At 48.8% G+C, this 71,921-nt stretch overlaps 1 protein-coding gene and 2 pseudogenes across 1 annotated transcript; 1 reads left to right on the forward strand and 2 right to left on the reverse strand.

The window, feature by feature from the left end:
* Positions 1–10,989: 10,989 nt before the first annotated feature.
* Positions 10,990–24,418, forward strand: LOC133281908 (cadherin-15-like; annotated as a pseudogene).
* Positions 24,419–24,768: 350 nt separating this feature from the next.
* Positions 24,769–26,416, reverse strand: LOC133281905 (putative solute carrier family 22 member 31; annotated as a pseudogene).
* A 3,008-nt stretch (positions 26,417–29,424) lies between these two features.
* On the reverse strand, positions 29,425–54,566 carry LOC133281909 (ankyrin repeat domain-containing protein 11-like). The gene is given in 8 exon segments (XM_061477795.1): positions 29,425–29,752; positions 30,579–30,671; positions 31,841–31,984; positions 32,091–32,189; positions 33,462–39,233; positions 39,235–40,169; positions 50,424–50,600; positions 54,545–54,566. Coding segments are annotated over 8 exon segments (7,428 nt in total). The 3' UTR covers positions 29,425–29,566.
* Positions 54,567–71,921: the final 17,355 nt, after the last annotated feature.

Below are 71,921 nucleotides of genomic sequence, written 5' to 3' on the forward strand. Positions count from 1 at the left end.
AGCATCCAGCAGCTCAGCCTCCCTGACCTGGAGAAAGCATGGGAGCTTCAGGCTTTGCCCAGACCTCATAATGCATCCAAGACCGGTGTGGTGGGTTGATGAGGGAGGTGAGGACATGCTCACCTGCCTCCTAAGAGGAAGCGGGTGATTCGGAGAAAACTTGTAACAATTCTGCACGAAAGTGCGAGCTTCAGTCGGAAGAAATAGCCTCTGGTACTACAAAAAGAGGTATTATCTCGTTAAATAATGGTTTAGTCACTTGTTTTGCATTATTTATCCTGCAAGGGAATGCTTCTGGCTAGCCTGAAAAAGTATCTGTTAACACCAACAAATATCAATAACCTCCTTTTCTCGGTAGTTCAGAAAAATCTATTTGCCACTGCTGTCCCAGATAACTTCCTCTCCCAATTGTCCCAATTTGATTTCTATGTTCAGTTTTAGGATTATTCTTGAGACAGAGCTGACATTGTCACTAATTGAACTATGGCATATAGATTCGTTCCTACAATTTGCTTGTCTAAGTATTTATACAAGGAGTTACTACCCCAATGAGTTTTATTATGTTCCTCCTGAACTAACTTCCAGAGTTGGTTATAGGGAGTTAGTATTTGCCCATCAGGTATCTGAACCCAACCCTTTGTTTTCCTGTCCTTTCAGATCTTCAATCAACTTTTTATCCTCTTTTGAATATCTAGGTTTAGATTTCCCAATTGTTATTTTGCCATCAGGGATTAAGGACATGATTTTAGATTGTTCAGCTGCTCGTTTGGCTTCAAAATTGGCCAAATTATTTCCAATTTCCTGATCAGAGTCACCATGTTGATGCCCTCGACAATACATAATAGCTACTTTCTCAGGTAGTGTCCTGGGTTCAGCAGTAGCTGTCATTTTTCTCCTTCTTGGTAGCTGGTGCAGAGCTGTGTTTTGACTTTTGGCCTGGGAACAGAGCTGATAACACTGATGTTTTGGTCTGGCCAAGGACTTTGTGAGCCTCATGCTCTGCCAGGGAGGAGGGGTAAGCCGGGAGGAAGCAGAGACAGGACACCTGACCTAAACTGAACAAAGAAGTATTCCATACCACAGCATGTCATGCCCAGGATGCAACTGAGAGTTACCCGGAAGGGCTGGTAGACTGCGGGGTTGGAGGAGGTATCGGTCGGTGCTTGGTCGGGCTGGGGGGGGGGGGCAAGTTATTGGTCGGCTGGTGGTGAGGTGTTGTATTCTCTTCCCTTGCTATTTCCTTTATCATTATTATTATTGGTGGCAGCAGTAGTGATTTGTGTTATACCTTAGTTACTAAACTGTTCTTATCTCAACCCGTGGGAGTTGCATTCTTTTGATTCTCCTCTCTGTCCCTCCGGGAGTAGGGGGAGGGAAAGAAGGGGAGGAGTGAGTGAACGAGCTGTCTGGCTGGGTTTAAACCTCGACAGGTAGCTGAACAGCTTCCAGTAGTCGCACAATTTCTGTGGCATGTTTAGTCTGTTTCCCTTGTGTGTTCAAAAGTGTGTTCTTTCCAGATGGCACCATGTGCATGGACCACACCAAATGCGTATTTAGAATCAGTCCAAATATTTATCCTTTTGTCTTTAGCCAATTACAGGGCTCTCGCTCAGCATCTTCCAGAGGTTTTTCTTTCAAGTCTGGTCGGCTCAAATATACAGTCTCTACAGTGGCCAAGCAGTCGTGTGTTAGTAGTTCTGTTGGTTGTTCCTGCAAAAAGGATGCTGGATTCACAACATTAGTGACTACAATTTCCATATCACCGTGTTCCACAAGGGTGGCCTGGTATTTTAAAAAACGTGAAGGAGATAACCAGTGGGCTCCTTTCTGCTCCAGTACTGCTGATACAACATGGGACACCAGCACAGTAATCTTTTGTCCCAAGGTGAATTTGCGAGCCTCTTCAGTATTCATGACAACTACCACCACAGCTCTTAGGCATCTTGGCCATCCTTTGCTCGCTTCATGCAGCTGTTTTGGAAAATATGCCACTACCCTTTTATGGGGTTCTAGTTTCTGAGCGAGGCCCCCCCAAAGCTATTCCCTGTTCTTGATAGGAATATAGCCAAAAGGATTTAGTCACATCCGGAAGTCACAGAGCTGCAGCTCTCATTAGCTCTGTTTTTAAATTTCTAAAAGCCCCCCTCTGCTGAATCAGTCCATTCTAAAGAGGATTTCCTTTCAGCAGTTCATATAGTGGTCTTACCAGAACACCATAATCATGCATCCAAAGTCAGCATCATCCAGTCATTCCCAGGAACGTCTGGAGCTCCTTGATGGTCGACGGTCATGAAGTTTGACAAACAGCTTCTTTTCTAGCGGTTCCAAGTTCTCTCTGTCCTCCTGTTATTTCATATCCTAGGTAGGAAACTCAGGTTTGAATTTGTTGGGCCTTTTGTCTGGATCCCCGATAACCATTCAGTCCCAGAAAATTCAATAATCCCACCATTCACTGGACACATTCTTCCTTTGTTTCTGTGGCAGTTAATAGGTCATCCACATATTGTAACAGAGTCCCCGACTGAGTGGGTGGTTTCCATGATTCTAGTCCCAGTGCTAACTGATTTTTAAAAAATCGTTGGACTGGTTTTAAACCGTTGAGGTAATACCGTCCAGGTTATTTGGGTTTTCCTTCCTGTGTCAAGATTTTCCCATTCAAAAGCAAATAAATTCTCGTTTTCTTTGGCCAATGGTAAGCAAAAGAAAGCGTCCTTTAAATCCAAGAGGGCAAACCAATTCTGATTATTATTCAATTTAGTCAATAAGGTATACGTATTAGCTATTACTGGACAAATATACTCTGCAAATTTGTTGATTGCTCTGAGATCTTGGACCAATCCGCAACTTTATTTCTTAGATGGCAGGATAGGAGTATTATATTCCAATTCACATTCCATTAATAATCTATATTTTAAAATTTATCAATGATTTTTTTTAATTCCCTTTGATCCTCCAATTTTAAGGGATATTGCTTTATTCTAATTGGGCAGGCCCCCCTTTTTTATTTCTACTTTAACAGGCAAAGCATTTTTCGCCTTACCTGGAACTTCAGAAGCCCATACTCCCAGATATACCTGATTAAGGATTCCTTCTATTTCAGGGAGGTCCTCCTGTTTGCTTTACTGTCGAATTAAAGATAAACTCAAAAAAGTTTTTTTAATTCTAAATTCCATTTTGCCTTCTTTAAATGTTGCTTCTCACCCTAATAAAGATTTTGGAGAATTTGGCATGCATAAAAATTTATGCATTCCTATTTGTTTTCCCAATTTGTACTTTAAGGGTTTCAGAAAGATTGCCTCTTCTTTTTTTTCTTTTTTTTTTCCCCTTTTTTTATCTTTTTTTTTTTTTTGCTTGCTGGCCAGTAGCTCCCACATCTGTAACAAATTCTTTTCCCTCTGATTTAACGCTGAATAAGTTGCTCCTGTATCCACTAAAAATTCCGTTGCCCCTGTATCCACTAAATTTCCACTTTATTTCCTCTAGTGATACAAGGGGTGCACAAAATTACAAAATGGAATATATAAACCTTTAGAATATGTTTTAAGTAATGTCAAATTTGATGGCTTTGTAACAGTAGCAATGGAAAATTACTGAGGTGCATGATGCACAGAAAAAAAAAAAAAGTTGAGTACAACTAGAGAATATACTGAGAATTCTTGTACAAGATAAACCATTGTAGTTGACGTAGTTTTAGGCCCTATGACCTTAGTACAAAATGAATGTAAGAAAAACAGTCTAGAAGAACAGGATGCACGGATAAGAAATATCTGAGAATGGCAGGTGTCCAGGATGGGCTGCAGTTAAACTAACTGATAAGTAGAAGGACAGGAGGATTGTTGTGTCTGTGGTGTTAACGAACTAATTAAGCTGGTATAAGCATCTACTGTGCGTGCTTCAACAGCTGCCAGAAGTGATGAAGATTGTTGGAAGAAGGAAACGACCCTCAGAGACCACCACTACTATTTTGTAAGCATGCGGGGAACTTTCTGGAAAATAATGTAATCCATATGTAGCCTCATGAATATGTGTGTATGCCCAGGGACTATATAAGGAAGGCTTGTGTAGCAATACAGGGTCACACGTTAGGAGGAGCTATCCCCTGTGCCTCCTGGCGCCACAATAAAGAATACCTCTTGTCCTTGTCCTCTTGAAAACTTTGTTGGCAAGTTTGTTCCTGGAGTTTTCTCCAAATCACTCGTCCCTAGTTTTAATTTAACCAGTGGATCTGCTAGGGTAGATTCCCCAGTCTAGTTCCAATTCAGTCACTGGAGCCACCCCATGGCACTTCCCCCAGGGCAGTCTCACTTCCAACATCCAAACTCCCCACAGCACCCACACCGATTGGGTCCCACAGGAGAAGAATCCACTTCCCCACCTCTGCCCAACATCCCCCCACCTCTGCCTCCCCAGCACTCATACATGCTCAAACACAGGAGCTGCGCAAGCTCCCCTCCTTTCTCCCTTGGTTTTCCTTAACTTCAAAAATCTTTCGCCAGTATCACAGTCTGAACAACATCTCTCCAGCTTAGCTTTCAGTTTTTTCCTGTCCTTTTACAAAGCCAAATTAAGGGATCTGGAGGAGCTATATTAATTTTGCATTCTGTCTGTCACGCCGGGTGGTTTCTTAAAGTGAAAAACATATCTGCATACAATACTTCATCCCATTTTCCTTGCCACCTCAAAACCAACGTTAACTGTAAAAATGTATCATAGTTCAAAGTTCCATTTTTAGGCCATTTTTCCTGATCTTCCAAAGTATACAAAGGCCACCATTGGTTACAATATTTTATCAACGTTTTCTCATTTACCGAGCCCCCAGGAAACCCTCCCAGTTCTTTCCAATGTGCCAAAATGCACCCTTAAAGGACTCTTTTTCATGATCTCTTCACTCTGTCGATTTCCCATTATCAGTCTCACGTTCACACACACACACACACACGGGATCCCACAGACACACTCCACACAGTTGCAACACTTGAGAGAGAGACTAAAATTCTGTCAAACAAACAATTGATAACACAGTTATACCAGCCTGTCAGCAGTACCAAAATCACATGACCAAAATCATCACTATAACAAGCCACGACATAAGTCAAATACCAATAAAATCCAAAACTGTTTCTACAAGACCCCCACTGCATCTTGTAGGACTCAAACCACAAGATGCCCCCTGCTTCTTGCGGGTGTATACCAAACAGATGCTACCAGCTAGGTATACGCCTTTACCTACGAGATTTCCTACCTTGATTTATGGAAGGCTTCCAAACCTTGTGTACGCTTACCAAAATAATTTAGTCTTTATGTAATATGCCCCCTGCACCTTACAGACTATACAAAAGAAAATAATACCTTTTATGAAGATGGTCCTTGTCTGCTCCCGCAGTAATCCAAATGAGTCGAGAGCTCCCCTCCGGGAAAAGTTCCCGATGGCCCTAGGGAGCCCTGTCCTCAGCGGGTCTTGCAGCTGAGCAAAGAGTGTCCCATCTGGGGTGTCAAATTGGTTTGGAGAAAACTCCAGGAACAAACTCGCCAACAAAGTTTGCAAGTTGACAAGCAGGTATTCTTTATTGCAGCACCAGGAGACACAGGGGATAGCTCCTCCTAACGTGTATCCCCCTATTGTCACACAAGCTGTCCTTATACAGTCTCTGGGCATACATACATATTCATGAGGCTACACATGAATTACATCATTTTCCAGAAAGTTTCCCACATGCATACAAAAACGTTATGGTGGTCTCTGAGGGTCGTTTCCTTCTCCCAACAATCTTCATTACTTCTGGCAGTCTTTGAAGCACCAGCTTAATTAACATTACAGACATAGCAATCATCCTGGCCTTCTACTTATCAGTTAGTTTAACTGCTTCCATCCTGGACATCTGCTGGTCCAGGATACTCCCCAGTAGATGTTTGCACCAGCTTAATGGGTTCATTAACACCACAAACATATCAATCATCCTGCCCTTCTACTTATCAGTTAGTTTAACTGTGCCCATCCTGAACATAGAATCATAGAATCATAGATTAATTAGGGTTGGAAAGGACCTTAAGATCATCTAGTTCCAACCCCCCTGACGTGGGCAGGGACACCTTACCCTAAATCATATCACCCAAGGCCTCGTCCAACCTGGTCTTGAACACTGCCAGGGATGGAGCATTCACAGCCTCCCTGGGCAACCTATTCCAGTGCCTCACCACCCTAACAGGAAAGAATTTCCTCCTTATATCCAATCTAAACTTCCTCTGTTTAAGTTTTAACCCGTTACCCCTTGTTCTATCACTACAGTGTCTAATGAAGAGTCCCTGTCCAGCATCCCTATAGGCCCCCTTCAGATACTGGAAGGCTGCTATGAGGTCTCCACGCAGCCTTCTCTTCTCCAGGCTGAACAGCCCCAGCTTCCTCAGCCTATCTTCATACAGGAGGTACTCCAGTCCCCTGATCATCCTCATGGCCCTACCCATCTATCTATCTATATAGATTCCTTCCTACAATTTGTTTGTCTAAGTATTTATACAAGGAGTTACTACCCTAATGAGTTTTATCATGTTCCTCCTGAACTAGCTTCCAGAGTTGATTATAGGGAGTTACAATTCTCCCATCAGGTATCTGAACCACACCCTCTTTGTTTTCCTGTCCTTTGAGAAATTCAATCAGTTTTCTGTCCTCCTTTGAATATCTAGGTTTAGATTTCTCAAGTGTTAGTTTGCCATCAGGGATTAATGGAATGATTTTAGATTGTTCAGCTTATCGTTTGGCTTCAGAATCGGCCTAATTATTTCCAGTTTCCTGATGAGAGTCTCCTTGTTGATGCCCTCGACAGTACATAATAGCTACTTCCTCAGGTAGCTGAACAGCTTCCAGTAGTCGTAGAATTTCTGTTGCATGTTTAATCTGTTTTAGGTCCTTAGGACCTTAGTACAAAAAGTGTAAGAAAAGCAGAATAGAAAAACAGGACTTGGGGATGGGTAGTATCTGGGACTAGCAGATGTCCAGAAGTTATGATTGATAAGCGAATAGACTCCACAGCTAGTTAAAGTTGTAAAGTAGGTATGCTTTACTCAGCACTGAGGCACATGGGGGATGGCTCCTCCAAAAGCATGCGCACCTCAGCGTCGTTTCCCCTTTACATTTACCCTCTAAAGTTATACATATGCATGAGGTTGTATAACACGCCTATACATATTCATGTCCTATCCTCGCGTCGTATTATAATGAGCTAAAAGGTCCTTTACGCTTGCGCAGTGCCTCCTGGTGGTCGTGGGTGAGGGTCTCAAGATGAAGTAAACGAGTCTTCTTCGAGCCTGAACTTTTCAACCCTAGTCCTTACGCATGCTCCCTGGAGGCTTGGTTATTGTCCAAACTGCAGAGCCAATTTCAGCCGGCCTGGACGTCCAAAGGACGTGAACCAAGTCACGGTCCCTACCTCTTAACAATAGCTATGTCCTTATATCTTGTTCTAGCACACACGGCGAGTGCGATAAGCATGAATGAGCAGTAACATTGTTAGGGAAGTGGCTTAACAGTAACCCCCCTGTACATTGGTTAACCCTTTGCATCACGAAGATTCTTGGGAGAAGTAAACAACCCTCAAAGACCACCATCACATTTTTGTATTCATGCGGGAAACTTTCAGGAAAATTATGTAATTCACGTGTAGCCTCATGAATATGTATGTATGCCCAGGGACTATATAAGGATGGCTTAAGTAGCAATTCGGGGATGCATGTTAGGAGGAGCTAACCCCCGTGTCTCCCAGTTCCACAATAAAGAATACCTGCTTGTCAACTTGAAACTTTGTTGGCGAGTTTGTTCCTGGAGTTTTCTCCAAATCAATTTATAATTAAAATTTCCCTGCTAAATTGAATGGTTTTGTAAAAGCATTATCGTTCCTCTGGGCTCCATGTCCTGCAGCATTCTGCAAAAGGGTAGCAGGAGGAAATTTTGACACAGAACAATTTTCCTCCTGCTGGAAAAAGGCAGATTTCTGCTCCTCGGGGACACAGCAGAGAGAGAATAAAAATAAAACCCAACCAAAACAAAACCCAAGCCCCAGCTGTAATCTACAAGGCCACATTTCACATCTCTTTTTGCAATGTTAAATTTTATAAAAGAGATGTGGATAACACAATCAAATTACTTTTATTTTTGGAGGGTTATAAATTTAAAAGTAAGGCTGGTGCACAATGGAGCTGGAACACTGAAACTTAGTTTCAAAAAACCCAACCTGCTACTTACTTACAGCAAATGTTGCTCCACTGAAAAAAAAAAAAAAAAAAAAAGAGCGTGGATATTTTTAGGCAGTTCTGAGTTTTGAAAGTTACCAGAATGATTAACTCCAGATGGTCCCAAAAGAACCACAGAAAAGAAAACCCACCAAGTTTGGGAAAGGTCAGTCCTCCCCACAGTTGTTCCACAGACCCAGAAATTCTTGATCTATATTAACACCATAAATTAGATGGGTAACTCTATTCCAGTGATGCGAGGAACAGTAACGGACTAAGGAAAAGGTTAAGAGTTTTCTTCAAACTATGTATTGCTTGTCTTAACTTAGTAGAGGGAACAGGTATGTTCTTGTTAGTCTTGTAGTTAAACTATAACCCTAAATAGAACAGGCAACTGAAACACATTTAAAATCAGGGACCCTTTTCCCTCAAGAAGATGAATGTCTGACAGGAACCTGTTTCAACTAGTCTCTAAAAGACTTGAGGTTGCCAGCTGGGGAAACTGTGCCAAGGGTGAAAAGTGCACAGCGAGGAAGACTGCTTACTTCATCCAGAAGACCCTGGCCCAAGACCACCAGATGGCAGTGCACAGGCGCAGAGGGGAGGGCAATGGTATTAATGAGTTCTTGGAACTAATTGTAATAATCTCCTCCTATGCTTGTGAAATCTGATGAATACGTATGTTTGTGTGTAATAAATATCCAGCTTGTTGAGCTCTCGGTGTGCGAGTTAGAAGGAGCAATCCCCCTTGCACCCGGCGCCGCAATAAACATAGCTGCTTTATAACTCTTTGTGAGTTATGAAAATCACCAGAAACTCCAACAACTCTCCATGCTGCTGTTCATACCCTCTTGTTTGCAGGCTTCAGAAGATAATAAACGAGCCAAGATGTCAGCATATCTTCCCACTCCCTCAGGTCTCTGTGAGAGACTGATCTGAAATCAGACTCCACTGTTCATTGTCTCAAAGAATGGTATGAGAAGCTGAGATGGAATTCCACCAATCCATTGTCTCAGAGATGGGTAGGAGGAGTTAAGACTCCAATGTCCATTGCCTCAGAGAAGGGTGTGAGGAGCTGGAATGGGACTCCACCGTCCATTGCCTGGGGGATACTGTCCTGGGTTCAGCAGTAGGAGTCATTTTTCTCCTTCTTAGTAGCTGGTGCAGCGCTGTGGTTTTGACTTTCGGCCTGGGAACAGAGCTGATAACACCAATGTTTTTAGTTACTGCTCAAATGTTTAGTTTGACCAAGGACTTTCTGAACCTCATGCTCTGCCAGGGAGGAGGGAAAGCCGGGAGGAAGCAGAGACAGGACACCTGACCCAAACTGACCAAAGAAGTATTCCATACCACCGCACGTCATGCCCAGGATGTAACTGGGAGTTACCCGGAAGGGCACTCACTGCTCGGTCGGGCTCATTTCGGCAGGTGGTATCATATTCTCTTCCCTTGTTATTTCCCTTATCATTATTATTATTGGTGGTAGCAGTAGTGATTTGTGTTATACCTTAGTTGTTATCTCAACCCATGGGAGTTACATTCTTTCGATTCTCCTCCGGGAGGGGGGGAGGGGGGGAAGGGAAGAAAAGGGGGGGAGTGAGAGAGCGACTGCGACAGATGCGCGGGAAAGAGCTGAGGTCAGACTCTTCCACCCATTACCTCGAGGACTGGTGTGAGGAATTGCTGCCCATTATCCCAAGAATTGCTGCAGACATGCACAGTTAAAGAGGTGGCTGCAAGACCAGGGAAACTGGTCTACCAGGAACGTGCAATATGTGACATGAAGAACAGAGGTACTTCCCCCAACTCATTATAAAAGGGGAAAAAGGTAATCATGAAAGGGGGCCATTCCATGAGGATGACTCCAGAAGGACACCTCCGTGAGGACACTCTCTAACAATGATTACTATGGACCCTGAGGGACATCCCCCATGAGACATCGCCATGAGGGCAACTTCATCAGGACACCTCCAAGGGTACCTTCAAGGGGACAGGTCCAGAAGGACACCTTTGGGAGGACACCCACCTCCGACAACTACTATGGACTCTTGTGGGACACTCTGCTCGGATACCGACTATGAACCCTGAAGGACTCCCACCACCTCCGACAATGATGACAGATCCCAGGACACCACTGGATCCACAGTGGTGACTCTCTCTCTCTCTGCACCCTGAATTCTTGTTTAATTTTCATCCTTTTATCCAATCTGTCCTATTGCTATTCCCTTTATTACAATAATTTCCCTTATTTATAGAAATTGTCTTTTGTCAATAAACCAACTGATCGATTACGGTACTTGACCTCTTTTGCATCTTAATTTCACTCTTGGGATCAAGAACAAAACAGGATCTGACACTTGGGTTTTCTCCAATCAGGCCTTGACAGTCTCTTCATTAGAGAAAGGCTCCTGACATGCCCTCACAATGCCTGTTCTGATTTGGTGCTCGGGGGCAGGCAGAGAACCAGTCAAGGATTCAATTAGTGGCCCACCTTCAGTTTGTTTTTCATAAGCCTCACTTGAAAATCAAGGTCAGCAAGGCTGTGATGTGCTGTGACTACAAATGTTCATGCTGCCCAAGAATCTCTAATTGCTTCCTTGTGCTAAGCACAAGGCAGCTGGTGCCTCCTCCCTTTGTCTGGAAGCACTCTGGGGCAGACTCCCTTTATCTTCTGGCCTCTGTGCTTCAGCATCTCCCCACCATGTCTAGGGCCCTTTGGCAAACATCTCCAAGACATACTACAGCAGCAACAGCCTCTGCGACCCAATGGAGGTCCAACAAGCATATCATGGGAGGAGGGAGGTTGAAAACATGCAGGTTGAACCCGCAGCTCAGAAGGACTCAGGTGTGAAGTTGCAAAAATCAAGTAGAAACAAGGACTGTGCTGGCAGGAGAGTAGCTTTCACCCATGCCTCACAACAGCAAACATGAACACCCTGGTCTCCCAGGTTCTCCTGGCACAGGCAAGGATACAGAAAAAGGTTGAACACCAAGACCAGCCATGATGGGACCAGAGAGGAATCCACTCACTCCTTGTCCCTCATACTGGGAGAACTAAGACTGCCAGCCTGGTGAAGGGGACAAAGGATACACTTTTCACACCTAGTCGTTACGCATGCTCCCTGGAGGCTTGGTTATTGTCCAAACCGCAGAGCCAATTTCAGCCGGCCTGGACGCCCAAAGGACGTGAACCAAGTCACGGTTCTGATGAAATCCATCCATGTGTCCTGAAGGAGCTGGCAAATGAAGTTGATGAGCCACTGTCCATCATATTTGAAAAAGCATGGCAGTCAGGTGAAGTTCCCGACGACTGGAAAAAGGGAAATATAACCCCCATTTTCAAGAAGGGGAAAATGGATGACCCAGGGAATTACAGACCAGTCAGTCTCACCTCTGGGCCTGGCAAAATCTTGGAGCAGATTCTCCTGGAAGGCATGCTAAGGCACATGAAAAACAACAAGGTGCTTGGTGACAGCCAGCATGGCTTCACTAAGGGAAAGTCCTGCCTGACCATTTTGGTGGCCTTCTATGATGGGCTACAGAACTGATGGACAGGGGTAGAGCAGTTGATGTCATCTACCTGGACTTGTGTAAAGCATTTGACACTGTCCCACACAACATCCTTGTCTCTAAATTGGAGAGACATCAATTCGATGGATGGACCACTCCGTGGGTAAAGAACTGCCTGGATGGCCGCACACAAAGAGTTGTGGTCAATGGCTCAATGTCTGGCTGGAGACCAGTAACGAATGGTATCCCTCGGCGATTGGTGTTGGTACAGGTCTTGTTCAACATCTTCGTCGCTGACATGGACAGTGGGATTGAGTGCGCCCTCAGCAAGTTTGCCGATGACACCAAGCTGTGTGGATCGGTTGATATGCTGGAGGGAAGGAATGCCATCCAGAGGGACCTCGACACACTTTTGAGGGGGGCTGATGCCAACCTTATGAAGTTTAACCATAACAAGTGCAAGGTCCTACACTTGGGTCGGAGCAATCCCAGGCACAGCTACAGGTTGGGCAGAGAAGAGATTCAGAGAAGCCCTGCGGAGAAGGACTTGGGGGTGTAAGGGTGGTGAGTCACTGGAATGGGTTGCCCAAGGAAGTGGTGAATGCTCCATCACCAGAGGTGTTCAAGGCCAGGTTGGTCAGAGGCTTGGGTGACATGGTTTAGTGTGAGGTGTCCCTGTCCATGGCAGGGGGTTGGAACTAGATGATCTTAAGGTCTTTTCCAACACTAACTATTCTATGATTCTATGATTCTAAGTTCCACGGTGTCATCAGCAGGCAGCAATCCAAGGCTGCACACTCTCTCTCCTGCTCTGAAAGACTGTTACAGGAGATGGAGCCTGACATCATGGACCAGATGGACTCAGCAGCTTTATAGGGATTGGTCCATGCACTAAGGAATGATATCTCTTTCTTTGTGCATGTGTGGATGTATATATATATATATATATATATATATGAGGCAAGAGTGATGGTATATTGGAAAATGTGGGATCTGAGCATGACGTGAATGGTATGGAATAAGGGGTGGATACTCTCCTGGGTTCAGCAGTAGCAGTTATTTTTCTCCTTCTTAGTAGCTGGTGCAGTGCTGTGGTTTTGACATTCATCCTGGGAACAGCGCTGATAACGCCAATGTTTTTCGTTGTTGCTAAGTAATGTTTACTCCTATCGAGAACTTTCTGAGTCTCATGCTCTGCCAGGGAGGAGTGGAAGCCGGGAGGGAGCAGAAACAGGACGCCTGACCCAAACTAACCAAAGAGGTATTCCATACCACAGCACGTCATGCCCAGTATGGGAGCAGTTACCCGGAAGGGCTAGATCGCTTCTCAGGTCGGGCTGGGTATCGGTCGGCAGGTAGTGAGTGGTTGTATTCTCTTCCCTTGTTATTTCCCTTATCATCATTATTATTGGTGGTAGCTGTAGTGGTTTTGTGTTATACCTAAGTTACTGGACTGTTCTTACCTCAACCCGTGGGAGTTACATTCTTTCGATTCTCCGCCCCATCCCTCCGGGAGCGGGGGAAAGAAGAAGGGGGGGGGGGGAGTGAGCGAACGTTTGCGTGGCTCTGAGTTCCCGGCTGGGCTTAAACCACGGCTGTTGGGGTACCATATGTCTGCCAGAGAGTTATGAAATCTAACCATAAAAGGAGACAAATAAATACTAGGAAGGGGCGTACAAAATCGAGTAGGGGGTGATATAACCAGAGGTGGGACAGTTAGCGTGTAGGTTATATGCGTCAGATAGGCTGCAGACCTTTGAGTACCCAACCAATGGGAAAACAAGGGAGGGAACATGGAGGTGGGATAGGAGACAGAAATCAAAGTTCTGCTTTTGCTGGGTGTGCCTACTTGCTAGGACATCCATTTTTGTAAAACCGCTATTAAATATCTGCTTCACTGCTGTGTCTATCCTGAACTTTTACAATAAGTTTTTTGTCTAGAGACCATTTCTCACAGCATCTTCCTCCAGGAACTGCTCTTCCCCTGTCAGCAGTGCTTAACCCCTCTTCTACTCCGATCCTGACCCTCAAAATTGCACAGGTTTCTCATGCTGAGTCTCCTGCTCTCTCTGCAGATGTAGCTGTGATTGGGCCTCCAGACACGGTCTGGGGCCAGCCAGTCAGCACTGTTGTGCAACTGCGCAAGGGTGAGATGCTCTCTGTGAAGGACCTGAAGGACTGAGCCAGGTAAGATGCCATGGGGCAGTGCATGTGAGAAGCATAGCATGAGGAGAGCAGGCTCAAAGCCTGCAGCATCTTCAACAGGGACACATCAATGGAGGGGTGAAAGGGTGGCCAGCAGTGCTGTAGTGCCTCAGGCTCTGGGGGTGGAAGACCACAGTTCCAACCAGGAAGTCACTAAGCATGCAAGATAAGGGAAGTAAATAGGCCTCTCACCCCAAAAGTGCCTTGATAAACAACATGCATGGTGCAGTCAAGTGGCTCTTACCCTGCAGCCCTGAGCCTGAGCCCAGCCACCAACAGACAGCACAGAGCAAGCACTGGGGCAGAAGAAGCTTCATGTTTTCTCAGTTTTTCTCCAATGCTGCTGCAACCAACTCCCTCCTTGCCTTCCTACCTGCTGGAAGCCAGGCCAGCCCCAGCAAACACCAGAGACCTCTCCCATGGGGTTTGGAGATGGGGGAAGACAGCAAAGCTCACAGACCCTGCCTGGAGTCATCACACTGCTAATGAGCATGACACAAAGCAGCCACCTGCAAGGTTTCAGCATGAAAACCTTCACCTCCTCATTCACATTAGTCAGAGAGCAGCCAGTGCTGAGGTCTCAGACATCACCCATGGGAGCGTAAGCAGGCAGGATCCAGGAAGCAGAATCACTGTGTTTATCACTAATATTCCATTAGCAAAATATTTAATAGCAGATCCTCTTCCTGGTGACTCCCTCCTTCAGGCTGCAGATATTATTGGTGATATTTTGCAAGTGGCAGGAGCACTTGTTTCATCAAGGGCTGTGCAACAGCCTATTAAAGATTTCCCTGGATTTGCAAAAATCACAGTTGGGGGACTGCAAGGAAGATGATAGCTGGCCGCTGCTGCTCTGATTAAACAGTTACATAGTGGGGGAAGAGAAGCAAACAAAGGAAGAAGGAAGGAGATATAAATACATATGAGAATGTGATATACTGAGTTGACTAAGTAACTGGATGTGATCAATGAGAAGCAGTTTATACAGTAATGAAAGCAGCCTGGGTAACAAAATGGAGAAACTTGAATTACTTGGGCAGGACACTGAAGAGATGAGAGGAACATGCTGAAACAGAAATCATAACTGGAATATACACGACTGCAGCACTGTGAGGGCTTTGGAAGAGTTTCTGGAAGAAGCAGAGGCAAATGGAAAATAGGAAAAAATGCAGTGTGAGTTTACCAAAGGTGGATTGTGCCAGAAAACCTGAGGACTGATGTTCCAGATAGAAGAAAAGCAGCAAATCTAGTTCAGGCTCCCTTCAACATACCTACTCTGCCTGCCTGGGAGATGTCTATTGACAGGAGAGATCATGGGGCTAAGGGCAAGATTCCTGAGGTGAGCAAAGACCCAGGCAGAGGTGACAAAGCCCAAAGCATCTGTCGTGGTTTAAACCCAGTCAGGTAACTCGTCCACTCACCCCCCCCTTCTTTCCCTCCCCCTACTCCCAGAGGGACAGAGAGGAGAATCGAAAAGAATGCAACTCCCACGGGTTGAGATAAAAACAGTTTAGTAACTAAGGTATAACACAGATCACTACTGCTACCACCAATGATAATAATGATAAAGGAAATAACAAGGGAAGAGAATACAACACCTCAGCACCAGCCGACCGATAACTCGCCCCCCAAGCCCGACCAAGCTCCGACCGATACCTCCTCCAACCCTGCAGTCTCCCAGCCCTTCCAGCTAACTCCCAGTTACATCCTGGGCATGACGTGCTGTGGTATGGAATACCTCTTTGGTCAGTTTCGGTCAGCTGTCCTGTCTCTGCTTCCTCCCGGCTTCCCCTCCTCCCTGGCAGAGCATGAGGCTCACAAAGTCCTTGGCCAAACCAAAACATCGCTATCAGTTCTGTTCCCAGGCCGAAAGTCAAAACACTGCACCGCACCTGCTACCAAGAAGGAGAAACATGACTGCTACTGCTGAACCCAGGACAGCATCCCACAAGCCAGCCATCCCATGGTAGCCAGCCAGCCTCGTCAACTAATCTTCAGCTCTCTGTCAACTTGAATTTCACCCTAAGTTCCAAGTAACAGTTTGACCCTGAATCAGTGACTTGCTGTCCTGATGAAGGCAACCTATGAGGCTTCAGCACTACACAGCATGTCCTGCACCCACAGCAGCAAGCTGCTGATGGGAGATGGAACTGGTATGTTGGAGGTAAGGTTCACCATCAAGAGACCTGTGGGAGGCAGCAGTATATGAGGTTGGGATGCAGCACAGACAAGAAAACAGATGAAAAAATGTACCATTGGGAGGAGGTGTTCTGGAAGTGTAGGAGCATTGAGGACAAATAACAAACTGTTTTAAGCTGAAGTCTGATCAGGATAGAAAAGGAAGAAACCAGGGTGGCTGCCTGAGACGAACAGAGACAGGATTCCCTGGGCCAGGCAGTCATATCCCCACCAGCATCCATACTGTCTATTTCCAGGAATGCCAGCCATGCCTGGCACGTGCCTACCTCTAGCCTCAGGAGCTACACATGGTACATTTGCACCAGCTGTTTCAAAATACATGGGTGGATGAAACAGAGGCGACAACCACACACAAGAGGTACATATGCAACATCACCTCCATGAAGGATCTGGCCCAGAGAGGTGGACCCAAGTCCACAGCACCCACCCTCACCAATGGCACAGCACCCATGGGCAGCAGCAAGGAAGCACCCAGGAAACCTCCAAGACAAACCTGGCAGCTCAGTAGTGATCAAGCACCTCCCCACTGGTTCACTGGATGAATGTGAGCAAAGTGGAGCCATTCCTGGTCCCCTCCACAGGGGCATCAACAGCCAAGGCCTCTGGTCATAACAAAGGGTGACAGTGGCAGCTGCCCCCGATGCCCACAGCCCTGTGAGGGTGCTGGCAACCAGCAGTGAGCTGCTAGCAGATGGCAAAGACACAGGGAGCACAGGGAGGAGGGACCAGGAGACGCTGGTGGCTTTCAGAAGGGATGGCCACAGCCAATTCGGTTCCCATCCAGGACAACAGCTTGCATATGGATAAACAACAAGCTAATTGCAACCTTTGGAAGGGGGGAGAAAAGCCCATGGCTGCAACGTCCTCCTGCTGCCAGCTCCTGTAACCCATACATCCCACACAGCTCCCTTTGTCAGTCTCAGCATGAGAAGATTACTTGCCATAAAAGCCCTGGCTAGAGCACTTCACTATATACAGCTGTGAAAACATTAATCTATTGATAGACCCCTATTGTCAGGGACTGGGGGTTCGCTTTTGTGTGAGTGAGCAATTTGGAAAAAGAAAAGAAGAAAAAAAAAATCCAATAAAAATGACAACCAAAAAAATCTACCAACCAACAAACAAACAAAGAAGGAGAGATACAATACCCAACAGCTTGCAGGGTTTCCAGGCATCTGCCAGTTGGGAAGCTAAGCGTATGAAATATGCACTGCACTGAACAAACTGAAATGTTCTGATTCATAGAAATCTCCAGGATCTCGGCAACAAAGTTTTGACAAGCAGGTATTCTTTATTGCGGCTCCGGGAGACATGGGGGATCACTCCTCCAAGCATGTCTCCTCCAAGCATCAACCAGGCTGTGATTAAATTGTCCTCAAACATACATATTCTTTAGATTACATACGTTACATCATACTTTTAGAGAATGCTTCCTGTATGCACACAAAAATGTGGTAGTGGGCTTTCAGACCCCTAGTGGTTATTTCTTCATCATTTTGTTTTAGGATCTTTGTCATATCAGTCATCTCAGTAACCACCAGGCGTTTCTGGCAAAGCTTATCTTAGTAATTTCCTTTTCTTTATAGTTGCTAAGGAAGCCTAACATCCTTGAGGTTACTCATTTACAACCCTATTCTTCAATCAACCCCATTCTTCAATCCCCCCTTTTCTTGTCCTATTGCAAATTCTTTTGCAACTGAGTTATTTTATTCTTATTTAAAGTTTCCTGAAGTATTTCCCTGCTTCTACTTGATGCTTAATTTTTTTTCTCTTCCATTCATCATTGTTCATCATGGATTGTGTGCAACACCAAAAGGAGCATTGGACTGTGTCCTGGGTTCAGCAGTAGCAGTCATTTTTCTCCTTTATGGTAGCTGGTGCAGTGCTGTGTTTTGACTTCCAGCCTGGGAACAGTGCTGGTGATACCGATGTTTTCGGTTGTTGCTAAGTGATGTTTACCCTGACCAAGGACTTTGTGAGGCTCATGCTCTGCCAGGGAGGAGGGGAAGCCGTTCACAACCCCCCTTCTTTCCCCGCTCCCTGCAGGATGGTAAGGAGAATCAAAACAATGCTGTGACCTGGCTGTGCCAAGTTTTCTCCTTGGGGGCCAGGACGGTGGTCCCCCCACTTTGGAGCTGCCATCTGTGCTAGACCCCATAACTCCCACCTCCACTCCCCCACCACTGTTCATCCCTATAGATAGGACCTGTTAATTAGAAGCCTCATTAAAGGTATGGTGCCCCAGAGCCCAGGCTGGGAGCCAAGATGGACAAAGATGGGTTTTGGTGACCTGGTGCCACTGAATGAACCTGTAGACCTGCTCCATCCCCTCACCACTGGATGCAGCCATGGGACACTAACACAGCCTGAACCTCAGGGATGGATGGAGGTTCCAAGGCCATGGGTTGTTCTCACCCTGCCCTGCATCTGTCAGGGGCACGAAAGGGTGCTGCATACATCCCCCTGTGGCTCCAGCATTTGGCACCTTGCTGCTTGGCTCTGCGCTCCCGGCTGCTCAGGTCTTACCATCACTGAGTCTGGCAGTGACAAGGCACTGCCCAGACCCCCATGGCAGGTCCCCCATCACAACCCCTCACCTTCACCATAGCCCCGAGCTCCCGTGGCCTCCCGGGTAAGGGGAGGTGTCTCTCCTAGGAGGGGCCGTCTCTCCTAGGGAGGGCAGAGGGAGAGCTGGAGGCTATGGGGCAGCTCCTGTCACAACCTCAGAACAAACCCCTTGTCCTGCCCAGCCCTGGCAGGCAGCTCCCCAGGGACCTCCAGCTCAGCCACCCCCAGCCCTGCTCCCCTGCCCCGGGCACAGCTCACACAGGGGACTTGGGGCACCCTGGTGCACCTTGGCACCCAGTGGTATAGCCAAGATAGGTGCAGATGCAGGTGGGTGCAGACATGGGGTAAGGCCTGATGCTGCTCAGGTCTGCTCCATCCCTGGGAGAGGACAGCACATGTCCCAAGGGCCAGGACGAAGATGCACCCTGACAGTGATGCATGAAGCTGGGGGGTGTGTGGGTGTGGGTATGTGTGTGTAAGCTGCATGCCCATCTCCCTGCCCCCCTCCCAGCCCCCATCTCCCTGGCCCCAACCCTGATCCCCACAGCTCCAGACCCCCATGACACCCCCTAATTCCCTGATCCCCCCAGTCCCTCACAGCCCCTACACCCATGCGAGCCCCCACATCTCCCTGACCCCCACTGCAGCCCCCCATAGCTCCTGCTCCCCCAGTCTCTGTTCCTAATCTTCTCCCTCACAGCCCCCAGCTCCACTTCAGCATCCCAAGTTCCCTGTCTCCCCCAGTGCCCCAGATCTGTGCCCCAGCCATGCCACCCCTGCAGCCAATCCCTGACCCTTCCACCCTTGCATGTCACAGCCCAGCCACAGCATGGGGCCATACCCAGGGCACCACCGGTGTTGCTTGTGGGATGCCCCTCACCATCACATCATGATGTCAGGGGACTACTGACACGAAGCTCCCAGGGGAGCTGAGTGACATCTTCTTCTCCATAACCAACCCCATCAGGGGGCCCCAGCCCTGTGCACCCCAGCCCTGTGCACCCCAGCACTATGCAAGTCCCTGCTCACTACCCCAGCATTGCAGCCCACTCGGGAGGTTTCGGGGTCACCAGCAGCACCGTGTCCCCCTGCAGGGTTCCAGCACAGCACAGCCCAGCTGAGTGCTGCAGTCCCAGGCAGCCCCCAGGCCTGGCAGCAGCATGAGAATCCATGGTGAGTGAGGAGGGCCTGGGTGGTCCCCCCCATCAGCATCTCAGAGAACCGCAAGCTCATCCCCCACTTCCAGGTGCAGGTAGGCAGGGAGCCCACCACCTTCTCTTCCAGGCACTGGGGTAGGGGACACCCTGGGCAAGGGGATTGCATGGGGGCACCCAAGGAGTGGAGACTCAGGGCAGAGGGATCCCAGGCGGAGGACAGACTCCCCAGCCCCAGGACCGCCAGCCCTGCTTTCCCCAGATCAAGTCAGACAAGCAACAACCCGGGGGGGGGGGAGGGGGAATCTACAGCATCAAGGGGCCTGGGGTGGACAAAGGAGCCCCTGGGCATCTTCTCCACTGACAAGTTGAAGGTGTTCCTCAACGCCATGCTGGACCAGGAGAACAACTGCTTCTGGGTAAGGATGCTGCCCGCCCACTCGCAGACCCCTCTCCAGCCCCTGAGTCAGACCCAACCCACCCACTCTGTGCCCACAGCTGAAAGCCTTTGCACTGGACCTGAGTGGCGTGATGCTGGAGGACCCCACCGACCTGGAGATCATTGTGGTGGACCAGAACAACTACCGGCCACTCTTCCAGCAGGATGTCTTCACGGGGTGCATGGTGGAGGGAGCTGAGCCAGGTGGGTCCAGCCAGGGGGTGCCAAGGCAGGGAGGGCTGAGCCAGCCCCAATGCTGGCACCTACTGGGGTGCTCCTGTGCCCACAGGGACCTGCATGATGACGGCGGATGCCACTGGTGCTGATGACCCTGACATGGACAACACGGTGCTTTGGTACTCCATCCTGAAGCAGAATGCTAGGGGCATGTTCAGCATCAATGCCACCACTGGTGAGATCTGCACTGTATGGCCCGGCCCTGTAGTGGGCACAGGGTCACAGGCAGCACTGGGGCGGCGCCGTGACTGGGGACTGGGAGCTGCTGGAACCACAACTCCAGCCATGAGGAGACCCAGGCATGGGGACGCGGTGGGTGGCCTCTGGGGGACCTTTGGGCTCCCAGGGTGGCTGGAGGGGCTCAGCACCAGCCCCCCTCTTTTCCTGCAGACCATTAGGGTGTACAACCTGATGCTGCAGGCAGCTGATATGTCTGGGGATGGGCTCACCACCACTGCCATGGCTGTCATCTACCTAGAGGACATAAACAACAACCCTCCTGAGTTCACCAAAAAGAGGTAGTGTCTGGGGTGGGGTAACCTGCAGGGGGCAGCAGCATCCCAAGGGGTCAGACACCATCCCCACACCGCTCTCCCCCAGTTCTCCATGAAGGTGGAGGAGCAGGCAGTTGGTGTGGATGTGGGCAAAATTTTTGTGCATGCTCGCCCAACTAGCTGGCCAAATTCACCATCCTGGAGGGCAACCCTAAGGGTGCCTTCACCACCCGCACTGCCCCCTATACCAGCAATGGTGCGTTCTTCATAACCAAGGTGGGTGCAGGACAGCTGTGTGGGTCGGGGAGGGAGGTACCATGGCCCCTCTTGGCAGCTGCTGTATCACAAGGTGCAGGACTGCTTCAAGCTGACAGTGTTGGTGCAGAACAAGTGGCCACTGGAGCCCACGGCCCCCACCAGGCCCTCCGCACTGGCCACTGTGTGGGTGTGGGATGTCAGTGAGGTGCCTGTCTTTCATAAGAACACCTTGGCAGGTCAGCATGCTGGAGGGGACCCCCCCAGGAACCCCCGTCACCATCTGTACCACCAGTAACCCTGACACACGCCAGCTCCAGACCCTCATGTGAGCCCCAAGCCATGGGTTTTGGCACCCGGTCCCCTTGTATCACCTCCCGCACCCAATGCATTTGGGCATTTGCGGGTGTTTTGGGGGGGTGACATCATGCACCCCCCCTGCACCCACAGCTAGACACTGCTCTATGACCCAGCAGACTGGCTGCAGCTTTACCCCCACACTGGCACTATCGGCACCAAGCAGGAGCTGCTGCACCACTCGACCTTCCTGCAGGGTGGTTGGTATATCACTCTGGTCCTTGCCTGTGATGAAGGTGAGCAGCCCCCTCCCGCCCTGTCCCCCCCTCTGTCCATTGCCTCCTGACACCTGGGGTCTGTGCCCCCAGTTGAGCCCCTGGTCTCCGCCACTGGCACCCTCTCCATCAAGATCCTGGAAGTGAATGACCACACTCCAGTGATGCAGCTGCCAGCTGTGCTGCTCTGCAGGTGGCCAGGCCATAGTGGGATCCTGCTCCTGGGGCCATGGACGATGACTGGTCTCCCCACGGTGCTTCCTTCCACTTTCAGCTCAGCCCTCAGCACCTGCAGCTTGCCCACAACTGGAACATCACCTGCTTCAGTGGTGAGGGCTGGCCGGGGATGGAGGCCTGCTGCATAGGGCAGCTGGGGACCCCCGCTTAGCCCCACACCTCACCTGCAGTGACCCATGAAGTGCTGGCTGTGCTGGCAGAGCTGCCTGAAGGGTTCTACTCACTCCCCCTGCTGCTGCGGGACTTGGGGACACCCCCCCCCCCCACACACACACCCTACACTCACACCCCCCCGCAGGAGCAGCAGCAGTTGTTGAACATCTCCATGTGCAACTGTGGCCAGGAGGGCACCTGTGAGGAGAGTGTCCTGGCTGCCATCACTACAGGGGTCAGCATCACCCTTGGGGCCCTTCTGATCATCCTTAGCAGCAGCATTCTCCTCCTTGGTGAGCGAGACACCCCCCTACCCCTCCAACCTGCCCCCACCTGGCACCCCAGCCCTGTGCTTTACCATGCAGTGCTGGCCCTGGCCACCCATCCTGAACCCCACCATCATGCTCCATCACCTCATCCCCCACTCATCACCCCATCCTGGTCCTGGCCACTCCAGCTTCTCCCTACCACATCCTTTATCACCCCATCCTGGTCCAGAACAACCCAACCTATCCCTACCCACATCTCCCATCACCCCATCCTAGTCCAGAACACCCCATACTACTCATTGCCACCCAGAAACCCCTTCCAAGACACCCGAACCATTTCCCTCATTGCCTATCCCACCCCATCATCCCCCAAATCCCTACCTGCAACCCTATCCCAATCTCCCAGTCCCGCCAGCACCCCCATAGCCCCATGTCCCACCATCCCCAGCCCCCCCAGCCCGTGTATCCCCGGCACCCACTGGCACTGTGCCCGCAGTGCTGGTGGGGCTGGGGGCCGTGTGGTTGCACAGGCACCAGCAGGCTCTGTGCAAGGGGCTGCTGCAGTGATCACAGGACAACATGCACGACAATATCCTCACCTATGATGAGCAGGGTGGGGGTGAGGAGGATCAGGTGAGCAGGACCCAAGGAGAAGTCCCAGGGTGGGGGGTGTCCATCCCAGCTGCACACCCCTGACCTCCTCCATCTCCACAGGATGCCTACAACATCAACCAGCTCTGGCACCCTGAGCTCTTCTTGCCCTGGGTCAAGCCACCTGCAGGTGTGCAGGGACTCCCCACTCAGCTCTGCCACCCCCCTGGCCCCCTGAAAGCTGCCCAGCAGCCCCTCTGACATTGAGGACTTCATCAATGAGGTGGGGATGGGGCCCAGCACCCCAACTTGCCCCGTGTCCCCCATCCCCAGCAGGGCTGATGGTGCCTCCCTGTCCCCACAGGGGCTGGAGGCAGCCAACAGCGACCCCAGCATGCCCCCCTACAACACGGCCCTCATCTATGTGAGATATATAGGAATGATTCGTGTCAGCAACTTAGGAGTCCTTGTCATCATTGTACTTTGAGTGGAATCGAAAATCCTTGAAATCATTGTATCATGTGTAGAATGTATAAGAATGATTAGATTTTCCTGTCAATACAATGAAGAAAGAGAAGAAACAAAGGAATAATCCTTCTTAATCAAACGATTTGTTACTTTAAGGGGTACTTTGTTTAACTGCTTGAATGCCTTAAGGGGGTTAGGTAATCAAGAGATACATCCTGTCACAGGATGAGGTGAAACTTGTGTATTGAATAAGTAACTATATAAGAAATAAATTCCTTTAGGGGGGCTAAGATGGTGGTTAAGCTTGTGATAGACATCCCCTGTTAATGCATTACCAAGGAATTCAATAACTTTTTAAGAAGTTTCTTCACCCGAAGATAAGACCCCAGCAACAGGAGGAGAACAATGAAAAGGAACCACGTCGATATTCGGGTGAAGGAGATGACAGGATTGGCTGAAACCCAAGACTGAGGAGTATAAGAGACTGTACCCCAGAAATCTCGGTGTGAGTCTTGGGTGGAACGGAGACTCCCCGGCGCACCCAGCGCTGCTTGCTTATTGCCTCTTGATATTAATCAATTGTAATAAAAAAATTAATTAAATCAGATCATGGTCAAGGTGAAATTTTTATAACATCTATGACTATGAGGGCTCAGGCTCCAGCCACAGCCCCCTCAGCTCCATTGTCTCCAGCCTGGTGGATGAGGACCAGGACTACCACTACATGAGTGAATGGGGGACATGCTTCTGGCACCTGGCCAACCTCTATGGATAGCAGTGTGATTGGGAGGGCTAGGGAGGGAGGTTGCCCTACTGACCTCAGGGTGGCTGAGACGGGGAACCAGCAGTGTGGGGGGCTTGCACATTTATGGACACAGGATGCCCAGCTGCAGCATCTTTGCATATGGACATGCACAAGATGCAGGGGCTTTGCACACACATGTCCACCAAGATAGACCTTATCATGGGGGTCTGCATGCCTGCACACACCATGGACCCCATGCCCAGCAAACCCCAGGAAAGCAGAGGCTGGGGACACAGGCAGCCCTGTTGGAGGGAATGCCCCAGGGACAAGCTCCATAGAGCTGGGGAACCCGGGTCACCCCCATAAAAAAGATCCCAGAGAAGAGGGCCGGTGGCAGGGGCACCATGTGGGACCCCGAACTCACCAGCTGCCCATAGAAACAAGGCACTTCTTTTATTGGCAGCCTGCAAGCCACTGCCGAAAGCACCCTGGGGGCATCACCCCCACCCCAGGACTCCCAGCACAGCTCCTCCTAGGGGAGGATCTGGCCCCACTGTGGGGTGTGTGTGCTGCTCCCCCTATCCCTGCCATTGCACATGTCCTGGTGCACCCCATCGTCCCCACAAGCACCCACCGATGGGGGTCACAGCACCATGCTCAGCCCCCCCAGCAGTGGAGAAACCCTGGTGTGGGGTGGGGGGCACGGCTATATCTCGTGGGGGGTGGCCAGGGAGCCCAGCATCCTCTCGGTGGAGGCGGTGAGGTGGGTGTAGTCATGGGGGATGCCACAGGGGATGAGCAGGGGCATGTGGTCCTTGTGGGACAGCCAGTGGAAGGGGGGGGGACCAGCACTGGCTCTTGCTATCCTGCAGGGATTGGGGCAGGCTGCAGCCCTGGGTTTCTGGCAGCAGTATGATGCTAAGGATGCCAAAGAAGGTGAAGACAACATGGTGCGAGAAGCTGTTGGGGATGGCAGTGATGGGGGCCAATGCCTTGCTCATGAAACTGGCTCCCACGACCAGGCCCAGCCCAGCACCCTTGCAGAGGAAATGCGCTCAGAGGGGACCCAGGAAACACTGCCTAGGTCATCCCAGGGTAGCGTGGGGAGGGTGGTTGCTCCCCACTTACCTGACCACAGTGAGGAAGTCCTTGCTGGCAAAGAAGATGCTGAACATGGTGATGGCATGGGATGCGGTGATGCCAACCACGGACGAGGTCAGGATGATGAGGTCCAGCAGGTCTGGGTGAGGGGGAAAAGCACCATCAGGGGTCAAATCTTGCACAAAACCACCCCAAGCATTGTGTTCCTAACCCCAGCCAGGAGAGCAGGGATACCCAGTCCATCCTCACACTGGATGAGGGCCAGCAGCAGGAGGGAGGAGATGCCTGTGAAGATGGTGCAGAGCAGAAGGATAGCATGGTGCTCAAAGTGCTCAGCTGTCAAGAAGAAGAGTCAGGCAGTCTCCTTGGTGCCCACCAGTACTAAGTAGCAGGAAAAGAAGTAGGTTGGGGGGGGGGGCAGGCTGCAGGTGAAGCAGTGGTGGATGCCAGAGCTGATGAACCTGTGGGACAGCAGGATCAGGGGGCTGTGGCAGGACCATCCCCCCCAGCACCCCCTTTCCTGCTCACATTGTGAAGCCGAGGATGACACTTTTCTTCCAGATGACCCTGGTGCTGAAGATCTTGCAGAGGGCATGGTACCAGGGCTGCGGAGGCCCCCTCAGACAGGGTTTCCAGCTTTTCACGGACAGGGGGACCCAAGTTAGAACTGTCACCATCCCACCACCACAGCTTTAGGGAGGGGGCCTGGTGCCTGTGTTTCCCTCAGCAGCCCCCACCATGCACCCAGGTGGAGGCTTTCCTGTGGCAGGAGCTGTCGTCAGAGCTGGAGCCATTGCCTTTGGCTCGTACTTTCAGGGTCTCTCTGGCCCTCTCCAGCTGCTGTGTAGCCAGCAGACAGCGTGGTGACTCTAGCAGCAGTGCTGGGCCACTGGGACACGAGTGTTTGTGTTACAGGGCCCCCCAAGGGCCTGACACCCCTCCGGTACTGATCTCCCCTTCCTGGCTTCAAAGGGATGCTGCCCAGAAACCAAGTTCAAACCTGATCAAACATTTAACCGGGAGGAGGCCGGTGGCGGGCAGGGAGTAGTGCCAGCCGCATGTGCAGGGCCCGGTGCCGTTGGGCCGGCCGGTGACGCGGTACTGGTAGAGGTGGCAGGGTTTCCAGCCGCCGCAGAGGCGCGGGACGGAGACGCAGAGCAGGGCGGCCCCCGCCAGGCGGCGCAGCGGCGACAAGAGTGCATCATCGGGGCAGCAGTGGTGTTGGGGGGGCGGTGCCCAGCGCCCAGCCCCGCCCCAGCGCCAAGCACGGCGTCCACTCCCCTGCCGCCCGCCGGTCCCGCGGCCGACACCCCCCGACGGCATCTCTCTCCGCGACCGACAGACTGAGATTGGGATCGGGCTCCGGTTTCGCCGCCAGGTAGGGGCGGAATCGGGGCCGCCCGAACACCGCGGGGACAGCCCCGCCCGGCCCCAGCCCCGCCCACCTTGGACCGACACACCCCCGTCCCCGGGGCTCTGCCTTTCGCCAGTCAGCCCTGTAAGCTTCGGGTTCACCCCACACCGGTTCAACCCCCAAGACCAGTCCAGCCCCCAGCTCGGTTCGCCCCCGTCCAAGCCCGGTTCGCCACTCAACCCCCCATCCTGGTCCAGTTCGTCCCCGTAACCCGCTTTGCCCCCTCCCAGATGGATTTATCTCCTCCCAGACAACCTGATTCACCCTCCCAAGCCCGATTTGCCCCCCCCCCCCCTCCTCCCCAAGCCCGGTTCACTCCCCCCCAACTTCATGGTGCTCCAGGCCCAGGCACCCCTTTGGTTGGTGCTGGGGGTCCTGGGGTGCAGCCGGGGATGCCAGGGCTTGGCTTTGAGCACCCACAGATGCACACAGGTCCCCCTAAACCTCAAAGGTGTCTATAAGGTTGTTCCAGAAATGAGTCCGATTTTCTGACTCAGCTCTCGCTGGGGTGCCATGTTGCCAGTGCAGCAGCCCAGATGGGTTTACCTCCATGTTGCCAGTTGCTCTGCTTCCATTGCTGCAACCACCCCCACAGGGCATTTGCCATCATCCACGAGTCAATATAGAGATAAAGTACTGGCCAATTTTCTCGTTCAGCAATATCCAGCTGGGGTCTGCACCCCCTGGGAAAGGAACTGGTCAGGGCCCCCCTTGCACCCAGCGTCAACAAAACAGCCGAGTTGCAAACAAGCTTTTTGGTTTTCCCTCTTCTATTTTAAATTTATTTACAGTCACATCTCTGAAGGACAACAGTGTTGTCCTGGTGCTCCACATCTGCAAAATTACATCTGCATTTCTTTTGGCCTTGCTCCATGGGAAGTTGTACAGCCAAAGGGGTGATAAGGCTATATGGTGACACAGGGCCCTAGGATAAGGGGTAATGGGTTTAAACTTAAACAGGGAAGATTTAGGTTGGATATAAGGAAGAAATTCTTCCCTGTGAGGGTGGTGAGGCCCTGGCACAGGTTGCCCAGAGAAGCTGTGGCTGCGCCACCCCGGTAGTGTTCAAGGCCAGGTTGGACAGGGCTTGGAGCAACCTAGTCTAGTGGAAGGTGTCCCTGCCCGTGGCAGGAGGTTGGAACTAGATGAGATTTAAGGTCCTTTCCAACCCAAATCTATTCTATAACTCTATGCCAGAGGTGCAGAGCTGGTGGGGATGGCACTGCATGGCACGCAGTGCTCCCAGCTGTGCTGCCCGACACCAGCCCCACATGGGTGAATTGAGCCACAGGGCAGCAGTGATCCGTGCAACCTATTTCTGAGGGTCATTATTAAAAAGAAGAGCAGGAGGTGGTGGGAGTGTAGCGGTGGCTGGAGCAGCACCCTGAGAGCCTAGCAAGGTGCCTGTACCAGGGCACAAGGGCAGCAGCACCACAGAAGGAAGCACCTGGCGCTGCAAGCCCTGCTGCAGGCTCCTGGACTCCCGTTTGCCCTGGCTGCTGGGAAGCCACCTCCCTTCCTGGGGAAGGAGGAGAAAACCGATGTGGTGTTAAAAATCAGGTGAGCATCCAGAGATCCCTGCAGCATGGCCCATGGGTTGGACCACCCCTGCATACCTGAGCATATCAGATGGGCTTCCAAGGAACACTGCACACCATCCTGGACCGTATTTTCTCCTTGAGAGGGAAAGTGCTGCCTAGGGTGAACTATACATACAAAGATAATTTTAATTAATTTATTTATTTCTTTGCACATAACTGAAAGTGATGTTACAGTACATAAGTTATTTACAACTGTGCAGTAATGTGTTGCAAAATAAATTATCTAGAAGGCAGCAAAAGTACACTGTTAATGTATATAAAAACTGTACAGCATTTATGGGATACAATTTTTCTTTATATGAGTATTGGCTCTGTAGTGTTTTCAAGTTATGTTCTCAGAAAGAGAAACGAAATGCCCAAGATTAAAGGAAAAAAAACCAAACAACCACATGGATTTTACTCCATTAAAAACACAGTTGGCAAAGTCCTTTCTCTGCGTCACCATTTGCCTGCTCGGCCATGCCTCTCCAGCAGCTCCTCTGCTCTTCCCAAATGCTGGTGAGCAGCTACTGCGGGCACCAGATCTGTCCACACCTTCAGAGCCACAGCTGCCCAACTCAGACACTGTCTTTTTGTTTCTACTTTTTCTTTTTAGACATACCCAGGATGGAATGAGAAACTCAAACATCCCCCACCCTCCCCCCATGGTTTCCTGCTGCAGCTTCTCCGAGCAGAGATCCACCACCGGTGGAAAACAGAGAGCTGGAAATCACGGTGTTCACAAGTTCATGAATCATGTGGTTGCTGGCACTGCTCAGCAGCTTCTGCAACATGCAAATGGTGTCCTTGGCCTCCACGTTTAAACCACGACATCCCTCCATGCCTTTGTCAGTCAGCCGGTGCGTACCCGCTGCCCATGCAGCCTGGCTGCCTCCCTGCCATGGCAGCTGGTTGGAAAGGAGATGCACCCTGGCCCACTGCTTGGCAGAGCTACCATCAGTTCAGAAGTGAGGGACATGTTGTGAAGAAAGTGCAATTATTTTTCTTACTGTTTTCTGCTGATAGCTGCTTCCTCCTCCTCTGACCAGGGATTCATCAGCAAGCGGTAAGGGTGAATGTGAGCTCGACCGCCTGACCTCAGAGGGCTCCTGTCCATGCCAGTGTTCAGCGATGTCTCCTGGCTTTGAACTGTCATGCCGGCAAGAGCACAAAATCATCGTTCACGTCGACCATTGGCACATAGAACGAGGGCACCTCGTTCACACAGAGGGATTTGTGCCCCGTGGGGTCCAGCTCCTGCACCTTCAGCTGCCACTCCATCCTTTGCACTGCATTCAAGGCAGCAGCTTCATGTTGCTGACGCATGAGCAGGCATGTCTGGATCGGGGGAAAAAAAAGAACAAGCAAAGATGAGGGGTGGGCAGGAGAGGGCAGGAAAGGCTCCTGCTGCACTTTCCACCTGGCAAAGACAGAGAACATGAAGCCATTGTGGTGGGCAGAGCAGCAAAGGATGCCACACACATTCTCACAAGAAGGAAACCTGGACTTGGGATGTCTGCTGAGCCTAATTCCAGCAGGAGCAGGGGTGAAGCCAAAAGGGCCTTGTGGGGCAGCCTTTAGAGGCTCATAAGCACTCAAGAGCACTGACTTCACTGGCAGCAGCCTTGGCAGACATTCCCCACTGGCCCCAACAGCAGCCCTTGGTTGCCCAAGAGCAGGGTCCTGCTCCCTTCATGGGAGCTGCCACCTCCCTCCATCTCATCAGCTGGAAGCACAACCATCTCTGCTCCCTCCCATGCCACCCAGAGCTCTGCAGAGAACTCTGCAAATCACTTCACAAACTTCTGCCACCCTGAAGTTCACTATATTTCAAGGCCAGGTTGGACAGGGCCGTGAGCAACCTGGTCTAGTGGAAGGTGTCCCTATCCATGGCAAGGGATTTGAACTGGAGGAGCTTTAAGGTCCCTCCAACCTAAACCATTCTATGATTTTATGATTCTGCATCGTGCAACACTGCCCAGACCACCTCAGGACACCTGCTCCCAGCAGGCATTTGGAAACCACAAAGGCAGCTTCCAGGCTACAGCAACAGCCAGGACCCCTCCTGGGGAATCCCTCCTGGCAGGAGGCAGAGCAGCAGGACCTGATGTTGGCTATGCACTAAAGCGGCAGCTGGGAGCACCGGGACTCCTGCACCTCTCACCTTCATTCGATCGTACTTGTCATCCACGTCCTGCAGCCAGGAAATGAACTGTCGTGCGTTGAAACGGTCTCTGACTGATTTGTTTTCATCTCCCTAAGCAAAAGACAGCACAAGGGAATCACACAGGAGATTTTTGGTTTTGTTACTTTAAGCAGTTACAGGTCTAACAGGCCATATTCCAGCCCCTCTTAGAACACACATCAGAAACAAGAAAGGTGCCTGCAGGGAGGAGAACAGAGCATGCTGATCCCAGCTGCTTGTGCAGCCCTCTGCCAAGACTTCAGCCTTGGGCAGCAATGCACACATTCATGCACACATGCATTCCCCATCTCTGCTTGTTTTGCAGAGAATCTCTCTGTGCCAGTCCCTCAGAGCATTCACATCTCTCTTGGCTGCTTCAACTCGTGCCCAAGATTGTCATGTCTTTGCTATAGAAGCACAGACACTTGGCTGGGAAATGCTGGGGGATAAATCAAGGCTCTGGGATAAATACACCAGGTCACTAATGAATTCCAGGATCCTGTTCCTGCACAGGCTCCCTCCTGCAATGCAGCAGTGTGCTTCCCTGAGCAGCCAGGCTGGCAGCAGCTGCAGGGCTGAAGAGAGTGCTGGCAGGATGGCACAGGACCAACTGCAACCACATGGCCACCGGCTGCAGAAACCAGACATGATTCCCCCCTTCTCTGGCACAGAATGATGGGAAATTGAAAGAAGAAATGACCATTTCTTATAGGCTGTTAGATGGAGCCTGGCTCTTTCAAAGCCAGTATTCAGACACAAATCAATTTAATGGTTCTCTCCCCTTCCTTCAACAGGAAAAGATATCCTGGAGTGTCCTACAAGATATCCCAGAGTGTAGTAAAAGAAACCTTTCAAGGGTGTAGATGATCCTGATCAAGAAGGGCAGACAGTCCTGAGACTCACTGATAAACATGAGTCATTTCTGCTTCTAACAAGACAACATGCTCCCTGTATCCCCATGTTCCTGGATGTTTCCTTCCCTGGAATGCATGTAGGGTATCCCAGAACATGCGACACCAGAAACTGAGTCAGATTAGGCAACCTGCAGGGTCAGATAGGAGCTGCAGGGCTCCTGCAGCATGTCCTGCATCTGTGTGCCATGGTGGGTGACAGGGACCTGAGCAGGGAGAGCATCAGGAACCCCTGCCTACATCCCTCCCTCTATCCAGAAAAGCACATCCCCCTCAGGGTCTCACATAGCACCTCTGAGACACTCCTTCACCATTGAGACAGGCACTGACCTGATTTTCTAGAGGCATGTTATAGACCTCGGAGTCCAGCAGCATGGTGCAGGCACTGAAAGGCACAGCCTGGTTGGCAATAGTCCTTGCTGCCCGACAATGGACTCTCAGAATCTCCTGCTCACAGGAGACGATGAGCTTCTCCTGAGGAAGAGCAAATGAACCAGTGAGCATGGCAGCCTCAGTCTCCCCAGCAGAGGAAATCCAGGACCTCTTCCCCAGCAGGAGTTTCCTAGGTGTGCTCCCTTACCCGCTCTATGCTGTGCTGGAGCCGCAGCTTTCCCCGCACAGCTTCTTGCTGCTTGAAGAGCTCCTTCAGAGGCTCAGCAAGCGACGGTGGTGGCGCGATCTGCGGGCACACGGCAACAGGGGGTTAGAGCCAGCACTGCTGCTGGGTGTCCTTCCTGGGGAGGCTGCCTGTACCCCCTGCCACACAGCACCCTGCTTGCAGCACATTGGCCAAGGGAGCTGGTGCCACCCCGCAGGGTAATGTACTGAGCTTGCCGGAGAAGCAACTCTGCCTTTTTCCTCAGCAGGCAGTTGGCAAAGGACAACATCCTGCCCATGCCCAGACTACAGTGAGCAGTGAGACAAGGCAAGAGGTGTCCAGTGTTGAGAAATGAGCTCAGCCTGCAGAACCAGAGCTTACACTACCCCACATGCTGCAAGGGCAGTTTGTAAAGGGGCCTGAGTGTGTCTGACAAAGGGGATGACACTACCGGAGAAAAACTGCCAGGAGCAGCCCAGTCTGCGCACTGGTGGGAAGGGTACCTGTGTCCTGATCTGTCCTGCACTCTCCTGGGGAGCAAGGTGCTCCACAAGCACAGCCCAATTGCAGAACAGAGGAGCAGGGGGCTCTGGGTTAGTCTAGGAAGGAACAAGAAGATGTGAGCACAGGCTGCAACCACTGCGGTGCTGGGGCAGACTAAGCATGTATTAACTCATGGAAATAGTAACTCCTGCATGGAGTATGCTGCACAGAAATATCCACAGACTGGGACATTCCACCTGCCTGCAGCATGGAACGAAGCCTGACACAGCTGGTCATATCGACCCTCTTCTTCCAAGTCTGGATCCCAGATTAACTGCCTGCAGCACTGAGTTTATTGATGCACTTCTATTAGCAAGTCCATTTATGCAGCACAGAAGTGAAATGCAGATCCCATTGCCAAGGAGTGAGTGCTTCTGGCAAGTCAAATATCAGAGCTTGGAAAAACAAAGGCAGGAGTTAAGAGCCATCTTTTTCCTACTGTCCTCTAGGTTCATCATCTAATTATTATGCTGCTCGGAAAAGCAGTTTTGCCTTACAGACTCAAATCCAATGGCTTCATATAAACCTGCCCTAAAACCTGAACAAACCTCAGGTTCCTAAGCACAGGCCAAGGTCTCCTCTGCAAAAGTACAGCATCTCAGAGGATGCATTTATCATGCAGCTATCCACTTACTGAGGCTTAGATTTGTCTTCATGGGCATGTTCTAAAAGTAGGTTAAAGCCATGGCTGGGGCACTGTCAGCACTGCAAGGGTGCTGGCGGTGCATAGGGAACAGTCTGGCTGTGCTTGCAGCAACAAAGGAGGGGACAGTCCCTACTGCTGTGGTTTAAAGAGAGAAGGTGACTCACCACTGGAATATGGAGCTTGCTTAGAGGCTTGCCATCCAACAGATAGGAGCCCGTATAGGTGACATACTCAGCGTAGCACTGTGGAGCTTGGGGAGTAATATAACAGAGGATTTTCCGCTTCTCTTCAATCTTTTTCCTGATCTGGAGGTACTCAAAGTAGGGGTTGGACCTGTCACTGTGATAAGGTTCAATGTCATCCAGTTTTATAGCATCTACAATAGCTGCCAGTGTTTGCTGTATCATCTCCCTCGTCTGCTGGGTGGATGTGTTGATCTGCTGCTGCAGCTGCTGGTGGTTGGAGCGCTGGAAGCGGCATTTGCGCGGGTGCTGAGCCTGGGAATCATCCTCCTCTGTAATGCGGCCCTTGGCACGTGTGGCAGGTGCAGAAACAGGAGGAAATTCCTTCTCAGAAGCAGCAGTGTTCTGCTTGTTTTGGTTGGCAAGCATCTGAGCCCGGTTCCTCGTAATCCGCTGAGGAATCTCTTCCATTTTGAGTAGTTTAGAAGCTTCTGCTACTGGTTTTTGTACTGGTTCAACAATTTCTGCTTGAGCATTGCCTGGAGGTGCATTTGCCTGGGAGGAAGGGACTTCACTCCCACTGTGTGCTGCAGCACCCTCCTGTGGAGCACTGCCCTCAACAGTGGCCACAGGTGGGGGATAGGTCTGGGAGCTGTTCTCTGCCACCCCACTAGAAGAAGACAGGTCTTCATGTATGGCCTCAACCTCTTTGCTCTCTGCCTGAGCAGAATCAGATGGCATCTGCTGGAAAATCTGTGCTTCTGAGTCCTCCACTCCTTTTTCTTCAGCTACATTCAGTGATTCTGAGGTGGCTTCTTGTGCATTGACTTCTGATTTCTGCTCCTCTGCTTGCAGCTCTGTCTCCATGGGCAGGACAGCAGTTGCCTGGCTGGCCAGTGGCTCCTCCAGCTCACCGGATACTACTACGGATGTGCTCGCTTTGATGGCCCCAGCGCTTGCTTCTGAAGCTGTTGCTGGACTTTCTTCTACCACTTCTGCCTCGGTCATCTCTGCAACATCCTTAGATTGGAATGGCAGCTCTGGTAATGAGAAGGGGCCGAGGTCTAAGTCATCTTCTGTATTTGTGAAGGGATCAGGCCACGTTACCGCCTCCTCTGTATTTGCAAGTACAGCATTATTGTTTTCCAAATAGTTGCTTTCTGGTGCACTAACAACTTCTGCCTGAGGTTCTGCTGGCATACAAGGGGTCTCTGGAGCTATCTCAGGTGCTTCTTCTGGAAGAGGCTTGCAGTTATTGAAGAACATGTCTAACCTAGTAGGGGACATGTATGGAGCTTGCTCTTCACCATTTGCTATTTCTCCTGGAACAGCTTCTTCAGCATCTTCCTTGACTTCATCGAGCCCTGGTTCAGACACTGACAGTGGATAAGATATGGGAGAAACAGAGTAGGAAGCATCTGTGGGAATGAAGGCTACTGGTGTAGTATGAATTTGCTCTAGGGAACAGAGCGGAGGTTTAGGGGACTCAGAGAACCTCTGAGGAGATTTCATCAGAAGCTCTGAGCCCATGGACCAGTTGACTGAGTGCTCTGTTGGGTTACCCATCAGGCTGGAAGGAATGGCGGTGTCAGCATTCCTGGAAGGAGGGTTATCCCAGTCTATATTGTTTTGTTCTGACATATCTGAACTAAAATGGTTTTCTTCAATTGGTGGTAAATAGGTAGATTCTGGTGGTATAATGGAAGCTGTAGCTTGCTGCTCTTCCATGGTATCCAAGGGCATGCCAAGGTCAGGGGGAAGAGAACTTTCTACCGAAGGAGCCAATTTGTCTCTGTGGGAAGGGGAGGATTTTGCTTGTAAACCACAAAAGACATTTTCAGCCGACTGAGCAACTCCGCTGACAGCTCCTGGCACACAGTGCAGAGCTCCCACTTTGGGTGATGAAGCCCCATAATCTGGTGAGTAATACCCAGGAGATAAACACTGTAACTTCTCAGCAGGGACAGAAGGAAGTGGAACTTTCTCCTCCATTAAATGCTGCACCAGAGAGTCATAATTTGATGCCGCTGGAACACTTTGCTGTCTGAAAAATTTATCTCCGACACTGAATTCTTCTTCAGGTGCCCTTCTGATATCAACTGAGATGGAACGATAAAGGTTTGTGGAGGGTATGGTCCGAGCTGGGGTCTGACTTGGGTTCTCAAGGAGCCCACTGGAAACACTGGCATATCTGTCGAAGAAGGATGGAGAATAGGCATTCATGGACAGGGTGGATATGGGCAGCGAGTGCTGCGAGTCCACGCATTCCAACATCAGGTCCGTGTAGTCTTCGTTGCTGCACGAAGGAGTCCTGGGTGTCTGTATCACCTCCTCATAGCTTGGACAAGAGACGACGGATGCCAGGGTTGGGACTCCTGTAGGCCGGTTCTGATCTGGCCTGGGAGATGCTGGGAGGATCTCCTTCAGCTGAGGACCTGTTATCCAGTCCTTAGAGTCTGTCCCAACAGCAGGTTGGGCCTTGTTTTCTGGTGACAGTATAGGAGTCAGCGGACCCAACTCTTTAAGTTTCTTATCCTTGGGCTGAGTATCCAGTGTTAATGGCTTCTTCATTGCCAGATCCATACTCCTCTTGCGCACATCTTCTGAGCTTTTAAGTTTGTCCTTTAATTTGGGGTCTCCAGATCTGTGCCTCATTTTCTCCATTTGCTTCATTCTCTCTTTGTGTCTTTTGTGGCGCTCCTCAATCTCCAGGTCTTTCTGGCTCAGCATCCTCTCAAAGCTGGTCATCATCAAATCGCCATCTCCCAGAAGTTTCTCCTTTGGCCTGGCATCTTTCTTGCTGCTGTCTTTGGAAAGGGTTATTTTTTCATTCCCATTGCTTATTTTTATTGACTCTGATTTGTCTTTCTCTTGGTTCTCCTTGAGCTTCTCCTTCAGTTTGGTTTCGCTGAATTTGAGGTTGTCCTCCTTTGATTTATCTTTAAAGGTGGTAACTTGAGGACCGTCCTTGTCTTTAAGCATTGACTTTGGCTCATCTTTGTGATGTTTGAAGAAAGCATCTGCATGTTTGTCTCTATGTTTTTCCTTTTCCTCCTTCCATTTTTCCTTGTGTTTATCTCGCTTCTTCTTCTCTTTAGCTGTGCTGATGGTGCTGGAGACATAACTCTTGTCTTTTTCCACCTTCTTTGACAGCTCTCTTTCAGAATCATTTTTATCTTTCTTTTCAGAAATTAAGCAATCAATGCTTTTCTCTGGTTCCTCATCAGGCTCTGACTTCATGTTGTAGGAAGTGCTAAATGCCTCCCCATCCACGAAGAGATCTTTTTCATAATGAGTGGAATCCTTTCTGCTGATGGAATCTTTGACTTCTTCTGTTTTTTCCTTTTTCTCTGTCTTCTCCTTCTTTGCTTTTTCTTTCTCATGACTTTTCTTTGACGAAGATGAGGAATGTCTGTTTCTCTCCTTCTCCTTGAGTTTGTCCTGCAAGCAGGGTAAAGGGAGAGAGTCCTTAAACTTTTCTTCAGTGGCATCAGTAAGAGAGAGGTTAGAAGACTCAAAGAGGCTGGTCAGTCCCAGATCTTGTCCTCTATCTGTGAAACTGTCAGAAGAGATCTCGCTGATTTTGTCATTGGAGTCATCTCTATAGTTGTTCAGAGCCTCCTCCTCCAATTTCTCCAGCAGGCTCTTCTCCGATTCCCCTCCTTTTGAAGACTTTTTGTCTTTGGAATGCTCTTTATCCAGCTTCTCCTTATGCTTGCTTTTCACTTTATCATCATTGGCATGTTTCTTCTCAACCTTTTCTGAGAGCTTTTGCTTGTTTTTCTTCTCTTGAGTGGAATCCATGGATGTTCTGTCTCTCCTGTCCTTATACTTCTCAGTAGAGTCTTTATCTTTCTTCTCTTTGTGTTTTTCAAAGGAACTCTTCTCCTTCTTCTCTTTTCCCCCTTCTAATGTCCCTTTGTCCTTTTTCTTCTCCTTGGAGTCCTTATCTTTCTGCTTCTCTCCTGACTGTTGACGGTCAGAGGAGTATTTGCGGTGCTTCTCGGGGTACAGCTCCTTCTCAGCAGCTGCACCATCATCCTTCTCCTGCAGACTGTCTAGACGATGCATGTCACTCCCAGCAGAGTCACTGACTTTAAACCCACTCAAGCTGTAATCATCTGTTTCATCTTCGCTTTCATCTGTGAAGATGTCTGCAATGCTGTACCAGCTTTTCTCCTTGCCTTTCTTCTCATCCTTTTTCTCGGAGAAGTCCTCTCGATCCAAGGAGAAGTTTTTCTCTTTCTTCTCTTTAACCAGGTCAAAAGAACTCTTCCTTTCTTTGTCTTTGCTGTGCAGGTCTTTGTACTTCTCTTTAGTTTCTTTTTTCTCTTTGAAACTCTTGTCTAGTTCTTTGTCTTTCAGGATTTTCTCAGGAGCAACTTTTTCATTTTTCTCCTTGTCACCTTCTTTGAATTTTTCCTTGTATTTTTCTGACTTTACCTTTTCTTTTTTTTCTTTATCAGGAGCATCTTTCTTCTCCTTTTCCTTCAAGGAATGGTGTCTCTCCCAACTCTCCAGAGCTTTAACACGGAATTCAGGGTCAGACTTATCCTTGAAGAACGTTTCACAGCCATATTCTTTAAAGTCGTCTCGATAGGGTTCCTCCTGCTTTGTTTTGGTGTCTTTTTGATCTTTAGAGCCCTCAGATGAATCTTTTCTGTCTTTGGTGGTTTCACCTGTATCTTTTTCTTTCCTATCCTTGACACTCTCCGCAGAATCCTTCCTCTTCTTATCCTTCTCAGGCAAATAACTAGGAGCAACTTTGTGTCTGTCTGTTTGGTCCTTTTTTTTCTCGGAGCTTTTGTCCACATAGTCTCTCTCTTTCTTCTTTAAGAAAGTGTCCTTTTCATTACGTTTCTCGTTGTATTCCTTCTTATCTTTTGTTTTATTTTCCTTTTTCTTGTCTTTAATTTCCTCTTTTACAGGTTCTATGATTAGTTTTGCCATGGTGTCATTTTTAATCTCCCTGAAATCTGTTACTAGAGAATCCCAGCTATCTTCACCTTTGAAGTCGAAGGATGAATCAGAAGACAAGTCTGAAAACCACCTCTCTTGCTGATCATCTGAAAGGCTGAATTTGGTGTCCTCACTGACAGGAAATTGGGTTTTGTTATTAAACTCATCAAACCCAGACTCATCCCTGCAAATTTTTTCTTTTTTGCATTTTTCTTTCTCTTCTTTGAAGGATTTTTCTTTCTCTAGTTTAGAAACCTTCTCCTCCTTTAGCTCATTCTTCTTTTCAGATTTTGACTGCTTGTCCTTTGACTTTTTCTTTCTCTCCTCCTTGTGTGTTCTCAGCTTCTCCTCCTTGGGAGACTTTACAGGTTTCTCTTTTTCTGATTTACTTAATCCTTCTCTGACAGATTTGCTCATGTCTTTAACTTTTCTTAATGATTTCTCCTCTTTTGAGGATTTTCCAGTATCATCTTTAAACAATGATTCCTTCTCCTCCGCTTTACCTTTGGGGAGCTTTTCCTCCTTCTTATTGTGTTCTCGCTCATGCTTCAACATTTTAAATTTGTTTTCGACTGGATCTTCTGTCTCTACTATAAAGCCTTTCTCAGGCTTTTGTTTAGAGTCCTCAAACTCAAAAGAAAACTTTTTGATTATTTTAATGTCTTGGCTGATGGGACACTGACCCTTCTCCTTGGTTTTATGTTTATGTTTTGTTTTATGCTTTTTAACAACCTTCCCCTCCTTGTCCAGCTTTGGAATTGCTCCATCCACATTGCTATGGAATGAATTTTTTTTTCTCAGAAACAGTGTTGTGTGTGGTGTTTTTCTTTTTGTGCTCTGTTTTCTTCCTGACTGGCTTTAGTGACTGTAAGCTCGAGTCCTCGGATGAGTAGTCTGACTCGCTCGTCAGTCTTGTCCTGGTGGAGTCTGATAAGGAACTGACATCTGACCAAGCTGGAGAAGATATGGTTTTCCAATTGTCCATCCTCCAGTGCTTGGAGTGCTGTTCTGTAAGATTAGCATTATGTTTCTGGGATGATAAACTCCCATGAGAAGAGGTTGATGAGGCAGACATAGAATTAAACAAGGAGGATTCCTTTAGCACAAGCATAGAGTCCTTTACACAGCTAGAGCTCTGAAGAGAGTCTCTATCATCCTCACTCTCCACGTTTTCAATCTCTGATGCAGAGGAACAAAACTTCTCATTTTTTTTGCCAAACCGAACCTCCTTGCTTTTTGTTTCCTTCTTCCGCTTCTTTTTTACTTTGCTTTTCTCCTTCTGTGGCTTTGTGCTGGTGGGCTCCCGAATATTGCTGCTGGGCAGTATTGAGCGGGTTGAAAGTCGCAGTTTCTCCGCTGTCCCCACAGCAACACTAGTCTCCTCCTCATCCGAGCTATCCGACAGGATGCGGTGGGCAGCTTTCTTTGGTGTAATTGTGTTATTTTTAGCATAGGTTTTCACTTCCATTTTGGGTATGGAAATGAAACTGTTTGCTTTACTCTCTTTTCTGTAATCTTTTTTCAGCAAATGTTTGTCATCAACCGGCGGGACCCGGTCCTGCTCATCGTCCTCATCAAATTCATACTCATCCTTCACTGGGGTGATGGTTTTGGGGGGTTCCTGGACCTTGGGCTTGTGCTTCAAACCCTTCTCAAACTCTGAGTCTGTGTTATTGCCATCAACAGAACTGGAGGGAGCGAAGGAAGGGGCATCCTCCTCTTCTGAGGTCTCTATAGACAGAGAAGAAGAACACATGAGGGCTGTGAGGGGCTTTGGGGAGGGAAAATCAGTCTGCTGCAGACATGATCCCTGGGAACAGCCCTGCTGCCTTCTACCTTACCGAGCCTTTACTAAGTGTCCTGGGTCCAGCAGAAGCAGTCATTTTTCTCCCTAGTAGCTGGTGCAGTGCTACATTTTTGACATTCAGCCTGGGAATAATGCTGATAACACCGATGTTTTTAGTTTTTGCTAAGTAATGTTTACTCTGACCAAGAACTTTCTGAGTCTCATGCTCTGCCAGGGAGGAGAGGAAGTCAAGAGGAAGCAGAGACGGGACACCTGACTCAAACCAGTCAAAGAGTTATTCCATATCACAGCACATCATGGCCAGTATAGAAACCAGGGGCAGTTACCCGGAAGGGCCAGATCACTGCTCAGGTTGGGCTGGATAACGGTTGGCAAGTGGTGAGTGGTTGCATTCTCTTCCCTTGTTATTTCCCTTATCATTAGTATTATTGGTGGTAGCAGTAGTGGTTTTGTGTTATACCTTAGTTACTGGACTGTTCTTATCTCAGCCGTGGGAGTTACATTCTTTTGACCCTCCTCCCCATCCCTCCTGGAGCGGGGGGAGGAAGAGGTGGGAGTGACCGAGAGGCTGCATGGTTCTGGATTGATGGCTGAGCTTAAACCACCACAGTTCTTTGTGGCACCCAACATGGGACACAAAAAGTTGAGATAACAACAGATCTGATCAGAGTGTGTCTAATCATATTTGTGATAAGCATTTATTGTTTTGGATTAATAGTCACTCGTCACAATGCTGATTTAATGGCGCTCAAAGTTGTTGCTCTTGATCTCAGAGTTTCAACATGTTGTACCTTACTTACAGTCAGTATTTGCTGTGTTATGTTCATCAGCTGGGGGGCTTGGGCTAAGGTTCTTGTTTCACTGTACTTTATAGTAATGACCTGTAATACAATAGACTCATTGATCATGAAACTGATCTGGCTTGCATTCCCAGTGTGGTCACCACCTCTATACTTTGGGAGGTATATAATAGAAGTGTTAAAGAATTACAAATCTTTTTTCCCCTCCTTGGGTGGTGAACCTATGAAGAAGACATTCCCTTACATTCCCAGCCCCCCACCAGACTATTTACAGTGTCATTTGAGAGTTCTGAAGGTTTTGAATGGCCTTTGGGTACCCTTGGGACCTGCTTGCTGATTGTGACGGGGATCAGCATGTTGGCACACATAGAGTGTGTTTTACCCACAACCATTTTGTCTGATGTCGAAAGTTAAGCAGAGTCATGTTTGGGTCTTGTCTAGGGTTAGATGACGATACAGGGTGACCAAGAGGTTTTCCCCGAGGCTGGACAGTCATGAGTGGCCAGGTGTGTGAGATAGTATGGGCAAGTATCTAGGCCAGAGGGGCCCTCCAATGCTTTAGAACTTCACCACTGAACAAGTGCAAAATCAAGAAAAATTAGTAAAACACTTAAATGAGGTGTGTTGCCATCCTGGTCATACCAGAGAGGGACAAATCATGGAAAAGTACTTGGGCTTGGCCTATGCTTACAGAGCCCTGTTCAACACTGTCCAGCACTTTCAAAGGGAAAAAATGTCTCTGGATCTGATGGCAAAGCAACAGAAAACGCAGCTACTCTAACTCCAAATACAGCAGCTAAACCAACCCGAGCAACAAATACAGCAGCTACCCAAACCCTGGCAACAGACAGTGCAGCCACTCCAACCACAGTGATAATCACTGCAGCTAAACCAGAGGATCAATTTGTGCCAATATTGGTTGCACCTGTACGCAAGGGGAAAAGCAAAAAAGAGGCAAGAAAGATGAAGAAGGATGAAGAAACAGTGTATTCACCACCAAGGACAGCATCTGACCAGGAGTTTTTAGTATGTGAATCAGAGGAAGAAGAGGTGACGACTCGACCCCAGACCTCAACTAAGCTATGGAATATGCAAAAAGACTTTACCTGTCAACCACGGGAGCACATCATCACCTGGTTGCTGGGACAATGCAGCCAATGGTCACAAACAAGAAGGTAGGGAAGCCAAGCAGCTGGGATCACTTGCTAGGGAAGGGGAATTGACAAAGCAATTGCAAAAGAGAATCAGTCCCTGTCCTGGGTTCAGCAGTAGCAGTCATGTATCTCCTCCTTGGTAGCTGGTGCAGTGCAGTGTTTTGACTTTCGGCTCGGGAACAGAGCTGATAGAGATGTTTTGGTTTGGCCAAGGACTTTGTGAGCCTCATGCTCTGCCAGGGAGGAGGGGAAGCTGTGAGGAAGCAGAGACAGGACACCTGACCCAAACTGACCAAAGAGCTATTCCATACCACAGCATGTCATGCCCAGGATGTAACTGGGAGTTAGCCGGAAGGGCTGGGAGACTGCAGGGTTGGAGGAGGTATCGGTTGGTGCTTGGTCGGGCTGAGGGGGGGCGAGTTATCGGTCTGCTGGTGCTGAGGTCTTGTATTCTCTTCCCTTGTTATTTCCTTTATCATTATTATCATTGGTGGTAGCAGTAGTGATTTGTGTTATACCTTAGTTACTAAACTGTTCTTATCTCAACCCGTGGGAGTTGCATTCTTTTCGATTCTCCTCTCCGTCCCTCCGGGAGCAGGAGGAAGGAAAGAAGGGGGGGAGTGAGTGAACGAGTTGCCTGACTGGGTTTAAACCACGACAGTTCTTTTTGGCGCCCAACGTGGGGCACGAAGGGTTGAGATAACGACAGATTTGACTGGATTAATAGTCATTCGTCACAATGCTGATTTATTGGGTATCAGAGTTGTTCTTCTTGATCTCACAGCTTCAGACCGTTGTAACTTACGTAGAGCCGGTATTTGCTGTGTTAGTGTTTATCAAGTGTGGGGCCTGGGCTAAGGTTCTTGTCTCACTGTGCTTTATGGCAATGGCTTGTAATACGGGCGGGCTCCAGCAGCAGGGCGGGACGGACGTGGCCGTGGACTTGTACCTGGCCGTCCGGCTGCTCTTCACCGTCCTGGCCCTCACCCTACTCTCCATCTTCGTGAGGCTGCGGGGAACTGAGGGGGAGCGGTCCCGGGAGCCGGCGGCTGCTGAAGCGGCCCGGAGAGCGGCCCCGGGGACCAAGCGGCGGCGGGAGAGGGGCCGGAGGCCGCGAGGGGACGGCTGCCGGTGGAGGAGGCCGGGGCGGTCGAGGAGCAGAAGGAAGCGGCTGCCGAGCAGCGGGATAAGGCGGCGGAGGAGCCGAGCCCCGCGGAAGAGCCGAGCCCCGCGGAGGAGCCCAGCCCCGCGGAGGAGCCCAGCCCCGCGACGGCCGAGAGCATTCCCCGGCAGCCACCCGCCGAGCCCCAGGAGGATGCAGGAGACCACGCAGCATTTCCCAGCAAGGCAGAGGAGGAAGAGCTGGACTCAGGAAAAGAGAAGCTGGTGGTGGGAGAGCCGGAAAGCACAGCAGCTACACCAGCCCCAGTGACAAGCACAGCAGCATCGTTTGAGAGTTCTGAAGGCTCTGAATGGCCTTTGGGTATCCTTGGGACCTGCCTGCTGATTGTGATGGGGATCAGCATGTTGGCACACACACAGACTGTGTTCTACCCACAACCATTTTGTCTGATCTCAAAAGTTAAGCAGAGTCGGGTTTGGGTCTTGTCTGGGGTTAGACAACAATATAGGGGGACCAAGAGATTTTCCCCAAGGCTGGAGAGTCATGAGTGGCAGGGTGTGTGGGACAGTATGGGCAAGTATCTAGTCCACTGGGCCCCTCCAGTGCTTTGGAAGCGTCGGAGATGGAAGGCAGCTGTATGGAGTCCCCAGCAACAAGCTGCAGAAACTGCTTAAGGGGACAGTGAATTATTTTAAGCCTGGTGGGCCCATGGCACTTCAGGCCATCAGAGCAGAGATGCAACACAGAGATGGACTCATGATCGAGGGGTGGACTTAACAATGGACACTATTGCCCAGGTTATTCACGAGTGTGAACACTGCACACAGTCTCTCCTGCTCTGGAAGACTGTTACAAGAGATGGAGCCTGACATGGACCAGATGGACGCAGCAGCTTTATAGGGACTGGTCCATGCACTAAGATAAGAGTGCACCGAGATAAGAGTGATAGTATATTGAAAATGTGGGATCTGAGCATGACGTGAATGGTATGGAATAAGGGGTGGATAATGTCCTGGGTTCAGCAGTAGCAGTCATGTATCTCCTCCTTGGTAGCTGGTGCAGTGCAGTGTTTTGACTTTTTGACTTTCGGCTCAGGAACAGAGCTGATAGAGATGTTTTGGTTTGGCCAAGGACTTTGTGAGCCTCATGCTCTGCCAGGGAGGAGGGGAAGCTGTGAGGAAGCAGAGACAGGACACCTGACCCAAACTGACCAAAGAGCTATTCCATACCACAGCACGTCATGCCCAGGATGTAACTGGGAGTTAGCCGGAAGGGCTGGGAGACTGCAGGGTTGGAGGAGGTATCGGTTGGTGCTTGGTCGGGCTGAGGGGGGGCGAGTTATCGGTCTGCTGGTGCTGAGGTCTTGTATTCTCTTCCCTTGTTATTTCCTTTATCATTATTATCATTGGTGGTAGCAGTAGTGATTTGTGTTATACCTTAGTTACTAAACTGTTCTTATCTCAACCCGTGGGAGTTGCATTCTTTTCGATTCTCCTCTCCGTCCCTCCGGGAGCAGGGGGAGGGAAAGAAGGGGGGGAGTGAGTGAACGAGTTGCCTGACTGGGTTTAAACCACGACAGTCCCTCAGCCTTTGGAGGTGGCTCTTGGCAGCTGTGAAAGAAAGGTTTCCATACAAGGACGATGTTATGAGTTGTTCGGCCAAGTGGACTACTCTAGAGAAAAGCATCCAGTCTCTGAGGGAATCAGCCATTGTAGAGATGATCTATCACAGGCCGGATGCCAGTAATGCAGCCATAGATCAAGATAAAGTTGAATGTACATGACCCATGTGGCGGAAATTTACACGGAACGCACCATCATCATGTGACCATTCATTGGCAGCAATAACCTGGAATGATGTAGCACCACAAACAGTGGATGAAATTTGGCAACTCCAAGAGTTAGAAGACAATCTCACCCCTTCCATCATTTCAGCTGTGGAAAAACTGTCTCAGAAGTTGAAAAAATTCAGAGATGATATATCCGATCTATTGAGCTCCCCACGTGTATCAACCCATGTCTCAGCTATTAACAAAAGGCATCCTACTGCTTGAGAGAGAAGATATAAGAGGTATACGCCATGGGCCTCCCTATGGTTTTACCCGTAGGATCAAGGAGAAGACATGACGAAGTGGGATGGAAAACCTACCTCAGCTCTGGAGGAATGAGTGCGTGAATTGAAGAAGAGGACAAAGGTCAAGGATGATCATCCCATGAAAGATGCAGCTTCAGTCTCTGGTGAGCAGCTTCTCAGATGGAGTGGAAGAACTGATTTTACTCCAGCTGGTGTGATAAAGAAGACTAAACCCTGACTACAATATGTAAGTGACCAATGTTGTGATCACTAATAGAGGGGCCCTGCCTCCAGCCAGGTGGAGGAGAGAGACAAGTGGGTTTACTGGACTGTGTGGATCAGATGGCCTGGCACATCAGTCGCACAGAAGTATAAGGCTCTAGTAGATACTGGCTCACAGTGTACCCTGATGCCATCAAGCTGTCAAGGGGTGGAACCCACTTTTATTTCTCGAGTGACAGGAGGATCCCAAGAGTTGACTGTACTGGAGGTTGACATTAGACTGACTGGGAGGAAGAAGCAAAAGCACCCCATTGTGACTGGTCCAGAGGCTCCATACATCCTTGGCATAGACTACCTCAGGAGAGGGTACTTCAAAGACCCAAAAGGGTACCGGTGGGCTTTTGGTATTGCTGCTTTGGAGACTGAGGAAATTGAGCAGCTGTCCACCTTGCCTGGTCTCTCAGAGGATCCTTCTGTTGTGGGGTTGCTGAAGGTCGAAGAACAACAAGTGCCAAGCACATCGGCGGCAATATCGCACCAACTGAGACTCCCTGATTCCCATCCATAAGTTGATCCATAGATTGGAGAGCCAAGGAGCGATCAATAGGACCTGCACACCCTTTAATAGCCCCACATGGCCAGTGCGAAAGTCTAACAAAGAGTGGAGACTAACAGTAGACTACTGTGGCCTGAATGAAGTCACACCACCATTGAGTGCTGCCACACCAGACATGCTAGAACATGCCAATGCATTTTTATCAATTCCTTTGGCAGCAGAGTGCAGGCCACAGTTTGCTTTTACTTGGAGGGGAGTGCAATTCACTTGGAACCGACTGCCCCAGGGGTGGAAACACAGCCCTACCATCTGGCATGGACTGATCCAGACTGCACTGGAACAGGGGCAAGCTCCAGAACACCTGCAGTATATTGATGACATTTTTGCGTGGGGTGATAGAGCAGAAACACTTTTTGAGAAAGACAGGAAAATAATCCAAATCCTGCTGAAAGCCGGTTTTGCCATAAAACGGAGTAAGGTCAAGGGACCAGCACAGAAGATTCAATTTTGGGGAATAAAATAGCAAGACGGACATAGACAGATCCCCACAGATGTGATCAACAAGATAACAGCAATGTCTCCACCAACTAATAAGAAAGAAACGCAAGCTTTCTTGGGTGTTTTAGGGTTCTGGAGAATGTACATCACAAATTACAGTTTGATTGTAAGCCCTCTCTATCATGTGACCCGGAAGGAGAATGGTTTCAAATGGGGCCCTGAGCAATAACAAGCCTTTGAGCAAATGAAACGAGAGATAGTTCATGCAGTGGCCCTTGGACCAGTCCGGACTGGGCCAGATGTAAAAAATGTACTCTGTACCGCATCCGGGGAGAATGGTCCTACCTGGAGCCTCTGGCAGAAAGCTCCAGGGGAGACTCGAGGTCGACCCCGCAGCTTTTGCAGTCAGGGATACAAAGGATCTGAGGCCAGCTATACCCCAACTGAGAAAGAGATACAGGCAGCCTATGAAGGGGTTTGAGCTGCTTTGGAAGTAATTGGCACTGAAGCACAGCTCCTCCTGGCACCCCGGTTGCCCGTGCTGGGATGGATGTTCAAAGACAGGGTCTCCTCTACACATCATGCAACTGATGCTACATGGAGTAAATGGGCTGCACTAATTACACAACGAGCTCCAATAGGAAATCCCAGTTGTCCAGGCATACTAGAAGTTATGGACTGGCCAGAGGGCAAAGACTTTGGAATGTCACCAGAGGAGGAGGTGATGTGTGTTGAAGAGGCCCCACCATGTAATAAACTGTCAGAAAGTGAAAAGCAGTATGCCTTGTTTACTGATGGCTCTTGCCGTATTGTGGGAAAGCATCAGAGATGGAAGGCAGCTGTATGGAGTCCTGGACAACAAGTTGCAGAAACTGCTGAAGGAGAGGGTGAATCGAGTCAGTTTGCCGAGGTGAAAGCCATCCACCTGGCCTTGGACATTGTTGAACGAGAAAAGTGGCCAGTACTTTATCTCTATACTGACTCATGGATGGTGGCAAATACCCCGTGGGGGTGGTTACAGCAATGGAAGCAGAGCAACTGGCAACGCAGAGGTAAACCCATCTGGGCTGCTGCACTGTGGAAAGATATTGCTGTCCAGGTGCAGAACCTGGTGGTGAAGGTACGCCATGTAGATGCTCATTTTCCGAAGTTGGGCCACTGAGGAACACCAGAACAAACAAGAAGTGGATAAAAATGCTAAGATTGAAGTGGCTCAGATGGAATTAGATGGGCAACATCAGGGTGAATTATTTTTGGCCCTGTGGGCACATGACACTGCAGGCCATCAGGGAAGAGATGCAACATATAGATGGGCTCCTGATCGAGGGGTGGACTTAACAACGGACACTATTGCCCAGGTTATTCACGACTGTGAAATATGTGCTGCCATTAAGCAAGCCAAGCAGTTAAAGCCTCTTTGGTATGGAGGACAATGGCTCAAGTACAAATATGGGAAGGCCTGGCAGATTGACTGTATCACACTCCCACCAACCCGCCAAGGCAAGCACCATGCGCTTACCATGGTGGAAGCAACCACCGGATGGCCGGAAACATATGCTGGGTCCCACGCCACTGCCCGGAACACTATCCTGGGCCTTGAGAAACAGATTTTTTGGCAACACGGTAGCCCAGAGAGAACTGAGTCAGACAGTGGGACCCATTTCCAGAACAGCCTTATAGACTCTTGGGCCAAAGAGCATGGCATTGAGTGGGTATATCACATCCCCTACCATGCACCAGCCTCTGGGAAAATCGAACGGTACAATGGGCTGTTAAAAACTACACTGAGAGCAATGGGTGGTGGGACTTTCTAACATTGGGACACACATTTACCAAAGGCCAGTCAGAACTTTTACATACTGCAGAAGGGGATAAAGTTCCTGTGGTGCACATAAAGAATTTTCTAGGGAAGACAGCTTGGGTTAGTCCTGCTTCAGGTAAAGGCAAACCCACTCGTGGGATTGCTTTTGCTCAGGGACCTGGATATACTTGGTGGGTAATGCGGGAAGATGGGTAAGTCCCATGTGTACCTCAAGGTGATTTGATTTTAGGGGAAACCAGCCAATGAACCCAATTGTATGCCGTTGCCTGCTATGTAGCACTTTTATAGCCCACTAACCTGATGTCTTCAGGTCACCAGCAACTGGCCCTGACTTCCCTCTGACCATCATTCCAACAAAGAATGAACTTTGACAAAACCAGATGAGCTCAGCAATGACCAGACGAGTTCAGTGGTGTCATCAGCAGGCAACAATCCAACACTGCACACAGCCTGTCCTGCTCTGTAAGACTGTTACAAGAGATGGAGCCTGACATCATGGACCGGATGGACTAAGCAGCTTTATAGGGATTGGTCCATGGACTAAGGAATGATATCTCTCTGTGTGTGCGTATGTATATATATATATGACAAGAGTGATGGCATATTGAAAAATGTGGGATCTGAGCATAACGTGAATGGTATGGAATAACGGGTGGACACTGTCCTGGGCTCAGCAGTAGCAGTCATTTTTCTCCTTCTTTGTAGCTGGTGCAGTGCTGTGTTTTTGACTTTCAGCCTGTCATTCACTGATGATTTTAGTTGTTGCTATGTAATTTTTACTCTGACCAAGGACTTTCTGAGTCTCATGCTCTTCCAGGGAGGAGGGGAAGCCGGAAGGAAGCAGAGAAAGGACACCTTACCCAAACTAGCCAAAGAGGTATTCCACACCACAGAACATCATGTCCAGATATAGAAACTGGGGGCAGTTACCCGGAAGGTCTAGAACACTGCTCAGGTCGGGCTGGCTATCTGTCGGTGGGTGGTGAGCAGTTCTATTCTCTTCCCTTTTTATTTCCCTTATAATTATTATTATTGGTGGTTTTGTGTTATACCTTAGTTACTGGACTGTTCTTATCTCAGCCCGTGGGAGTTACATTTTTTTGATACTCCTCCCCATCCCTCCGGTATCAGAGGGAGGAAGGGGTGGGGGGAAGTGAGCAAGCGGCGACATGGTTCTGGGTTGCCAGCTGCACTTAAACCAGGACATTAAGTTTGCAGCTGAAAGTTTGAAATGCCAGGTTCGGAGATCTTTTAGAAACAAATAGCTATCCACTCTCAAACCTGTATGGGGTGTTCCTCAAAACAACAACCTGGGTGTATTAAGAGAAGAACTTTTTAACAGGGTTATGACTGCATGACTGCACAAACTGTAGGTCAAGACTTCCCATGAGACTGGAAACTCTAATTAGCAACAATTAAAACCTGCAGTGCTCCCCACCGGGCACAGCCACAATGGTGGCACTCATGGGACTGGCTCTAGCAGGGTGCTCTGATGAGGGACAGCCCAGGAGGACAGCCTGAAATATCAGCACTGGTATGGAGCGCCATGACCTCCAGCCAGGTAGGGATGGGGACACATGACCTGCACGCAAACCTCCTCCTCTCTACGCACAAGCTGGACTAGTACCTATGTTTTAAAGGTAAGTCATCCATTTACCTGGAATTGGCTTCCAATCCTACATATTTATTGCACCAGGCAAGTGGTCTCAATGTAGGTTTCCAGGGCAAACAGCTAGAGCTCCCGGAGCTAAAGTGCGTGGTTATGTTGTCTGAATTTGGGTTACAGCTACAGATGGACTCCTGACCGTGGCAGCAGTGTGCAGATATTCTGACAGGAGTCTAACTTCACCATCCTCTTAATGTCTCTGTATTAACAGACAGCTGCAGGCCAGAACCATCACTCCCATGTTCACATAAAGGTCAATCTCACCTGTCGAGCTCTCTTCACTAGAGAGGTACGTGGTCTTTCCCAGGAGCAGATTCACCATAGTGGGAGAATTGGCTACTTTTAAAGGTGTCTCACCCTTCCTGTTGCTTTGATGAGGATCCCCTCCATAATGTAACAACAATTTCACCACCTGAAAACAGAAATTGAGACTTGAAGATGCTCATGACATTTCAGTTTCACGTACTACTTTCATACAGAACTAAAAGGGGGATGTCCTCAAGCAGTCTGTCCTCAGGACATACCTTATGGTACTAAGTCTTCAATAAGGAGTCAAAAATCAGCAAGATGATCTGACTTGAGCAGGAAATAAGGGAAAAGAACAAGACACAAAGCCACACTCCCTCCTCAACTCCAGAAGAAGAATGTATTAGAATCATAGAATCATAGAATAGTTAGGGTTGAAAAGGACCTTAAGATCATCTAGTTCCAACCCCCCTGCCATGGGCAGGGACAACTCACACTAAATCATAGAATCATAGAATAGTTAGGGTTGGAAAGGACCTTAAGATCATCTAGTTCCAACCCCCCTGCCATGGGCAGGGACACCTTACGCTAAATCATATCACCCAAGGCCTCGTCCAACCTGGTCTTGAACACTGCCAGGGATGGAGCATTCACAACCTCCCTGGGCAACCCATTCCAGTGCCTCACCACCCTAACATCCTTGAGGTTACTCATTTACAACCCTATTCTTCAATCAACCCCATTCTTCAGTTCAGCACTGGAGAGCTGTAACCCTTTACTGTGCACTGGAGCCAGTCACGCAAGAATGAGATCCCGGGATGCCAGAAAGTTAAGGGGACAAAAGACAAGGAGAAAAAGCATCCAGGGCTGTGGGTAAGGATTACTGAACCTGCTTGTATGACCAGATGGACTCAACAGGCAGCTGCTTAAGGTAGGTTAAAAGTTTAGGAGCTGCTTTGGAGCGAAAGTACGGCCCGGCACAAGCAATCCAGGATGTTCCTCGATTGTGTGGAAGACAACTTCCTTCTGCAAGTAATAGAGGAGCCAACAAGGAGAGGTGCCATGCTTGACCTCGTGCTCACCATCAGGGAAGGGCTGGTTGGAAATGTGACACTCCAGGGCAGCCTTGGTTGCAGCGATCATGAGATGCTCAAATTCTAGATCCTCAGGACAGTGAGAAGACTGTGCAGCAAGCTCACCACCCAGGACTTCAAGGGAGCAGACATGGGCCTCTTCAGGAACCTGCTTAGTAAGGTTCCATGAGATATAGCCCTAGAGGGCACGGGGGCCCAAGACTGTTGGTTGGTATTCAAGGATCACCTGCTACAAGCTCAGGAGTGTTGCATCCCAACCAGAAGAAAGTGCAGCAGGAGGGCCAGGAGACCTCCTTGTATGGATAAGGAGCTGCTGAGGAAACTTTGAAGGAAAAGAAGAGTCTTATAAAAGGTGGAAGCAAGGACAGGCAGCCTGGGAAGAATACAGGGATGTTGTCCAGGAAGCCAGGGATCAGGTTAGGAAAGCTAAGGCCCAGTTAGAATTAAACTTCTCTAGGAATATGAAAGATAATAGGAAGGGTTTCTATAGGAACGTAGCAAATAGAAGACAGACTAGGGACAACGTAGGCCCCCTCCAGAAACTATCGGGGGAACTGGCTACCCTGGGTTTGGAGAAGGCTGAGGTCCTCAATGACTTTTTTGCCTTGATCTTCACTGGCAAATGCTCTGACCACACCACCCAAGTCTTGGAAGGCAGACACAGGGAATGTGAGAATGATGACCCTATTGACCCACTGTGGGAGAGGATCAGGTTTGAGACCATCTTAAGAACCTGATTGTACACAAGTCCATGGTAACTGATGAAATCCATCCACGGGTCCTGAAGGAGCTGGCAAATGAAGTTGCTAAGCCACTGGCCATCATATTTGAAAAATCATGGCAGTCAGGTGAAGTTCCCGACGACTGGAAAAAGGGAAATATAACCCCCATTTTCAAGAAGGGGAAAATGGATGACCCAGGGAATTACAGACCAGTCAGTCTCACCTCTGGGCCTGGCAAAATCTTGGAGCAGATTCTCCTGGAAGGCATGCTAAGGCACATGAAAAACAAGGTGCTTGGTGACAGCCAGCATGGCTTCACTAAGGGGAAATCCTGCCTGACCAATTTGGTGGCCTTCTATGATGGGGCCACAGAACTGATGGACAGGGGTAGAGCAGTTGATATCATCTACCTGGACTTGTGTAAAGCATTCGACACTGTTCCACATGACATCCTTGTCTCTAAATTGGAGAGACATCAATTTGATGGATGGACCACTCTGTGGATAAAGAACTGGCTGGATGGCCACACGCAAAGAGTTGTGGTCAATGGCTCAACGTCCAGCTGGAGACCAGTAACATGTGGTGTCTCTCAGAGATCGGTGTTGGGACTGGTCTTGTTCAACATCTTTGTTGGTGACATGGACAGTGGTATTGATTACACCCTCAGCAAGTCTGCTGATGACACCAAGCTGTGTGGTTCGGTTGATACACTGGAGGGAAGGAATTCCATCCAGAGGGACCTCGACATGTTTGTAAGGTGGGCTGATGCCAACCTCATGAAGTTTAACCATGACAAGTGCAAGGTCCTACACCTGGGTTGGAGCAATCCCATGCACAGCTACAGGTTGTGCAGAGAAGAGATTCAGAGCAGCCCTGTGGAGAAGGACTTGGGGGTGTTGGTCAATGAGAAAATGAACATGAGCCAGCAGCGTGCACTTGCAGCCCAGAAAGCCAACCGTATCCTGTGCTGCATCAAAAGGAACATGACCAGCAGGTCAAAGGAGGTGATCCTGCCCCTCTACTCCGCTCTTGTGCAACCTCACTTGGAGTATTGTGTACAGTTCTGGTGTCCTCAACATAAAAAGGACATGGAACTGTTGGAACAAGTCCAGAGAAGTGCCACAAGGATGATCAGGGGACTGGAGCACTTCCTGTGTGAAGATAGGCTGTTCAGCCTGGACAAGAGAAGGCTGCGTGGAGACCTCACAGCAGCCTTCCAGTATGTGAATTGGTGCTATAGGGATGCTGGGGATGGACTCTTCATTAGGGACTGTAGTGACAGGACAAGGGGTAACAGGTTAAAATTTAAGCAGGGGTAGTTTAGATTGGATATAAGGAAGAAATTCTTTCCTGTTAGGGTGGTGAGGCATTGGAATGGGTTGCCCAGGGAGGTTGTGAATGCTCCATCCATGGCAGTGTTCGAGGCCAGGTTGGACAGAGCCTTGGGTAGCATGGTTTAGTGTGAGGTGTCCCTGTCCATGGCAGGAGGGTTGGAACTAGATGATCTTAAGGTACTTTCCAAACCTAACTATTCTATGATTCTATGATTCTATGAATGTATGCTTCGGACATGAGCAGTAGGTGGGATGGCTCAGAGGAGGCAAAGCTTTGACATCCACTTCCACACCTCTGCTCCTCAGGGATGTATTGGAGGAGAAGTACTTCTCTAAGCACTCAAAGGACAGCATCTCTTCAGGGGACTGTGCTCCATGTCACCACACTCCTGCACAGGGAGGAGGTGGGGGACACCATGTCAGGGTGCAGGCACTGCGACTCTGACAGGGAATGCCAACTCCTTCCCCACCGCAGGTGGTTCTGTCCCACGCCAGGTTGCAAAGCATCCTCATCTGGGAATAAACCTTGCAGCAACAGGATCTCATGAGACTGGGTCACCTTTTGGTGTTGGCAGTGATGGTGCAGCTTCAGGCAGGGCACAGCTGACAGCCTGATCGTGTGTGGCTCTGTGTCAGCTCAGGAAACCATCTCACAGCCCAAGGTGCAGCCACAATTACAGAAGCAGCACAAGAGCTAGCTAGAAAACCTGAGCAAACTGGATGCCATGGAGCACAAGGCTCATGAGAGCTGAAAGGAGATCGAAGGGCTGGAGCACATGAAGGAAAGGAATCCAGCACTCTAATCAAGGGATGGAAGAAAATGAAGGGAAGAACAGAGATGCAGCAAACTTTCAGCGAAGCAGATTACTGATTTTCAGGGTGTGCCAGAAACCAGCTTTGCAAATTACAGCAGTACCCTGCTGCAAGCTCAGGCAGTTACTGGATGGCAAAGCAAAAATGCTCCCCACCTCCCCACTCCCACCACCCACAGCCTTCCTCCACCACCACCATGACGCTGCCAAGTTCCTGTTTGCATCTCACTGTGGCAGGACATGCAAACATGTCTAAAGGGTGACGGTGTGAAAGGAAACAGAGCAATGTCCTATCAACTAATGGGAGAAAGAGTTCAGGGAAAGTCTTTTGTCTGCTGCTGTCAGGAGGGAGCAGAAGGCAGAAACCTCAGCCCAACATAAGCAGGGAAGGGGGTGACCTTGCGAGGCTCCGTACAGCAAATAATTTACTTGTCAAGGGCAGGTACTCCTTCTGCTCACATCCATGAGGGTTTCTGCACAGTGGAGCTGAGGTGTGAATGCCTCACAGATTGCCCTGATGATGAGCCTAATGCCTGACATGAAGATCATCTGCTTGCAGGAGCAAAGACGCTGGTGAGAAGAGACAGCTTGGAGCCCAGCTCCTACCAGGGTGCTCAGCATCCCACCAGATCTGCCCCACCATGCTTCCCCTCAGCCCTATGTGCTGCCAGGCATGGCCACCCCACAGCACAGCTGCCCCACAGCACTGCCCCATGTCTCCACCTTGGCCAGGACTGGCTCTGGCTTGGCAGTTTCATTATTATCTGTGCAACAGCACAGATGTGCACTGAACTTTCCATGTACGGAGAGAGGTCCCTGCCCTGAAAGTCGTGTAACTGAAGCAGACAGCAGGCACTGCCTGTGCCAGCCCTGCTGCCGGGAGGTGTTTATTTTCAACAATCTGTTACATGACATTTGGGACTTTTTCACAGTATCAATGCCAAACCAGAGAAATGCCCAGAACAGCAATGGGGCTGTGGATGCTCATATAAAACCCAGGCAGAGTGGGCACTGGGTGGGCTGCAGGCCTCACCACTGCTGTCCTCCCACTGGGACCCCTCTGCCTTTGCCAGGACCACACCACAGGCCTACTTACCTGCTATAAGCCTCAGAGCCCTCCTGCAAGGGATGTGAGGAAGAATTTTTTTATCCCTTCCCATAAGAGGCAAGGAAAAGGCCACACTAGGGTTGTCTGGTGGCACGGCCAATGACAAGGTAACACTGACAAGGTCTTCTCATCCTGGGGACAGCCCCACCACTAGGAGCTGATTTGAAACAAAGTCAGGCCTTTCTTTGACTGATGGAGCATTATGAGCATTTGGCCTGTCAGATCCTCCTTGTTTTAAATAAATTCCACGGATGTGCTCTTTTCTGACATAAATTATTAACTAAGCATGATGCACAGAGTGCGCCAGCAGCAGAATCTCAGGGCAGGAACTGTCAGCAGGTGAGGCTTTCTGCCTGCAACATCAGGTGTGAAGCAGTGAAATGACAGTCACTGGGAGAAGAGGTGTGCCACTATGGCTGCCACCTGCCCATGTGATGGAAAGTCACATTCCATACCCAGGTCAGATAAAAACCATACTCCTGGCATCTCCATGCATCCATCTGTGCCAAGACACACTAAGATCAGGGACCATTTTTCCCACCTCACCACAGCCCTTTTGACAATCCCAGGGACAGAGGCAGCAGATATGCTCTGCTTCTGGATCTCCTGGAGGTTCCCAGGCAGCTACAATATCCTAGCATGGCCTGAAGCAGATGGGACCATTCAGACTGAAGAAACTCCCAGTTAAGCTGGGACAAATGGTAAGGTGGATGAGATGGGGACAGCCTTTCCAAGAGAGACCAATTCCTCAGCCAACACCCAGAGACAAACTCTGCCACCATTGTCCCAGCATCAGAGCAACCAGGGGATGATGTGCTCCCCTGGTTGACGGGTAAAACCTTTTTGCATATTCCGTAGCTCAGTTGAGGTCTGGGATCAAGAAGTCACCTCTTCTTCTTCCTCTGATTCATGTGATAATGACTCCTGATCAGATGCTGTCCAAAGTAGTAAGTTCTTCATCTTTCTTCGCTGTACAGGTTGCTTTTTGTGACTCTGTTTTGCTTTTCCCCTTGCGTACAGAGGCAACCAATATTGGCATGCATTGGTCCTCTGGTTTAGCTGTAGTGATTATCACTCTGGTTGGAGTGGCTGCAGTGTCTGTTGTGGTTGGTGCAGCCACTGTGCTTGGGGTTGGAGCAACACCAGAAGCTGCGCTGTCTGTTGCTGTCAGGGTTTGTGTAGCTGCTGTACTTGTCACTGGGGTTGGTGTAGTTGCTGTGCTTGGAGCTGGAGTAGCTGCATTGTCTGTTGAGGTCAGAGTTTGAGTAGCTGCTGTATTTGTCACTAGGGTCGGTGGAGCTGCTGTATTTGGAGTTTGAGTAGCTGCATTGTCTGTTGCTTTGCCATCAGATCCAGAGACATTTTTTTCCCTTAGAAGGTGCTGGATAGTGTTGAACAGGGCTCTGTAAGCATAGGACAAGCCCCATCACATTGCCATGATTTGTCCCTCTCTGGTATGACCAGGATGACAACACACCTCATTTAAGTGTTTTACTAACTTTTATGGATTTTGCACTTGTTCAATGGTGAAGTTCCAAAGCACTGGAGTGCCCCACTGGCCTAGATACTTGCCCATACTATCCCACCACCCTGCCACTCATGACTGTCCAGTCTTGGGGAAAATCCCTTGGTCCTCTTATATCGTCATCTAACCCTAGACAAGACCCAAGCCCAACTCTGCTTAACTTTGGAGATCAGACGAAATGGTCGCGGGTAAAACACACTCTATGCGTGCCAACATGCTGATCCCCATCACAATCAGCAGGCAGGTCTCGAGGGTACCCAGAGGCCATTCAAACCTTCAGAACTCTCAAATGATGCTGTAAATAGTCTGGTGGGGGGGGCTGGGAATGCAAGGGAATATATCTTTCATAGGTTAACAACCAGAGGAACGGTTGTATTCTCTTCCCTTGTTATTTCCCCTTATCATTATTATTATTGGTGGTAGCAGTAGTGATTTGTGTTATACCTTAGTTACTAAACTGTTCTTATCTCAGCCCGTGGGAGTTGCGTTCTTTCAATTCTCCTCCCCATCCCTCCGGGAGCGGAGGGAGGAAGAAGGGGCGGGTGGTAGTGAGTGAGCAGCTGCATGGTTCTGAGTTACTGGCTAGGCTTAAACCACGACACAAGGGAAGCCCCAGAACCTCTTTTCAGAGGGTCATGAAGCAGTAGAGAAGGATTGACTAATCAGTTAATCCTGGGGCTTGTACTGGCTCATAGCAAGGGACAAGCTTTACCCTTCCAGCACACGACATCCTCTGACACTGTCAGGCTTAGAGAAGAACAGTCAATCTCCCCCTTCTGTTATCTCATGCGTCACCACCACCACATCAATTACCTGTGGACAGGGTATTGGCAGCCCATCATTTCATTTTATTTTGCTCACCTCATATCTCGGGGCTCCAAGTGTTTTTAAAGAAGCCATGGATTCTGGAAGCAAACACAGAACTGCATGCCAGGGCTGCTAGATTTTGCACCAAGTGCTCACTGGACACAAGGGAAGCACCAGTCTTCCAATGGAATATGTTCAGGAGATGTACCAATATTCCTTTTAAAGGGTAGAAACAAAATGCTTCTAACTACAAGAAAGCAAGAGTGGGAACAGCTTCCTATCATCAATAACAGCAGTGAAAGGACAGGGCAGGCTTACAGTCATGGGCTGCCTGACCAAGCAAACGAAGTGGGGGACCTTCTGTTCCCAAGAACTTTCCTGTCAGCCCAACATTCCTGATTTTCTTCCCCTCCCACTGCACAAAAGTGTATCTGGGCAGTTCCATGGACTGGCCAGTGGGATTTTGCCATCAGTAGATAAAAAAAAGAAAAAAAGGAATAAGGAGAAAATTACACTGGTAGCTACAAAACAAGCCCAGTGAGACACGGCTGTAGGATTTTCCCATGTATTCCTTCCAGTACACAAATGGCATGATGGTGAATGAGGACAGAGGAACACAGCAGCTACTCCGAGAGATAGTTACTCCATATAGCAACCTTCTAAACTAGACTGAGATCTGCTGAGATGGACTGAAGCAAGAGATGCAAGCACAGAGGAGAAAAGGGAGACGCCCAATTCACAAACTAGACAGAAAACATCAAATCTACTAACAACTGAGCATCTTCTAGTGCAAAGAAAGAAGATGGCAACAACCATTTGTATGCTAAATCACAGAATCATAGAATAGTTAGGGTTGGAAAGCACCTTAATGTCATCTAGTTCCAACCCCCCTGCCATGGGCAGGGTCACCACACACTAAACCATGTCACCCGACACTGCCCAACCTGGCCTTGAACACTGACAGGGACGGAGCATTTCCGACTTCTTTGGGCAACCTGTTCCAGTGCTTCACCACCCTCACAGTAAAGAACTTCTTCCTTAGATATAACCTAAACTTCCCTTGTTTTAGTGTGAACCCATTATCCCTTGTCCTATCGCTACAGTCCCCGATGAAGTGTTTCTCTACATCATCCTTGTAAGCCCCCTTCCGATAATGGAAGGCTGCTATGAGGTCTCCACACAGCCTTCTCTTCTCCAGGCTAGAACAGTCAAAAATTTCTTAACAGTACTCCCAAAAGCAGACAGAAGAGATGCAGCCAAAAATGCCTAAAAGCTGAAAAGAAAGCGAATATCAGCATGGATTTTTCCATCAGACCACAAGCAAATAATAGACATCCCATGCTGCTGCCTCTATCGACAGCTACAGCAGCTCCTCTCTTCTATAAAATTATTGTATCATTTTCAGTTGTTATTGAATTTTTTTAAAACCTTTTCAAAACTAACAATACCCTTAATGCAAGGTTAAATCACCCCTTTATTTCCCTTTCGATCAGGGAGATGAGTTTGTTTTGCATCAATCACTGCCATATGGGAGGCACCACCAGCAAGGGAAAGGGCTACCTGCAATTTTTAGAGTGTCTGTGAGAGCAACAGGCAGCAACATGGCTACAGTCAAACCAGCTCCTTGCTTGGTGTCATGGTTTAAGTCCAGCGAGCAACCCAGAACCATGCAGCTGCTTGCTCACGCCCACCCCTTTCCTCCCCCCGCTCCCAGAGGGATGAGGAGGAGAATCGAAAGAATGTAACTCCCACTGGTTGAGATAAGAACAGTCCAGTAACTAAGGTACAACACAAATCACTACTGCTACCACTAATAATAATAATGATAAGGGAAATAAAAAAGGAAGAGAATACAACCACTCACCACCCACCAACCGATACACAGCTCAACCTGAGCAGTGATCTAGCTCTTTTGGGAAACTGCCCCCAGTTTATATACTGGGCATGACATGCTGTGGTATGGAATACCTCTTTGGCTAGTTTGGGTCAGGTGTCCTGTCTCTGCTTCCCCTCGACTTCCCCTCCTCCCTGGCAGAGCCTGAGACTGAGGAAGACCTTGGTCAGAGTAAACATGACTTAGCAACAACTAAAAACATCGGTGTTATCAGCGCTGCTCCCAGACTGAAAGTCAAAACCACAGCACTGCACCAGCTACTAAGAAGGAGAAAAATGACTGCTACTGCTGGATCCAGGACAGTATCTGCCGCAGAAAATATATGGACTCAGTCAGAGATCAATATGATCAGACAAAAAGCCGTTTATTACAAAGCCTTAACCCCTTAAATACTATTTCTTATGTGCACTTACAGTGATTTGGCATATTATGATTGGATACATATCTTGAAGATCCTTTGCAACTAGCATATAATTGGTTAAGCACAGGTGTGGGAACTTGACCTCAAAAGCTTGCCAACAGTCCACAGTTCTCATTAACTTGGTGAAATACAGCTGCTTCTTATCTTGCTTGTTTAGGCTTCCTTGGGCCTCTCATGGCCTTGCTGTATCTTTCAGGATTTTCAGAGTTTATGTACCAAATATTCATTCTCCATGAGAACACTGTCTCCACAAGTATCCACCCCTTATTCCATGCCATTCACATCATGCTCAGATCCCACATTTTTCAATATACCATCACTCTTGTCTTTTATATATATATATACATACACACACACACAGATATTCCTTAGCGCATGGACCAATCCCTATAAAGCTGCTGAGTCCTTTCAGTCCATGATGTCAGGCTCCATCTCTTGTAACAGTCTTTCAGAGCTGGAGAGACAGTGTGCAGTGTTGGATTGTTGCCTGCTGATGAAACCACCGAACTCGTCTGATCACTGCTGAGCTCATCTGGTTTCATCAAAATTCATTCTTTGTTGGATTGATGGTCAGAGGGAAGTCAGGGCCAGTTGTTGGTGACCTGAACACATCTAGTTGGTGGCCTATAAAAGTTCTACATAGCAGGCAACAGCATACAATTGAGTTCATTGGCTGTTTTCCCCTAAAATCAAATCACCTTAAGGTACACATCAGACTTCCCCATTTTCCCACATTACCCACCAAGTATATCTGGGTCCCTGAGCAAAAGGAATCCCACGAGTGGGTTTGACTTTACCTGAAGCAGAAATAACCCAGACTATCTTCCCCAGCAAATTATTTATGTGCACCACAGGAACTTTATCCCCTTCTACAGCATATAAAAGTTCTGACTGGCCTTTGGTAAATGTGTATGCCAATGTTAGAAAGTCCCACCACCCATTGCTCTCAGTGTAGTTTTTAACAGCCTCTTGTACCGTTCGATTTTATCAGAGGCTGGTGCATGGTAGGGGATGTGATATACCCACTCAATGCCATGCTCTTTGGCCCAAATATATAAGGTTGTTCTGGAAATGAGTACCATTGTCTGACTCATTTCTCTCTGGGGAGCCATGTCACCACAGAATCTGTATGGGGCACAGCGTATGTTTCCAGCCATCCGGCAGGTTGGGGGAGTGAGATATAATCAATCTGCCAGGCCTCCCCATATTTGTACTTCAGCCATCACCCTCCATATACCAAAGAGGCTTTAACTGTTTAGCTTGTTTAATTGCAGCACATGTTTCACACTCGTGAATAACCTGGGCAGTAGTGTCCATTGTTAAGTCCACCCCTCGATCATGAATCCATCTATATGTTGCATCTCTGCCCTGATGGCCTGAAGCGTCATGGGCCCACCGGGCCAAAAATATTTCACCCTTATGTTGACCATATAAATCCATCTGAGCCACTTCAATCTTAGCAGCTTTATCCACTTGTTGGTTGTTCTGGTGTCCCTCAGTGGCCTGACTCCTGGGTGCATGAGCATCTACATGGCGTACCTTTACCACCAGGTTCTGCACCTGGGCAGCGATATGTTGCCATAGTGCAGCAGCCCAGATGGGTTTACTTCTGCATTGCCAGTTGCTCTGTTTCCATTACTGCAACCATCCCCCCAGGGCGTTTGCCACCCTCCATGAGTCAGTATAAAGTACTGGCCACTTTTCTCGTTCAGCAATGTCCAAGCCTAGCTGGATGGCTTTCACCTCTGCAAACTGACTGGATTCACCCTCTCCTTCAGCAGTTTCTGCAACTTGTCATAGGGGTCTCCATACAGCTGCCTTCCATCTCTGACACTTTCCCACAAGACAGTAAGACCCATCAGTAAACAAGGCATATTGCTTCTCACTTTTTTCTGACAATTCATTATGTGGTGGGGCCTCTTCAGCATGCATCACTTCCTCCTCTGGTGGAGTCCAGTCCACTTCTAGAATTCCTGGACGACTGGGATTTCCTTTTTGAGCTCATTGTGTAATTACTGCAGCCCACTTACTCCATGTATCATCAGTTGCTTGATGCGTAGAGGAGACCCTGCCTTTGAACATCCAGCCCAGGATGGGCAAACGGCGTGCCAGAAGAAGCTGTGCTTCAGTGCCAATCATTTCTGAGGCAGCTTGGACCCCTTCATAGGCTAACAGTATCTCTTTCAGTTGGGGCATAGCTGGCCTCAGATCCTCTGTATCCCCATCCCCAACTCCAAAAGCTGAGGGGTTGACCGCGAGTCTCCCCTGAATCTTTCTGCCAGAGGCTCCAGGTAGGACCATTCTCCCCGGATGCGGTACAGGGTACATTTTTTGCATATGGCCTGGTCCGGACTGGTCCAAGAGCTACTGCATGAACTATCTCTCATATAATCTGCTCAAAGGCTTGTTGCTGCTCAGGGCCCCATTTGAAATCATTCTTCTTCTGGGCCTCACGATAGAGAGGGCTTACAATCAAACTGTAATTTGGGATGTGCATTCTCCAGAACCACACAGCACCCAAGAAAGCTTGCGTTTCTTTGTTATTAGTTGGTGTAGACATTGCTGTTATCTTGTTGATCACATCTGTGGGGATCTGTCTACGTCCATCTTGCCATTTTCTTCCACAGAATTGAATCTCCTGTGCAGGTCCCTTAACCTTACTCCGTTTTATGGCAAAACCATCTTTCAGCAGGATTTGGAATATCTTCCTCCCTTTCTCAAAAACTTTTTCTGCTCCATCACCCTGCACGATAATGTTATCAATGTATTGCAGGTGTTCTGGAGCTTGCCCCTATTCCGGTGCAGTCTGGAACAGTCCATGGCAAATGGTAGGGCTGTGTTTCTACCCCTGGGGCAGTCAGTTCCAAGTGAACTGGACACCCCTCCAAGTAAAAGCAAACTGTGGCCTGAACTCTGCTGCCAAAGGAACTGAGAAGAATGCATTGGCAATATCAATTGTGGCATACCACTTGGCTGCCTTTGACTCTAGTTCATACTGAAGTTCTAGCATGTCTGGTGTGGCAGCACTCAATGGTGGTGTGACTTCATTCAGGCCACGATAGTCTACTGTTAGTGTCCACTCTCTGTTAGACATTTTCACTGGCCATATGGGGCTATTAAAGGGTGAGCGGGTCCTGCTGATTACTCCCTGACTCTCCAGTCTACGGATCCGCTGATGGATGGGAATCAGGGAGTCTCAGTTGCTGTAATATTGCCGCTGGTGCACTGTTGTGGTTGCGATTGGCACTTGTTCTTCGACTTTCAGCAACCCCCCAACAGAAGGATCCTCTGAGAGACCAGGCAAGGTGGACAGCTGCTCAATTTTCTCAGTCTCCAAAGCAGCAATACCAAAAGCCCATCGGTACTCTTTTGGGTCTTTGAAGTACCCTCTCTTGAGGTAGTCTATGCCGAGGATGCATGGAGCCTCTGGACCAGTCACAATAGGGTGCTTTTGCCATTCCCTCCCAGTCAGGCTGATTTCAGCCTCCAGCACAGTCAACTCTTGGGATCCTCCTGTCACTCCACAAATAGAAAAGAGTTACACCCCTTGACATCTTGATGGCATCAGGGTGCACTGTGCACCGGCATGTACTAGAGCCTTATATTTCTGTGGCACTGATGTGCCAGGCCATCTGATCCACACAGTCCAGTAAATCTGATTGTCCCCTACCTCCACTTGGCTGGAGGCAGGGCCCCTCTAATAGTCATCACAACGTTGGACACTTAAGTCGTGTTGAAAGGGATTGTCCTGGGTTCAGCAGTAGCAGTCATTTTTCTCCTTCTTGGTAGCTGGTGCAGTGCTGTGTTTTGACTTTCAGCTCAGGAACAGAGCTGATAACAAGGATGTTTTGGTTTGGCCAAGGTATGCTTTAATAATGGGTTATTGGACGCTTGGACCTACCACATTTTACTCGCAGCAGAGCTGAGAAATTTGTAAGATAAACCTTGATAGATAAAACTATTTTTTTATCTATCAAAGCTTCCAAGCCAGATATTCATAGCTATCTTCTTTCCTTCTGAGAGAAGATGCTCAACATCTTGAGAATTCCAGTGCTTTGGAAGCATCGGAGATGGAAGGCAGCTGTATGGAGTCCCCAACAACAAGCTGCAGAAACTGCTTAAGGGGACAGTGAATTATTTTAAGCCTGGTGGGCCCCATGGCACTTCAGGCCATCAGAGCAGAGATGCAACACAGAGATGGACTCATGATCAAGGGGTGGACTTAGCAATGGACACTATTGCCCAGGTTATTCACGAGTGTGAACACTGCACACAGTCTCTCCTGCTCTGGAAGACTGTTACAAAAAAGAACTGTCGTGGTTTAAACCCAGTCAGGTAACTTGTTCACTCACTCCCAGTGAGTGGTGCCGAGCTGACAACAATCAAGGTCCGTGTTCGTCTCCCCCCCCCTCCCTGCACCGGGGCTCTCCCCTTCCCCGCTCCCGGAGGAACGGGGAGGAGGATCGAGAGAGTGCAACTCCTACGGGTTTGAGACAAGAACAGTCCAGCAACAAATCACCACCGCTACTATCAGCTAAAACAATGATAAGGGAAAATAACAAGGGAAGAGAATACGATACCACCGGCCAAGAAAACGAGTTCCACCCGGAAGCTCCTGTCCTTCCGGGTAACTCCCAGTTACATCCTGGGCATGACGTGCTGTCGTATGGAATACCTCTTTGGTCAGTTTGGGTCAGGTGTCCTGTCTCTGCTTCCTCCTGGCTTCCCCTCCTCCCTGGCAGAGCATGAGGCTCACAAAGTCCTTGGCCAAACCAAAACATCCTTGTTATCAGCTCTGTTCCTGAGCTGAAAGTCAAAACACAGCACTGCACCAGCTACCAAGAAGGAGAAAAATGACTGCTACTGCTGAACCCAGGACAGGGATTATTCTTTGTTATCACAGGAGCTGGAGTAAAATCAGCTCTTCTACTCCATCTGGGAACCTGCTCACCAGAGACAGAAGCCGCAGCTCTCATGGGATGATCAGCCTTGAGCTTTGTTATCCTCTTCAATTCACACACCCATTCCTCCAAACCTGAGGTGTGTTTTCCATCCCACTTTGTCATCTTCTCTGTGATCCCGCAGGTAAAACCATAGGGTGGCCTGTGGCATATACCTTCTGTATCTTCTCTCTCTTACAATAGGACGCCTTTTGTTAATAGCTGAGACGTGTGATGGTAAATGTGAGGAGCAGGATAAATCGGAGAGATCATCTCTCAGTTGTTTGAGATCCTGGACAGTTTTTCCACAGCTGAAATGATGAAAGGGGTGAGATTGTCTTCGAACTCTTGGAGTTGCCGAATTTCATCCACTGTTGGTAGTGCCACATCATTCCATGTTACTGTTGCCAATGAATGGGCATATGATGACGGTGCATTCCATGTAAATTTCTGTCACATGGGTCGTGTAAATTCGACTTCATCTGGATCTATGGGTACATCCCTGTTATTTGGCTTGATGTGATAGATTATCTCTACTACGGCTGATTCCCTCAGAGACTGGATGCCTTTTTCTAGAGTAGTCCACTTGGCCAAACAAATCATAAGATCGTCCTTGTATGGAAGCCTTTCTTTCACAGCTGCCAAGAGCCACTTCCAAAGGCTGAGGGACTTTTTTCTCTCTTGAAATTGCTTTGTCAATTCCCCCTTTCCTAGCAAGTGGTACCAGCTGCTTGGCTTCCCTACTTTCTAGTTTGTGACCGTTGCCCCATTGTCCCAGCATCGGAGCAACCAGGTGATGATGTGCTCCCCTAGTTGACAGGTAAAATGTTTTTGCATATTCCGTAGCTCAGTTGAGGTCCTGGATCGAGACGTCACCTTTTCTTCCTCTTCTTCCTCTGATTCACATACTAATAACTCCTGGTCAGATGCTGTCACTGGTGGTGAGTACATTTTTTCTTCATCTTGCTTCATCTTTCTTGCCTGTTTTGCTTTTCCCCTTGCATACAGGGGCAACCGATATTGGTACTAATTCATCCTCTGGTTTAGCTGCAGTGATTATCACTCTGGTTGGAGTGGCTGCAGTGTCTGTTGTCGGAGTTCGGGTAGCTGCTGTACTTGTCGCTGGGGTTGGTGTAGCTGCTGTGCTTGGAACTGGATTAGCTGCATTTTCTGTTGTAGTCAGAGTTTGAGTAGCTGCTGTACTTGTCACTTTGGCTGGTGTAGCTGCTGTGCTTGGAGCTGGAGTAGCTGCACTGTCTGCTGTGATTGGAGTCTGAGTAGCTGCTGTACTTGAGGCTGGGGTTGGTGTACTTGCTGCATTTAGAGTTGGAGTAGCTGCGTTGTCTGCTGCTTTGCCATCAGATCCAGAAACATTTTTTTCCCTTTGAAGGTGCTGGATAGTGTTGAACAAGGCCCTGTAAGCATAGGCCAAGCCCCAGCACATTGCCATGATTTGTTCCTCTCTGGTATGGGCAGAATGACAACACACCTCATTTAAGTGTTTTACTAATTTTTCTGGATTTTGCAGTTGTTCAGTGGTATAGTTCCAAAGCACTGGAGTGCCCCACTGGCCTAGATACTTTCGCATACTATCCCACACACCCTGCCACTCATGACTGTCCAGCCTCGGGGAAAACCTCTTGGTCCCCCTATATTGTCATCTAACCCTAGACAAGACCCAAGCCTGATTCTGCTTAACTCTTGGAATCAGACGAAATGGTCGTGGGTAAAACACACTCTGTATGCGTGCCAACATGGTGATCCCCATCACAATCAGCAGGCAGGTCTCAAGGATACCCAAAGGCCATTAAAAACCTTCAGAACTCTCAAATGATACTGTAAACAATTTGGTGGTGGAGCTGGGAAGCTAAGGGAATGTCTCCTTCACTGGCTGACAACCCGAGGAGGGGAAAAAATGTGTAATTGCTAAACACTTCTATTTTATACCTCCCAAAGTATAGAGGTGGTGACCACACTGGGAATGCAAGCTAGATCAGTTTCATGATCCATGAGTCTATTGTATTATAAGTCATTACCATAAAGTACAGTGAAACAGGAAACTTAGCCCAAGTCCCCCAGCCGATAAACACTAACACAGCAAATGCCGGCTGTAAGTAAGGTATTGTAAAGAATACGAGAATGATTTGTGTGAAGAACTTAGGAATCATTGTTACCAATGCACCTGTGACCAGTGTACCATGTGTGGAATGTATAAAAACAACCTTGATTATAATAAATGTTGTTGTCAATGTAATGATGGGAAAGAAGAAGAAACAAGGGAAGAAGCTAGTCCCCTCTTTAATCATTTAGACTCTTAAAACAATAAGGAACGCTTTTAACTTTGTTTAGTTGCTTGAATGCTTTAAGGGGGTTAGGTAACCAAGGAGACACATCCTGTTAAATATATGGGTCTAAGATTGTGGTTAGGCTTGTGATAGACATCTTTCTGTTAATGTATTACCAAGAAGTTTCAGTATGTTTCTTTACCTGGAGAGAAGACCCCAGCAACGGGACAGAAACAAATGAAAAGGAGTCACATGGAGTTTCGGGCAAAGACGACAACAGGATTGGCTGAAACTCAAAACCAGGAACTGAAACCCTGGACCGAGAAGTATAAGAGACTATACCCCAAAAACCCCGGTGTACGTTGTTGGTGGAGCGGAGACTCCCTGCGCACCCAGCGCTGCTTGCTTATTGCCTCTTGATATTAATCAATTGTAATAAAATAATTAAATCAGATCATGGCCAAGGCTAAATTTTTATAACAGTATGACATGCTGAAACTCCAAGATGAAGAGCAACAACTTTGAGAGCCAATAAATCAGCATTGTGATGAGTGACTATTAATCCGAAGCAATAAATGCTTATCACAAATACAATTAGACACACTCTGGTCAGATCTGTCATTATCTCAACCCTTTGTGCCCCACGTTGGGCGCCAAAAAGAACTGTCATGGTTTAAGACCTGTCAGTAGCTCAGAACCATGCAGCCACTAGCTCAATTCCCCCCCCCCTTCCTCTCCCCGCTCCAGGAGGGATGGGGAGGAGAATCAAAATAATGTAACTCCCACGGGTTGAGATAAGAACAGTCCAGTAACTACAGCATAACACAAACCACTACTACTACCACCAGTAATATTAATGATAAGGGAAATAACAAGGGAAGAGAATGCAACCACTCACTGCCCACTGACTGATACACAGCCCTACCTGAGCAGTGATCTAGCCCTTCCAGGTAACTGCCCCCAGTTTATATACTGGGCATGACATGCTGTGGTACGGAATACCTCTTTGGTTAGTTTGGGTCAGGTATCCTGTCTCTGCTTCCTCCTGGCTTCCCCTCCTCCCTGTTAGAGCATGAGACTCAGAAAGTCCTTGGTCAGAGTAAACATGACCTAGGAACAACTAGAAACATCGGTGTTATCAGCGCTGTTTCCAGACTGAAAGTCAAAACCACAGCACTGCACCAGCTACTAAGAAGGATAGAAATGACTGCTACTGCTGAACCCAGGACACTTGGTGAGACGCTGTGCCTAATGCTGTCATCAGAAAGCTCCTGTAACTCTACAGTGGCACCAAAGGGACACCAATTTATCCCCAGCAAAGGCAGATGGGCAAGACATGTGATGGGAGAGCATCAAGGGCAGCTCTGCTCTCTCCTAAGGACCTAGCCGTGGACACTTCATGAGAAATACTCAGAGAAACATTCTTTTCTTTAAGGGAAATTGGGCCCTTGGTGGCTTTGTCTCATGTCTGTTATAGCCCCAAACTGTTTGTGTTCTTTGCAACTCTGGTTTTAATCATTTATTCATCAGTGCAGTTTGCAGGCCTCTCTGCATTCCTGGCTGAAGCTTTTAAACCTATGCTGTAGGCATACTGAAAGGATCAAGTGCTTTCTATGGGACCTGGTAATATAAGTAAACATGACAGGCTTTGGTTCCATTTTTTATATTTACACACATACATCAAAAGACATTACTCTGTAACAGATGTTGAGGATGGGCAGCAGATCTGGGGAGACAGGAAGAAAAACCTCTAACTTTTTAAAGTGAGGTCTGTGAGAAGTGATCAAACATAATCCATTCACTAGTGACCTACTCTTCCCTCCACCGACTCCTTTTTGAGTTGGAAATAAAATTACTCCTCTGAAGCCTCCCATTAAGAGATGAAAAGACAATTGTCTTTCTCTAGCTGAAGCTGGATGGGAGACATAATCCCCAGCACACTATCAGCAGCGTCTTAGCAGTGCTTGGTTATTGAAGATCATACTCCTTTGCTTGGATTTGCTTTTCTCTTAAAAATAAACTAAAAGAGCTGCCCAGAGTGATGTTTGCAGAGGTGACAGATACAGTGGAGAGGCTCACTGCAGTGCATGCTTTTCCTCCCTGGAGGCAACCATGGCTGCCGAGCCATAGATCTCCCTGCACAGCCCAGCACATGTATAAAGCATCAGCACCCAGCCTCAACCCAGCCTGGTTTGCACAGATAACAACAGCAGCAAGGACAAACAGTTTGCTATCAGATGTAGCACAAGCTGCTGGTCTTCACAAGGAATTCAGGGGTGTAAGCATACAACTAAGCAGCAATTCCAGAGCAACACCTCACACATATCCTTGATGAGCATCAGGTTTGCAGCACCCTCCCACCCCAGGGAAAAGCTGCCATGAGTGACAGCACACTCACAGCTAGTCCCAAATCACACGCTAGCTCTGGGCACCCATCATTCCCATTTCCCTAGAAGGCGGGTCCAAATATGTCCTGGGTTCAGCAGTAGCAGTCATTTTTCTCCATAGTAGCTGGTGCAGTGCTGTGTTTTCAAATTTAGTCTGGGAACAGTGCTGATAACACACCGATGTTTTTAGTTGTTGCTAAGTAATGTTTACTCCGATCAAGGACTTTCTCAGTTTCATGCTCTGCCAGGAAGGAGGGGAAGCCGGGAGGAAGCAGAGACAGGACACCTGACCCAAACTAGACAAAGAGGTATTCCATACCACAGAACATCATGCCCAGTATAGAAACTGGGGGCAGTTACCCAGAAGGTCCAGATCACTGCTTGGGTCGGGCTGGGTGTCGGTTGGTGGGTGGTGAGCGGTTGCATTCTCTTCCCTTGTTATTCTCCTTATCATTATTATTCTTGGTGGTAGCAATAGTGGTTTTGTGTTATACCTTAGTTACTGGACTGTTCTTACCTCAGACCGTGGGAGTTACTGTCTTTCGATTCTCCTCCCCATCCCTCCGGGAGCTGAGGGAGGAAGAAGGGGGCAAGTGAGTGAGCAGCTGTGTGGTTCTGAGTTACTGGCTGGGCTTAAACCGTGACACATGGGGTGACTGTCCCTTCTTTCACAGTTGGTAAGTTTTTCCTCTCAGTTCAAACACTATCTCTCTGTTCAGCCAGGCTGGTCTTTATTTGGTATGATTTTGAGAGGTCTTGATCATCGGAGTCAGCTTAAGTCAGATATACAGTAAAGCTGGCACCAAAGCAACAGCTCCTTTTGGAACTTCAGGGTAGTAAGTCTGCATCTTGGTATATTTATCATGGAAGCAGTTGCAGGGCACAGACTGTGTTGTCATTCTGCAGGCAGCACGCTAAAGCTCAAAACCTGCCCAGCAGAGCCGAGTGGCCAGCACACACAACAACTACGTCGCACGGAGTTGGGATTTCTATAAACTTTCCCCACCACTCATCAGAGTAAGTTTTTTCCCTAAATGCTTCTATTTCCCACTTTACACTTAAGACTAAAAGACATCCTGGGATCCAATCTCATGTTTATCAATATGAAATGATGACAGGGAGCCTTTTGCTATTAGAACATCTTTAGGCAAGATCAGAAGTGCTCCAAGGCGAAGAGAACTGTTCCCGTTGCTCAAACTCAGAGTGGATCCACTTCAGCCAAAAACCTCAGCAGAGTATCCTGCAAAGCAGACACTAACCTCATGAGTTGCTCTGAAAGGCTCCAGCCCACAGGGTGACCCAGTCTGGAATGGGGCTGTCAACATGTGACTGTCACAGCAAGGGCACAGGCATAGAGGATGCCTGGCTTCCCATGGGTCTTTCTCTCCAGCCTCACTGACATTTCCATCAACTAAGAGTCACACCACAGGGTGTGCTCAGCCTTAGCAGCCATCACTGAATTGATGCAGGGAAGGGAAATGGAGAGAGGGAGTCATTGGGGAAAGGATGCTCTAGTATCTGCTTGGTGCAAACCCCGATGCTTACACAGGCCTTCAAAAAGCACTTTCTCAATGCCCAGTAAGGAGAAGGTTCACCTTGCACTTCTTCCTTAAGCAGAGGCATTAATCTCCTCTAGCCACCAATTTGCACAAAACCTGTACAAACCCAGTATCTTTAAAATTTCTACTCCTGCATAAGAAAAAGGGCGGGCATTTCAAATAGGTTCAGAAGCAGCTGGGAAATGCTGTCTGTCTGCAAACAGGAACAGTGCAGCTGGAGAAGTAAACTCAGCTTGGAAGCAAGTTATGATGGGAGGATTGTACAGGGATGCTTAGGCTGCAGCTTATTCTGGCTCTGAAGGAGGTTTCTGCCCTCCCAGTTCTCACCCTTGAAAAAAAGAACAAAAACAACATCAGAGCCACCCTTGCCACACACAGCTGATGGGAGGAACACACTTTCAGGCTCACTGCTGTTCTCCTGCCCTCTCCAAGTCTACACGCCCACAGCAGTGCTGAAAAATCTCTCTCCCCAGTCAGCATCGACATTCTTGAGAACCAGAAGCACAGGCAGGAATGCTGGGTGCTGCTGTTATGGTCTTCTGGCAGGAGTGCAAGCAGCAGCCCAAGAAGGGGTCCCCATGAAGACACACTGCACCCCAAGGAGTACACGCACAGGAGGATTCATGCA

The sequence above is a fragment of the Pezoporus flaviventris genome, unplaced genomic scaffold (assembly GCF_033815535.1).
Source record: "Pezoporus flaviventris isolate CSIRO_AGI_PZ_B2104156 unplaced genomic scaffold, CSIRO_AGI_Pfla_v1 ptg000109l, whole genome shotgun sequence".
NCBI classification, from domain to species: Eukaryota; Metazoa; Chordata; class Aves; order Psittaciformes; family Psittacidae; genus Pezoporus; species Pezoporus flaviventris.